The following is a 72,089-nucleotide window of genomic DNA, read 5'->3' as shown; positions in this document are numbered from 1 at the left end:
CCGTTCATGAAATGGGGAATGGATATCGTCGTCCCTCGACCATCGGCCCCAGGTAAAGCTAAGTTCATTTTATTTATGACTGACTATTTCTCTAAATGGGTTGAAGCACAGGCTTTCGAGAAAGTCAGAGTGAAAGAAGTTATAGACTTCATTTGGGATAACATCATATGCCGATTCGGATACCCGCCGAGATAGTGTGCGACAATGGAAAACAATTTATCGGCAGCAAAATAACGAAGTTCCTCAAAGATCACAAAATAAAAAGGATATTACCGACGCCGTATCAGCCTAGTGGGAATGGACAGGCCGAATCAACGAACAAAACCATCATTCTAAACCTAAAGAAAAGGTTGAACGACGCTAAGGGGAAATGCAGAGAAATTTTGCCCGAAGTCCTTTTGGCATATCGGACAATGACAAAATCCAGTACGGGGGCCACACCGTTCTACTTAGTATATGACGCCAAAGCTCTGATCCGGTCGAAGTCGGGGAGCCAAGCATCAGGTTACGATACACAACGGAATAATCAAATCACGAGGCTATGAACACAAGCCTCGAACTGCTAAACAAAAAATAGGAAGCCGCCCTCGTTCGAATGGCCGCCCAGAAACAACGAGTCGAAAGATACTATAATCGAAAAGCCAATCTTCGACACTTTATAATAGGGGACTTAGTTCTAAGGAAAGTCACCATCAACACGCGTGATCCAAACGAGGGGAAACTCGACCTAAATTGGGAAATAGCATATCAGCTCTTCAGTGTCATTGGAAAGGGATCTTATAAGCTTGTCACGATGAACGGCGAACAACTGCCGAGTAATTGGAACATATCACTCCTCAAACGATACTTTTACTAAGGTATGACTCTCTCCCTTTTTCGTTTATATTCGATACTAACTTATTACAGGTGTTCGATTAAAGACATCAGGAAATTCTTCAACACAAGGACCTCAAATTTTAAAGCACGCGTTGCACTCTTTTTCCCTTAGATCGATTTTTATCCCAAATGGGTTTTTCTGGCGTGATTTTTAACGAGGCAACAATTATCTGTGCTACCTGGGGACAATTCAACAATATCCCAGGCTTCGTTACAATCAACCTCGAATACTGGGGGCCATCACCCTCGGATGTTATGTTTTCAAGGAAGATGCTTCGTGTAAACGGGGTCTCGATAGAAAAATTTTGTATAGGGACAAACGGTCAAATGAACCGTGCCCATGTAGATTGCCCGAGCCCTAATGACAAAACATGTACGCATGAATGATCTATTGAAAGAAGTACTTTTCATTATCAGATGTTCCACGCCTTAGTGAGATTTTTACTTTACTACTTCGTACTTACGATATATTACGGAAACCGGCTCAAGACCCAATCGCAACAAAAGCTCGAGCAATTAACCATGTACTCGGGGACTGCCGTCCGAAAATCGACATACTCGAATTATTAAACTTCGAAATCTTAAGACCTTAAAATGGCAATCCTCAATTTTATAGGAGACGGCCACCCTACTCGGGGACTGATACTTCGAGCAAGTTTGAAGTATAATCAAGAAACAAGCCCAATGGGCAAATATCAAGTTAAAGGCTACGGCCAAACTAACACGGTTCGGAGACGTCCGATTTCCGTAGTAAAATAGGCCTTCAAATATTTTCATAAAACCGGTTTTAAAAGGGCTACCCTCGGCAAATTTACATAGGGTTTTAATAACATCAACCCTCGAAAATCTTAAGAGGTACCAAATTGAATAAGCTTATGCTAAGGCATAACACAATTTTTCGATAACACTAAATCCTAATGGGTACAGATTTATCTCATGCTAAAGCATAACAAATATTTATATGATTAAACCTTTAAGCCGAAAAAAGGGAAAAAGCAACCTTTTGAGGCCATATAGGCCCGACTCAAGAGCCTAAGGGCCATTACATTGTTGACCTAGAGGACCCGCCCTCGCTTAACCGAAACCTAAGGGTTTTTTCTACTATGAGTTTGAGCAAGTACTCACTTTATTATAGAGACTATAGCAATTCGATTTCAACTAAATTTTCACAAGGCAACAAAGTGAGTCAAATTTCTCACAAGATCTAAAGTATATCAGAATTATCATAAGGCGAAAGCAAAACAAAGTTTTCACAAAACAGAAATCAGAGACAAATCGGAAAAAAAAGGATCTTTCATATATACGAAAGTACTTACAAAGACCACTCACGGTCTTACACAAAAAAATCCAAAAAAAAAAAGAAAAAGTTCTAAGTGTCTAATCTTCCCTGGGAGCTTCATCTTCATCTTCTCCGTTCTCCGATCCACTTGCGCTCCCGCAATCATCATCTTAAGAGAGCAAAGCTTTGGCTTCGGCCTCGAGCACTTTTGCGTTCTCGATATCGGCCGTGATGTCAAAACCACGAGCATGAATTTCTTCGAGAGTCTCTCTCCGAGACTGGGACTTGGCATGCTCGGCAACGCAGAATGATCGAACCTGAGAAGCATCAGAAATTTCCTTTGCTCGAGTGTGAGCGGCTTCAGCATCAGCTCGATAGATGGCCACGACCACCTCCGCATCAGCCTTTATTCTTTCTGCTTCAGATGCAGCATTCGCAAGCTCAGCAGCCAACCGAGCCTCGAGCTCCTCGATTTTATTGGCTTGGGACAAGCTCTCCTCCTTCATGCTTTGGAGTTGAAGTTCGCCCGAAGATAGCTGGGCCCATCTTTCTCCGAGGCAAGGCGGTCCATATTTTGTTTCCACCCCAAGGTCTCTGCATCCTTCATCCTGGCCTCCTCGCGAAGTTGCTCGATCTTTTTGGCCTTCTGCTTGACCTGCAAGATTGAAGTGTTAACTGTCGTCTTCGAATAAATAAAACGAGCTCCCGAAGTTAAGAATTTGCTCAATCAAGTCGATTTGCCCTTTATGATCTGTTGCCGATTCGGCTCTAAGGCCCTAGACCTCCTCTTACTTTTGCTTAGTGAGGAGTTTTAGGGAATCCCTCTCCTCCGTAAGCTTTTTGAGATCGGCCTCACACCGGTCCAGCTCTGCACGAGATTTAGAAAATGCTTCCCGATGAAGCATCAAAGCCTATGGAGAAAGAAAGGAAATCAGACAAGAGGAAATAAAGACAAAAATAATATTAACGAAGGGAGTTAAGGCTTACCTAACTCAGAAGTCGATGGGCTTCATCAAAGATACTCGATGCATCACCTAGATCGGAAGTCTCTTCGACCCCCGTGAAGCAGCCACGGAAAACATCTTCCCCTTCGTGGGTCGTTCCCAAATCAGGGGTCCCCATGGCCTAGGCTTCATCAATTTTTGCCTCGAAAAATGCAGGGAGAGACTGTGAATAGTCAACATTTATTGCCCCAAGCGAATTACTTGGGGGGCTCTCTTCGTTTTGAAGAGCCTCTGAACTGGCCCGTCCAAGCATGTCCATCGATCGCCCATCACGGCAGGAGACATCTTCGGCCTCTGATGACTCGGGGACTTTGCTCGGGCAACCCTCCGAAGTCCCTTCGGCCTGAAGCTGAACTTCTGTGACCGTCACCGGCTCAGCGGCCTTGGGGACCTTGGTGCTCCTCTTTTTAGCCACCAGCTCGTAGTCAGCATCTTCGTACTCCTCTTCTTCATCTCGTAGATGCTGAACTACGTTTTCAGGAAGGGCGACGGTATCTTTCTTCGACTTGCGAGCCTTGCTCTTCTTAAGCTTTGGAGTGTCGGAAGGCGAGACCCTTTTCCTCTTCTTATCCTTAGTTGGTTTCGGGGCCTCCTCTTCCCCAGGTGGGGGCGGCCTCATGACAGCTTTGTCTGCAAGACCTGTATGGGAGGAAATCAAGTAAAAACAAAAAAGAAACATTTCACAAAAAGGCATAAAACATGGATAGAGCAGATTACCATGATTTTTGGCCTCCCATCGGCCCTCGGACAAATCGCGCCACGAGTGCTCAGTTAAGAAACGGTCGAGGCTAATTTTCGAACCCAGCCTTCAAGGTTCGGGATCGCACCGGGCACCCAATAAACTACTGCATCATAGGAAAGGATGTCAATACAAAAAGGCAAAAGAAACAAAACAGAAAATGGAAGCTATAGGTGATTTTGTGCTTGCGCTTCATGTTCCACTCTTCCAGGAATGGCATCTTGTCGGGCGGGATTATGTCGGATGTTTTCACTCGGACAAATCGACCCATCCATCCTTAGTCCTTGTCCTCGTCAATGCTCGAGAATAGCACTTTGGTGGCTCGACGCTAAAGCCTTATTAATCCGCCTCGATAAAGACGGGGTTATACAATCTGATGAGATGGTCGAGGGTAAAATTCATCCCTTCGACCTTGCTCACGAAGAATCGAAGCAAAATGACGACACGCCAGAAAGAAGGATGAATCTGGCCTAGTGTTATTCGATACTGGCGGCAGAAGTCGAGGATAGCCGGATCGACGGGACCCAGCGTAAAAGGATAAGTGTAAACGCTTAAGAACCCTTCTATGTAAGTGCTGATGTCCTCTTCAGGGGTCGGAATCAACCCTGCTTGTTTTCCCAATGGCAATCTTTTTTGACCTGCTCAAGATCGCCCTCGGTTATCGAGCATATGTACCTCGACATCGGCTTACATCGACCAGGTACTAACGGGAGTTTCTCAACTTTAAAGTTGGATGTAAGGTCGCATTACCTAGGAACACACTCTTCGATACGTTGCTCCACCGGCATTTTTTCGTCGGCCGGCCGCGAAGAAGAGGCTTTTTCCTTCTGAGGAATGGTTTCCGATATTTTCACCATTTTTATACGTGTTCGGAGAAAGAAAAAGATAAAACTTGTTGTTTGAAGAGAAGGTGGGCAAACGGGATTTGAAGGTTTGAAAAACTTGAAGGGAGCAGAAGTGCTCTGAAGATTAGAAGAGATTTTGGAAGTAAAGTTTGAGAAAATTATGAAGTGATCTATTTATAATATTTGATATGACAGTTCAAAAGGCATTAGTGGCCGACCATCAACTGGCATTAATTAATGATCTTGAGAACTGTGCAGACGCGACGCTTCAGTTGCCTCCGTCGCTTACATCACGAGGATGACATCATAATTGGTCGAGGTACAAAATTGAAGGCTCAGTTCGTTTCTTCTCATTAGACTCAAAAAAACGAGGGGACTATCTGTATACGGTTAAAATCGGGCTTGCCCGAATTTGCTATTTAATCGAGACCAGGAGATCACGTCGACGGTCAGCCTAGCAATGGATCGGGCTATAACATGAAGATGACGTGTCGAGTTCAAGAATTGAGATGTTCGTCGAGATCGAGGCCAGCAGCAATCGAGGCTAAGTATGACCGACTTCGACTGAAGTGCAATAACGGAAAGGCGAGATAGCCGTAACCGGTCGAATACCACGGCGGAAATCCCAGAACAGATCGAATCAAGGGCGGTTATTTGTACCGATCAAGGTATTTACTTCCGTAATTAGAATTGTACCATAATTAGGATTCCTCTAGTATGTAAAGGGGAGTCCCCATCATTTGTAAACCACCTTACATTAATACAGATCAAGGCAATATAATATTTCTCTCTTTTCTCTGGTTTACCAACTTGTTGCTCTTTGTCTGTTCTTACTTTACTACGCTCGAGGATTTATCAGCTCAAGGGCACTGTCCAGGCATTGGTTTGTTTTACATTCTTGTCAATTCCCATCACTTATCTTTAAGTTAACCAATTGGTATTAGGTGAAATCACGTATCCTTAAAACCACAATATAAGTTTAATTGTTAATCAATTTTTAGGGTAAACAATGTTCATTCCAAATGATAGTTATTTACCCCAAATGTGAATGAGGATCCAATTCGCACTTTTTACTTCATTTAGGTGTTCTTACCATTATCAAATAGGTGTAATGAAATTATCCACAACCCACCCCACCTCCCAATCCCGGGCCAGGTACCTTTATAAGTCTGGAATAATTGAAATGGCATTTCTTTTGCACTTTTCCCCCTTAGAATTTATTCCACTACGCCAGGATTAGGTCATGGTGGTAGTCGTCACCATGGTTGTTAATTTTGTGTCAGTTAGAAAAAGATATTAACCTAGATAATCGTTCATAAGTGATAAATATATATTTATGTATAATATGTGTATAATTTGTGTAGTATAATTTACGTATACCGGCTAGAAAAAGCAAATAGTAAATGCGGCCATTTATTTATATAAAAATCTTGAAATATGATTAATAGTTTAAACATCGGAAGTATTTGCAAATAATGAAGTCCAATAAAATAATGCTTAAAATTGTTGCACTTTAATATTTAAATATACTGAATTATTTGTGACATAAAAAGAAAATATCAAAAAGGCTGTCGTAAATGACGATACAAAATTTTTCCCTTTTTATGCACATACGGTGTTATTTTTCTTTTTTTGAGTATTTATCAGGACTCAAACTATACGTACTAATTAAGATTACATAATAAGAAATTTCATCATGGATAAGAAAAGACAGGTAAAGGCTATTATAGCTTGTCGATATAGATATTTAGATCTTAACAATTAAGCACAACTGCGACTTGTGTAACACAATGATCCTTTAGATTTCAACAAAGCTGTATGTGACTAGTCAAGTAAAAAAATAATTATCCCAAGAGATATTTATTTACCTCCTATATGGATGGAGAGACTAGTTCCCACGGCCTTTTTCTTACTTTAATCTCGCAACACATATCTTAACGGAATCAAAGAAAGTTGGAATTAAGGGTAAGGACATTGTTGAACAAACACTTTTATATAAAGGGACTCTATCCATTAGCCTATGAAACAAGCACAATCAACATCTCTTCTTTCTATAGCCAAACCAAAAGAAAATCTTTGTAGTTTTAACACTTTAATTTCTCCAACACCTAAAATATGGCACCAAAGAAAGACATTTTTAAGATAGGCCAAGAAGGTTTTATTCTTCTTGAGGAAATGTACGAAAGGAAGAAAAGGCCTTCTTCTGCTTCATACCAACAAAAGAAGTCTCATATTGTTCAGCTGAAACCAGCTTCTGCCATTCAAGGGGGAGTTATCAACAGTCATGAAGCTGTAAAGTTATATGGAGGGATAGTTTTCTCTGATTATTCTAAGAGGAAATCAACAACTTTGGCTTATTAATAAGAGTCTGCTGCAAGTTGGCTATTGTAGTTATGTATATATGTATGTGATGAAGCTCTTTTAAAAAAAAAAAATAATCCATCCACCCGAGCTTTCACCTCTCGTGGTGTTAGGGGGTTTGGCAAAAATCCCTACCATATAAGCTATAGCTCGCTACTTGTGTATGTATTATGTGTGGTGTGGGGATTAGTTATTTTCCCTAGCCTTAGCTGAGCATGTAAGTGATAATGTTTTATATTTCACTTATATATATCATGCTCCCTTGTGATTTTAGCTGGTCATATGAACTAATATTTGTTTTAAACTAATATACCACTAGCACGCCTTTGATACCTTATTTTATTAAAACTAAATTCCTCTAGAGGAAATTACAAGTAAAGAGCCAAGTCTTACCTTACAATGCTAATGACTCTAACAATGTTCCTTCTTTATTTTTATTTTTGTGATTGTCTTCAATTTCCATCCTAATTTTGGGTTGCCATTACTTTGGTGGACGAAAGTTTATAATCATCACCATGGTTATTGCAAAAACGAATTACTGTTAATGAACTATTGACCTCCGTAAAGTTGCCCTAATTAAAAGAGTAAGAGCCTTTGACGAGTTAAATCTCATCACACTATGGCTAATATATTGATACACCCTCTTGCACCGCTGTTCGTAATACTTAATTAATAAATAATATCCTCACTGCATTCAAAATCTTACATGTTGCCCCATCTACATGACCAACCCATGACCTACATAGCCTGTATGAAAATAAAAGGATTAACTAAATTAAAACACTCAAGTAATATGATTCAATTTCGAATATACACTTTGTATTTCAAAATCAAACACTTACACCTCCTAAACTAAGAAAATCATATAATTACACCCATGAGGTATATCCGTAACTAAGTGTATTAAGTCATAATTATTAAAAGATAAAGTAAGAGTATAGATAAAAGTTTTTGTGTATTTATTTTTGATGAAATTTAAAAAGAGGATTAATATTCTTATTGAAAATCTTATTGATGCCTTTGATTAGAAAAGAGAATAAATATGTTTGTTCTGCTCTCTGAAAAACTCTTTTTTTCAACTCTATAAATATTAGTGCATTACTAATATCATAAAGTGGAATATTGTATTTCCCATACAACAATGTATCAACAATACGTTAATTACGCCCTGATGTTGATCACTATCATTTACATATCTATGTTCTTGTGAATTTAGTCAGAGTTAAACTTGGGTTTGAATTGTGCTATTGCACAAACTTCGCGCGAATCTCCCCTATCTTGATATGATCAAGCAAACTTCTCGCCTGAATTTTAAGATTATTGGTTCTGAATTTGCCACAAACTCATAGCTCGTCTCAGTTACTGGGTTCAGGGGCGAAGCTACATTGAGTTAAGGGTAGTCAATTGACCACCCTTTGTCAAAAAGTTACATTGTATAATATATATTGAACACCCTTTGTGAGGGAATTTTTTCTCATCTTTCAAATTTTAACACCCTTGGGAAAATTCCTGGCTTCGCCGCTGACTGGGTACACAATCAAATATTTATACATATTTAATGAATTTCATAATGTAAATACAATATTTAAGCAAATGTGACTAGATTCAGCCGAACTCATATAGACTAGCCCCACCTCTAGCAAGTTGAATCCACAGCCACAAAGTCAATATGCAGGTTATTAACTTGTTACATTAGATAAATATGATCTGATAGTACAAAAAATCTTTACATTATCGGCAAGTATATGTAAGTTGAAATCTTTACAAAGTTCTGGTTGATGTGTATTGTGAGTTTAACTTGGACTTTGTATCCTTACCACCTTTCCTTTTCGCAAAAATGGTATCTGATCTCTTAACTTTAGTCATATACTTTTGTCACATTTGTTCATTATTCCATGAAATGAAATGCATTACCAAAACGCAAATAGCAAAGTCGTAATAGTTTTGAAATTAGTGCTCGGAGAATATGCCTTCCCCTGTTCTATTTGTAATGTGCGGCCCCTGTTGTTATTATCAACATAGATTTGTTAGAATACTTATACGAAGCTTTTGTTATACTGTTTTAACTAACATCTCTTTGTTCGTATTTTCTTACCTTCAATTATTAGTTCTAACCTTCCTTGTTAAATATCACCGGCCCATCCCTACAAAGTGAGAATGATTGAAATTTCATTGCAAACAATATAATGTGCTTGCCACTATATACAATAACCCTTAAACAATATAATGGCATCATGAGAAATTCAGAGATTACGTTCCGGCGATAATAGAATGGACGACAGAAGAATAACCCTTAAAGGTCATTCAGGAAGATGCTTCCCTAAAGCAAGCAATATGAGCAAACTTATGCTTAAGGGACGGTATGTGCTAGTTACACTAAGTGTCACCCTCGCAAGTAAGGAAATTTATTATCCTTGGTAAAGAAAGATTACCGCAAGGCGAGTAAGGGTTATCGATAATGTGAAAAGACGCCAAAGATGAAGAGGTAAAACATCTATACGTAGATCATCGTAGCACTATCTTAGTACTCCCCTAAAGGGGGGATATGGAGTGATGTGGAAATGAAGTCAGAATTAAGTGGTTCTAGTAATCATGGAATGGTAAAGGAAGAATGCAGTAAAAATAAAAAAATAATGAGATTACACTTATTCAACTCCTACGTATATGGTACGATTCCAGAATATTAAGCAAGCACGACGCCAAGGAGAGGAAGTAAGGGTTCCATCCCAAGATGTTATTGATAAATAACGAACCAGTGCGAGATGTAAGTTAAGATAAAGAAATAACCCAAGAAAGATTACGCGGAATATTGATATGAGAATGGGCCAGCGAGTAGTTAGTAGTTGATTCAGGAAGAGCCTAGTTATGGCTAGACAAAAGGATACAGACAAATCAACAGATCGTGCAAGATAAACATAGTGAATCCCAACATGGGGAATTCAGTCTCGCATATATGACATCGTGACCCTTGAGAAATATTCATATAGGAGTTGGGGTAGTTAAATGTACCGTATGAGTATTACGAGAATAAACGAGAGTGCCACTGGGAAGACATTCAAAATATCATTTCAGAAGCAACCTTAAAAGCACAAGGGCGTGGATGTAAGTAACTACAGATAACCATAGGCGAGGAAGAACATCAAAAATTCCGTCGAGTATACGATGTAATAAGATCGCAACTTTACAAGAGTTAGAAGGTCTTCCCTAAGTACTACAACGAAGGACTAGCTGAGGAAATAAGGAAGAAGGCTTCAACCTAAGCACATTGACCTAAAGAGGAAATGGTCTTGTTTTAACAGTCTCACAACAACATTGTATGCACCCCATAAGAAAGTGGCACCCATCTTGGTTAATGAACATGAAGAAGAAAGAAAATCAAAAGATGATATTCAAGATCATAAGGGTTGTATGGAATTCTAATATGTGTGGGCACTAAGATAAGCCAAGTATTCATGCAATAAGTGGCAAAACGACCAGGAAAAGCAATTGCTTGCATTTGATGAAAGTTGAGAAGGAACAAAAGGAATTACTCGATCAATGATCCAGAGTTAGTCACGTTATTAACTCACCTAAGATTTTGGAGTATTACCCATGCAACATATATGTTGACAATCATACAGCCGTAGAAAATACCATTATAAGTTATAAAAAAGAATTAAGTCCAGGTCATAGACAAAGGACTGAATTGTTAGAAGATTGTATCCTGGATATTCCATAGCGTCTATGAAAAGCTAAAGTAATACCATGAGACGCAGATCGGAAGATAGCTTTGTTTACCGTGAAAATGGTAATTACAATTAAATTTGAATTTGTGGTTCTAAAATATGTGACCTATTTTTATGCTACTTGTTGTGCAATGGATGCTAAATAAAGAATTAGAAATCAAGATTGCAGCTTAGAGACGGTATAATAATCGAACCAAACAGTTGGAGATCGGGGCCTCGAGCTTGCTTATTCGGGGCCTCGAGGCCGAGTATTATACTCCGCCGTAGGCCGTTGATGGAGGGATTACCAATTATGATAGATTCAAGGATGGCTCTTTATAGCCAATAATAAGCAATAAATGAAGAACAATAAATAGAACACAATGAATGTAAGCAATAAATGGAAGTAATGAGCTTAAGAGAATGTGTTAAAGAGCAGAGAGACTTTTCTTGTGTATTTAGTATTGAATAACAGATGTGTACAAATGACAAGGATTCCCCTTTATATATGAGAGGGAACACAGTACAACCGCATTAATTACAAAGATATGGGGTAGGTATAGCCACTTAATGTCCTGATACAGGTCAGAGCTAGCCCTCTAGACTTTGTCAGCCCTAGTCATGCGCCTATGGAACTTCCCACTTTCCTACCGTAAACGTCGACTTGTGCTGCCTCGAGGTTGGACACCAATGGCCCCTCGGGATAAATCTCGACCGTAGTCTTGAGCCTTTGTAAAGCTTGCTTACGAGGCGTTGTAATGGCCGAAAATTGGACCCTCCGATTTTACCGCATACAGATAGTCCCCACGTTTCTTAGAGTGGAACGATAAGAAGAAACGACTTTGATATCCATCTCTTCGAACTTACTGCGATGATGTCATACTTATGACTTGAGCCTTTGTGATAACTAAGGTGTCCCGTCAGTTCATATTTTCAGTGTCATTCAATGTGCTGCGGATTCTTATTCTCCAAAGCGATAATATCGCCATCGATTCGGTTCCAAAAAAATGTATTGATTGCGCCTATTGATACCTCTTTCAAGGGCATTAATGGGGCCGCCGAGGATAGATTAAACTCATGGTTTTCATTTTATGTATTTTCTTTTGCTTCTTTGTTTCTGTGTAAGGACCCTCGTGGGCTTTGTAATCATGTGTAAGGACCCCTCGTGGGCTTTGTAACCGTTGTTTATTAATGGAAAAGATGTTTCTTCAATTTGTCTCTGATTTATGCTTTATTTCCCTTTATCTGCACTTGCGAAGAATCTGAATACGTGATTCTATTGACCGATATGAATACCGAGCCTGGGCATAAGTATTTCTCTGGCTCTTGATTGATTAACACAATTCCCCGTAGAAACTCTTTTGTTCCTTGGGCTGGGTCTTGATTGGATTGATAAACTCGGGCCATTGTGATCCCTGGCTTCAAGTCGAATGAGAGTAGGGCTCCGAATTTTCAGCACGGGACTTAGCCTTTTAGACCCCACGATAGACCTCGACGGGGGTATTTGCCTGGAAGTCTGAGGATAAAGATAATCGTTAGGCTCTCGGGAGGAGTCCCCGAGCAGGGGTTCGCTCAATCTAGGGCTACCTGGAAGCTTGCTTTGAACTCAGTGTAGATGGCCTTAAGGCGTCGCAGATATATCTCGGATGGGGGCTTACCCGGGTTTAAATAGTACCTCGAGGCCAAGCCCATATAAGTAGGTTTTTAGAGCTTATCTTCTTTTAAGAGAGGTCCTTGAGATCGGGTACCATCTCGAGGCTTAGGATTGTGTCAATGGATCCTTGGAGCGTATCCCCTTCTTGGTGGAGATCTTCGAGATTGGGTACCATCTCGGGTCGTGTAGTGATGTCAATGGCTTCTTAGAGCTTATCTTCTTTTTGACGGAGGTCCTCGAGATCGGGTACCATCTCGGGACTTGTAATGATGCCAATGGTTTCCCAGAGCCTATCTTCTTTGTGACGGTGGTCCTCGAGATTGAGTACCATCTCGGGACTTGGTTGATGCGGGGGTCTCTGACCCCAAAATGTCGTATGGCGGCATCAAGTGTATGACATGGTTACGAAATGACCGAGGCAATTTTGTTGGCACATTTTTACCAAAGCGAGAAATGTTTCAGCCAGTATTTTTAATCGGCCTTTGAGGCAGGCAGATAGTCGCTGCTTTTTCCATATATAGGGTTGCCTTCCCCCTGTTATTCTGAGTAGTTATCCTCCTATGTAGAGCTTTCTTTTCTTGTGTCAAGGCTTTCACCATTTCGATTCTGAGGGCTTTGCTCGAATTTTCTAGTTTTATCACAGTTATGGCTGCCACATCAAAGTTCGCTTGGCGAGAGAGGGGAGTTCCGCCCTTGAAGGCTTTTTGAACCAAAATGCTTGGGGTCATAGGGAGTATGTTTCGAAGTTTATTTCCTCAGTAGGAGAGGAGCATCTTGATTCAGTGAAGAGAGACTGTGGATGGGGGGAAAATCTAGTACTGCGGGTAGTTTCCCTGGGAGAGAGTATTATGGATCATGCTAAGGGGTTTTAAATGTATACAGGTACCCCTTCACGCTAGGTCCCCCTGATAGGGTTGTGTTTGATTTCTATCGGAAATACCGGTTCACCTTGGCGCTGATTCACCCATCATTTTGGCGAATAGTATTGATGATGAGGTTCTTGGCGGAGAGAGCAGGACTTTTCACCATCGAGGTCCGCTAACCTTACGATGCCGATCCACCACACCTTTCGTCGTTAATGACAAAGAAGACGGAGATCGGGAGTGGATGAACCGATTCGTCCGAGTACGGACCGTTGATGTTATCCCCATGGAGTTTCTGCCATTCCCTGAGGAGTGGAATTTTATACGTAAGCAGTATACTTGTGCCTTCATAGTTTTTCCTATGGCACAGACAGATTCCGTAAATGTGCCTTCTTTTCTGCAGCAATTTCATGAACATCGTGCGAGGTCTCCGACCTGACGGATTGGGCTCGGAAGTTGGCGACTTGCTCGACTTACAACGAGCGTAAGTGGTGATTTTGCCAAAGGGCAGATGGGAGGCCAAACACCATGGTAAGCGCCGTGTGATTTTCTTCTTTAATGGAACTTTCTTTTTACGCATACTAACCCCATCACCGTAGGCATCAGGGAACCCTTCGGGGGAGACCGTGCCCTCTTGGAGGAGGGAGAAGGATCGCCAGCTTCTGGGCTACGAAGTGATAATAATAAGTAAAAAGGACTTTCACAGGGTGACAGTGCTTTCAGAAAGACGAGAATGTATCTTCCACCTTGAAGGCACTTTGAGGGATGTTCGAAACTAGGAGCCACATACGCTGAGCGATCATGTATCCATTGGGTAAGGTTCTTCCGGGATAGATGGATCCGGACTAGTAGATTTGCGCTAAACTTTCGAGGATGCTCAGCGGCTTTATTTCTAGGTGAGCTTTTTGCTGTCCGTGTTGATTTTATAGTCTTGCAGTTCTTACTCTCTTGTCGAGTTTCTCTTTCATAGGCTTTTGATAATCTCAAATCTGAGCTGCTTCGTCGTGAGGCTATGCTGCGAAACGATGTGGAAGGGGAGAAGTCCCTTAGGCTTCTTTGTGATGACAGAGAAGATGAGTTGGCGCACTTGCGGTACGAGGCGAGTCGAAGCCTGAACTACGAAACCTACCTCGACGAACATGTACTTATTGCTCTAGATGGGGCGCATGTTCCCTTTTCTATTCCTGAGGCTGACGTTTCATTTATTTTAGCTGCAGAAGAAGACTGGAGACCTATAACGCCTTAGGAGTGAAGTTGGTCAGGCCAAACGTGAGTACGATGAGTTAAAGGCTCGAACGGATGCTCATACTATAGCGGAAAAAGGCACTCTGCTAAAGCTTCCGCCTTCGAGGTTCGACTTCGCTTAGCTCGCGAGAACAATTTGGTCCAAACAGATATGATTACGGAGCTTGATTCCGAGCTTTTGAAGGTAAAATCCAAAGTTGTGGATACCCGGGCCAAAGTCGTAATGAGCCAAACTAAGGCTGATAAGAAAGTGGCAGTCTATTTGAAGGATGCTGTCGATGCTCGAGCTGAGCTACGAAGGGTTCTCGACCGCGAGAGCAAGAGCTTGGAGTATGCCCGACAAATCACAAAGGGAAACCCTCGAGGAGATCAATGTTAGGGGTTTTGACCTCTCGAAAAAGGTGAAAGAGGCAATGGCGGATGAACATGACGCTAAGTCCCTTCTGTCTGATGCCGAGGATGGCGAGAAGCAAGCCGACCAGCCGTAGTCCTCGAAAGGGGGGGGGGGGAGGGAGGTAGATTAGGCCTTTCCTTTTCTGATTTTATATGTAGTGTTCTCTGAGAACTTTGTAAATGAAGCTGGTATTCCCTCGCGTACATGTATAAAAGGAAGCCTCGTATTCTTGTTTTTCACCCATTTCTTTTGCTTTGACATTTGCCGATTATTTGCCGGATGAATTGGTCTTTGGTTTAAAAGGAATCTTTAGATCTATAGTATGGCGCTGGGGCTTATTGGGCTGGCCCGTAGGCTCTTACGTGCTTTGGTCGGCACGACCTTTTAATATAAGCTAGCGTTTGAGCTCTTTTGCTTTTTCCCTTAGGCATATTTAGTTAATTGTTTTGGGTTCAGTCTCCGAGACGGGTTTCGACTCGAGCTCATTTGACCCTCAAGTTTTTTGAATTTAAAGCTGGCCCTTGGGCTCTTACGCGTTGGGTCAATACGACCTCTAATATGGGCTGGCGACAGTGGCTCTTCCGCTTTAGGTCGGCACGACCTTTTATGTGAGCTGGTGATAGTGGCTCTAACGCTTTGGGTCGATGCGACCTCTAATATAAGCTGGCGACAATGGCTCTTACGCTTTAGGTCGGTACGACCTTTTATGTGAGCTGGCGATAGTGGATCTTATGCTTTGGGTTGATACGACCTTTTAAGTGAGCTGGCGATAGTGGCTCTTACGCTTTGGGTTGATGCGACCTCTAATATAGGCTTTATTTTTCCCTCGATAAGGATTTTCTTTGGAATTATGTTTGCCTGACTCTTCGAGGGTTCGATTAAACCTCGATTGTGAGTCATTATATGGCGATGATCGGGCACCTCGGGAGGTTTGGCTCGTTGGTTGAGTATCTCGAAGCCAGTATTTAGGAGATGACATGGTAGAAGCTCTTTTGCCTATGTCGAGGGTAGCCTGTTTAACCGGTTCTTTCCGAAGTATATTCGAAGTAATTGAAGGCCTGTGATTTTATAGCGACAGTCGGGCGTCACCGAGTCGTGTTAGTTTTGATGGTACAACCTTGTGATCGTAGTCATTGTGTTTGGCCGGAGCCTTTCAGTCCCCGAGTGAAGTAGTTTCGGCGTCTATTTCGAGGGTATGCCTTTTTAGGAGACTTACAAGTTCGATATATAGCCTTCACTTTAAGATCGGGTTTATGCCTTTAGTAAGGTCTTACAAGTTTCACATGCCTTTGAGGTCTTACAGTTATTGTCACTTGGTACAAGTATGGTTCATGCCTTGCTTGAGGTCTTACAGTTTTCTTATGCCTTTGAGGTCTTACACTTATTATTGTTGCCTCATATAGGTCTTACGAGACCGAGGCTATTTCCTGGCTCGGGAGCCATTACTTGTAATCTTAGTACTGCCTCATTGAGGACTTATAATTTTGGGGTTTCCGATCCGGAGGTCACGTAGCCTTGAGTTTTCGGCGCCAGTCCCAGAGCGTTCGGGACGTTTTCGGCTCTGGAGTTGTTTTATGATCTTTGTGTTGCCTCATCGAGGGCTTACGAGTTTGGAGCTCCGACCGGGGGGCCGCATTGTTCCGAGTTGTTGACGCTAGTCCTCGAGTGTTCGGGACATTTTTGATAGAGGAGCCGTTTTTGAAAAAATACTGAGCTTCTTTGAAATGCAAAATTCTTTTCGAAAGTATTCTTTGATTGCTTGGTACAAGTATACATGTCTTTGCTGTTGAGGGCTAAGTTATTCTTTGCGAGCACGGTTCGTTCGACCGTTTGGCCCGGTACATTATTTTTCCTATCGAGACCCTGTTATGCAAATCATAGCTTCTCCGAGGAGGTGATCTTCCGGGGGGATGCCCCCTAGTATTCGAGGTTCTTTGCAAGAGAAGCCTTGAATACTTGTTGAGTTCTCCTTAGGTAGCATATAGATGTTGCCTTATTAAAAACCTCACCGGTAAAACCCTTCTTGGGATAAAAACCCGATCAAAGGAAAAGAGCGCAACGCATGCTTTTGGAACCTAAGCCTTTGAGTTGGGAAGCGCTTCAGCTTTCGATCTAATACCTGCACTTAGGTTAGTGTAAGATGTAATTGAAAAAGGGAGGTGATCATACCTTAGTGCTGACTGCGCTTCAGCTCCTGATATGTTTCGATCGTTTGTCACGAGGACGCGGTACGGTCCTTTGCTTCGTTCGGTCTGGACTTAGCTGAGGGTATAGCTTGTTTTCGCTATTTCACTGTTTGTTTATCCTTTGGCTCTTTCGAAGGTGGAGGTACTGGTGTCGGGGCTACGTCATGTAGTGCAAACATTTCACTTGTCGCATGCTGTTCCCCGTAGATTGTCGGAACTTCATCATTTGATGAAGGGTTGATGGTACTACTCTCATGCAGTGTAACCATGGCCTTCCGAGCAAGGCATTGTATCTCATGTCTCTTTCGATGACATGGAATTTGGCAGTTTGGGTTGTGCCGGCCACGTTGACTGGGAGGGTGATTTCCACTTTTGTTGTTTCGCTTGCCATGTTGAATCCGTCGAGGACTCGAGAGGCGGGCATGATTTGGTTGAGCAACCCTAGCTGCTCTACCACCCTCGACCTGATAATGTTGGCCGAGCTACCTGGATCCACAAGTACACGTTTAATTTGAAATGTATTTACAAGGAAAGAGATTACCAGTGCGTCGTTGTGAGGTTGAGACAAGGTCTCGATGCCCTCGTCGCTGAATGTGAGAGCATCCGCGGGTATGTAACCCCGAGTTCGCTTTTCTCTGGTAATGGATATTTTTGTTCTTCTGATCATGGGTTCCTGTGGTTCATCGATGCCTCCCAAGATCATGTGGATGACATGCTGTGGCTCGTTTGTTTCGTTCTTCTTGGTCGACTCTCTTTCCCGGAACTGGTTTTTGGCCCGGTCGCTGAGGAGTTCTCGGAGGTGACGGTTGCTTAGTAGTCGGGCTACTTCTTCCCGAAGCTGATGGCAATCTTTGGTTCTGTGGCCGTGTGTGTTGTGGAATTCACACACTAAGTTATGGTTCATTTATGAAGGGTCTGATTGTACCGGCCTTGGCTACCTGGTGTCTCTGATTTTACTGATGGCGAATACGATGTCCGAAACATTGACATTGAAGTTGTATTTCGACAAGCGGGGTGCCTCCGCCGGCCCTACGCGCCTATCGAATCTGGCTCTGTGGACGAGTCCCCGAGGGTTCTGCCCTCGGCCCGCTCTTTGATCATTCCAGGGCATGTCGCGCCTCGAGGCGTTTCTCCTGTCTTCAGTGTACGGCTGGTACCTTTCTTTGTTTCGCTTCGGCTCCTTTGCCAGAAGCCTGCTTGGATATACCGAGCCCGAGAGGGCTCCTAGTTGGTCGTCTTCGACCCTGATCTTTGATTGGCATCGGTTATGGACATCCGACAAGTCATGGTCAGGTATTCAACTCGGTTCTGTTTCAGCTGTTTGGAAGCCACTAAGATTCGTTCATTCAGACCATGAGTGAAGGCCTGCACTGCCCAATCGTCGGAGACCGGTGGTTGCTCCATTCGTTCCAATTGAAAGCGAGATACGAACTCTCGCAACATATTATTCTCCCTCTACTTGATCTTTAAGACGTCAGATTTCCTTGTCGCTACTTTGATGGCACCAACATGTGCCTTTATGAAAGAATCCGCCAGCATGGCAAATGAATCTATCGAGTTTGGGGCCAGGTTGTGATACCACATCATTGCCCCTTTAGAAAGCGTTTCTCCGAACTTCTTCAGTAGGACGGACTCGATCTCGTCGTCCTTTAGGTCGTTGCCCTTCACTGCACAAGTGTAAGCAGTAACATGCTCATTGGGGTCTGAAGTTCCGTTGTAATTTGGAAGGTCTGGCATTCTGAACTTCTTCGGAATGGGTTTTGGAGCCGCTTCCTGTGGGAACGACTTTTGCACGAACTTCTTTGAATCCATACCATTCAGGATCGGGGGTGCGCCCGGAATCTGGTCGACCCTGGAATTGTAGCTCTCAACCTTTTTGTCGTTTGTTTCTATCTTCCTCACGCCCGACTAGATCCTCTATGTGAGGTCCTCGAGCATCTTTACGATGGTAGGGTCGACGGCCGACCCGTTGTAGCTTGACCTCTCCGGTGCCTGCTCGGCTAGGGGAGCCGTCCCCGGTGCTACCGTGCTAGGAGTTTTTTGGTGACTCTGCAGTTGAGTGATCGCCAGCTGTTGTGCCTGTAACATTTCAAAAATAACGTGAAGGCTAACCTCTCGTTCTCCCCTAGCTGGAGTTTTTTGAGCTTCTTATTGATCTTCTTGGTGTATGCTCCCGTTGGTGTGGGAGCTTATTTCGACGTGTTGAGCGTTGCGTGAGACCACATCTACGGGAATTGATTCTGGTGCATTCTCAGGGTTTTGTGGTGGCATACCAACACCTGGGACGTCAACACCATTTTCCCCATGATATTCGAGATCGATGTTTTCACGTGCGTGTACTGAGTTAGACATTTTGACCTAAAATCAAAGATCTTGGACAAGAACAAGCGTGAAAGATAACTTGCTTTACGTAGTTAAACCAGCAAGAAAATAATCACTATTATTTTTAGCCCCACGGTGGGCGCCAAACTGTTTACCCTGAAAATGGTAATTACAATTAAATTTGATTTTGTGGTTCTAAATATATGTGATCTATTTTTATGCTAGTTGTTGAGAAATGGGTGCTAAAAAGGATTAGAAATCAAGATTGCAGCTTAGAGATAGTATGATAATCGAACCAAACAGTTGGAGATCGGGGCCTCGAGCTTGCTTGTTTGGGGCCTCGAGGCCGAGTATTATACTCTGTCATAGGCCGTCGATGGAGGGATTAACAATTGTGATAGATTCAATGATGGCTCTTTATGACGAATAATAAGCAATAATGAAGAACAATAAATAGAACACAACGAATGTAAGCAATCATGGATGTAAAAAGCTTAAGAGAATGTGTTAAAGAGCAGAGAGAATGTTCTTGTGTATTTAGTATTGAATAACAGATGTGTACAAATGACAAGGATTACCCTTTATATATGAGGGGGAACACAGTACAAATGCATTAATTACAAAGATATGGGGCAGGTATAGCCACTTAATGTCTTGATACGGGTCAGAGCTAGCCCTCTAGATTTTGTCAGCCCTAGTCGTGCACCTATGGAACTTCCCACTTTCCTACCGTAAACGTCGACTTGTGCTGCCTCGAGGTTGGACACCAATGGCCCCTCGGGATAAATCTCGACCGTAGTCTTGAGCCTTTGTAAAGCTTGCTTACGAGGCGTTGTAATGGCCGAAAATTGGACCCTCCGATTTTACCGCATACAGATAGTCCCCACGTTTCTTAGAATGGAACGATAAGAAGAAACGACTTTGATATCCATCTCTTCGAACTTGCCGCAATGATGTCATACTTATGACGTGAGCCTTTGTGATAACTGAGGTGTCCCGTCAGTTCATATTTTTAGTGTCATTCAATGTGCTGCGGATTCTTATTCTCCAAAGCGATAATATCGCCATCGATTCGGTTCCCAAAAAATGTATTGATTGCGCCTATTGATATGTCTTTCAAGGGCATTAATGGGGCCGCCGAGGATAGATTAAACTCATGGTTTTCATTTTATGTATTTTCTTTTGCTTCTTTGTTTTTGTGTAAGGACCCTCGTGGGCTTTGTAATCATGTGTAAGGACCCCTCGTGGGCTTTGTAACCGTTGTTTATTAATGGAAAAGATGTTTCTTCAATTTGTCTCTGATTTATGCTTTATTTCTCTTTATCTGCACTTGCGAAGAATCTGAATACGTGATTCTATTGACCGGTACGAATACCGAGCCTGGGCATAAGTATTTCTCTAGCTAAAATTCCAAATGAGTTCGCACAAGTCCCCACTTTGGACAAGAATATATAAAAATATATAATGTGTTATGTCATGAGAAACCTGTCAAATGAAAGGTCTTCGAGTCTAGTTGTAATGCTTCAAACTGTTCGTCATTTGGACATTCCTACACAAAGTTATGATCAAATTACCGAAGGCTGGATTTGCGATCAATTTCGCGATCGCAAAACGACTCTGCGGACCGCATACGCGTCACATAGTGAAGCAGAGTCGGGCAAAAATTATGCTGTCGCATGTTGATTATGCTGTCGCATAATTTATTATGCTGTCGATTATGCTATCGCATAATGATTATGCTGCATGCCTGCTGCCCACATATCGATTATGCTATAGCATAATTGCACCACATATTTGACTTCGGGGGTCATTGTTGGACATTTTCATATCCGAGCCCACTTTTATAAATAAGATTTGGGGCTTCATTTGGGGATATTTTATACTAAATCTAGAGAGAGGTGAGAGAATTTTAGAGAGAGAAGGAGGAAGCCTAACATTATAGCCATTCAATCATTCATCAATCTTCAAGAATTAAGGAAACCAATCACAAGATCTTCATCTAAGAGGTAAGGTTCTATACACTAGACTTTAGTTTCGAGTTTTGGGTATAAGATGGGTTATTGAGGTATGATTCTTGGGTGTAATAGTATTATGTATGCATGCATGTACAAATTAGGTTTGTGGGAAGATTGTTGAACACAAATTAATAAAGATTGGGATTGCTAGAATTTCCGGAACGTTGTAGAAACTTAAGGAAAGCTTAAACAAGGTATGTTGGCTAAACTTTCTCTCTTAGAATCGAATTCCATAAATGTTTTCATAAGTTCAAGTATGGTTGGCTCAAAGTTCATAAAGCTTATATTCCGGGTTATTACCCATAAACATGACTATTCCGAAATGAGCCTTATGAATAAAGATATATATATTCTAAGTATGAGTTGCGTATTAAAATGTTACGGCTTTGAGTCGTGTTTCAAATAAAGGCTATTATGCCAAATTGTGTGAGAAGACTCGATATGGTTGATACTCCTAATTGCTCTTATGTGTACCAAATGTATTTGATTGATTGTGCCTAGTTGTTGGTAATTTATAAAGATGTTTGAAGTGAACTAAATGAATTTGTGTGGCAAGAATATATGTGCAAGATGTATCTCAATGCTTTCAATATGCTATTTTGTCAAATAAGAATGTGTGAAGAATGTGAAAAATATGTTAAAATGCCTAGACTTCAAGTCGAGATTGATTTGAGTTGTTTATGCCGAAATGTGTGAAATCCTCTTTATGCTTATGACCTATAATTGTTCTCGTATGTGCCTATTATCTTGAATTGAAAGGTTTAATGTTGAAAGTGAAAATGATGTGAGTTGTGGGGGAAAAGAGCTTGAGTTATGAAATGTGGCCTAGTGCCAAGTATGATGTGATAATTATGGCCCCATGTGCCGATGAACTGATATATGTGAAATAAATTTGAAATGAGATGATTGATGAAAAAAGGAAAAATGTCATGGTAAGACGGCCTAGCCGATCGGGGCGTGATCAGACACCATGCCGCACACATGGTGGTACTGTGCTGATATTGAAACCGGAAAGTGAGAATGAAATTATGATTGAGATACATGTCTCAAATGAGGCAACCTAGCCAATCGGGTCGTGATTGGACTCCGCGCAAGAAAACGGTGGTATTGTGGATGATGATGTAACAGTATTAAAAGTTTCCAAGGGAGATAACCTAGTCGGTCGGGTCGTGATCGGACTCTGTGCTAAGATTCACGGTGGAATATGTATATGTATATATATTGGCACAGAAATTGTGAATGAAATTGGGAGTTGGTTATGATGTGCATATTGTGAACAATGGTATTGTGAATTGTGGTGAATCGGTATTAAATATCTTATATCCAACAATAGTATTGTTTTCATATCTCGAGTTTCATTTCCACCATATGAACTTTCATATGTTGAAAAATTGTTATGCTTAACTTGGCATTTGGATATCATTGGTTGTTACTTGTTGTTTACATGGTTGTCTTTTCTTATATTGGCATTCTATTTTGAAAGAGGACTTTTAGCTATTCATACTAGTACTATTTGACAGTACTAACGTCCCTTTTGCCGGTGGTGCTACATCTTTTAATGGATGTAGGTGGTTCCATAGCAGGCAGTGTTGGTCGCAGCTAGTGGCGCATCCTCTTTTCAGCCGACTTGGTGAGTCCCACTTCATTTCGGGGTCCTGTATCATTTGTTCATCATGTACTTGTATATTGAGGTATAGCCGGAGCATTGTTGCCGACATTTCCATGTTTCTCTTCAATTGTATTTAGAGGCTCCGTAGGTTGTGGGTTGTGTCGGGTATTGGAATTAAATTAGAAATATTGATATTTGGCAAAGATGTATAAAACTTGTAATATTTTGAAAATTATGAACGAAGTTGCTAATGGAAATGAAGTGGAAGTCGTTAATGATATATTTATAGTATTTTGATTAATGATGTGCCTTTCCTCTTTATTCAAAGTCGAATTTGGGTAGAATGAAATCTAGCAGCTTGCTCGATCGGGTTTACTCGGTTGAGCGCCGGTCGTGCCTCCCGAGGTTGGGGCGTGACAAACTTCATATTAGAGCCTAAGGTTTTAAAGTGTCTTAGGATGTCTCGGAGCAGTTGCAACGACCCGGCCGGTCGTTTTTGGAATTTACGCCCCGATACCCTATTAACCGCTTCCCCCAAGTTTATTTCTGCTATTTTGATTTGCTGGGACGTTCGGTTTTGAGTTTCGGAGGGTTTTGGGACACTTAGTCCCTAAATGAGAGCTTATGTGTTGGAAAGTTGACCGTAGTCGGAACAGTGTGAAGACGGCCTCAGAATGGAAATCTGATGGTTCCGTTAGCTCTGATAGGTGATTTCAGGTTTAGGGGCATGGTCAGATTGTGTTTTGGAGGTCCGTAGGTAATTTAGGATTGAAATGCCGAAAGGTCGAATTTTGAAAATTTCGGTTCGATAGTGAGATTTTGATCCGAGGGTCGGAATGGAATTCCGAGAGTTGCTATAGTTTCGTGATGTCATTTGGACGTGTGTGCAAAATTTTAGGTCATTCGGACGAGGTTTGATAGACTTTTTAATCGAAAGCGTATTTTGAGTAATTTGGAGTTCTTAGGCTTGAATCCACGGTTAATTTGAGGTTTCGATGTTGTTTTAGGTGTTTTAAGGATCGGTACAAGTTTGGGGACTGGTATTAGACTTATTGGTGCCTTTGGTTGAGGTCCCAGGGGCCTCGGGATGATTTCGGATGGTCAGCGTGAAAGTTAGAAGATGTTGCAGCTGCTGTATTTTTGCTGCTTCTGGTATTTTTGCATCTGTGGTTTGGGAGCGGCTAAGAAGACCGCAAAAGCGGATTTTTGGTTTTTCCTTCAGGTTTCGCAGATGCGGAAGGAATACCGCAGAAGCGGTAGCGCATCTGCGGAAGGCCAATCACAGATGCGGTTTCTGGTCATTTAAAGGAAAGTCGCAGATGCGACGTAGTTTCCGCAGAAGCGGGACCGTAGGGCCCGCAAATGCGGGAATCGCTGGGCAGAATCTATAATTAGTTGCCTTTGCGAAATTGAGTCATTCTTTCATCATTTTCATCCGGGTTTGAAGCTTTTGAGAGAGATTTTTGAGGAAAACAAAGGGGAATCGCTTGGAGGTAATGCTCTTGACTTCATAACTCGTTTTTATGTGATTAAAGATCTAATTACTGGGTAGAAATTTGGGAAAAGGGGGTAATTAGGGCTTGAGTTTAAGAGGCCTTTAAATGAGGATTTGAGGGGTAATTGGACTCCGATTTCAGTGTTCTTGTTATGTTTACACTCGTGAGAGTACGAGATTTCTAAAAATATAAATTTTATCCGATTCCGAGACGTGGGCCCGAGGGGCATTTTACCTAATTTCGCGTATTAGCTTAGAGTATAATTATAGAGTCTGTTACTTGAGGTATTATTTACAATATGCAATTTAATTGAATAGATTTGGGCCATTTGGAGTCGGATACTCGTGGCAAAGGCGTGGTTTCGGGTTGACTTGCACTTGTTCGAGGTAAGTGGCTTGTCTAACCTTGTGTGGGGGACCTTTTTCCCTTAGGATTGATATTGTGGTAATTGAAATGCCTCGTACGTGAGGTGACGAGCGCATACTTGTGCTAATTGTTGGAAATCTGGTTTTTCATTAAAAATTGCCTTGAATTGTGTTCTTCCTTTTCTTGCTTACACTGTTTGGAAACTAGAGCTGTTGTAGCCTAGATAAGCATGTCTACTTGACTAGATTGCTCTATTCGCCTCAACTGCCTTATTTGTATTACGTGAACCATGCTAGGTTAGGATTACCTGCTTCACTTTGATATGCAATTTATTGGATTGAATTCTTGTTGCTGTTGCGTATTTACTTTGGGACTACGGGATGGTATCCCAGGAGCTCCCCTGTGTGTTTACTTTGGGACTACGGGTCGGTATCCCGGGAGCTCCCCTGCATGTTTACTTTGGGACTACGAAATTGCATTCCGGGAGATCCCCCTGCATATTTATGAGTTAGACTACGGGACTGCACCCGGGAATCCACTGGATATGATATTTATATTTGGGGGCTACAGGACGGTATCTTGGGAGATCCCCGGTTGTTATCTTGGAGCTGAGCTGTATTCTCTTACTGTGTTTCACTTGCCTCTGTGATAGTTGTGGCTGTCCTTTATATTTTGTGTTACTTATTTACACTGTTAAACCTTATATCTTATTTATCCTCAGTAGGGCCCTGACCTTCCTCGTCACTACCCAACCGAGGTTAGGCTTGGCACTTACTGAGTACCGATTTGGTGTACTCTGGCCCTTCCTGCGCATGTTTTTCATGTGCAGATCCAGGTACCTCTAAGGCTTACCATTCTTGAGGGCCGGCGATTCTACGGGACTTCGAGGTATATCTGCCATGTCCGCAGACCGAGGAGTCTCTTTCTATTCCTGTATTTAGTATTTAGCCCTTCTGTACTTTTTGTTCTTGTTAGACATTCCGGAGATTAGAGCTATGTAGTGTTTTCTCAGCTTGTGGATCCGTGAGTTTTCTGGTTTTGGGATAGTGTATCAGATTTTGAAAAGTTGTGTGTATATGCCGAGCAGTATATAATACTATTTCTTTCAGTTATTCGACTTTTGATTTTTTATTCCGTAAGATTAGTTTGTTTCCGCATTTGTTAGTCTTACCTAGTCGTAGAGACTAGGTGACATCACGATAGTTCACGGAGGGCGAACTGGGGTCGTGACAAGCTGGTATCAGAGCTCTAGGTTCATAGGAGTCATGGATCACAAGCCGGTTTATTATAGTCTCGCTGATCGGTACGAAGACGTCTGTACTTATCTACGAGAGGCTATGTAACTGTTAGGAAAAAAAATTCACTTCATTTGAGTTCCTTGTCGTGCGAGATTTTTGATATCCCAATTCTAAACATCTATCTTTCTATTCTCTCACAGATGGTGAGGACACGTGCTACTCGAGATGACCAGCCACCCGTGCCCCCTACTGGAGCCGTCAGAGACCGGGACCGGGGTAGAGGCCGAGGACGCGCTCGTGGTGCAGCCAGAGCACCCGCGCGAGCTGCCGCCGAGGTACCACTAGCAGTACTAGCCAGAGTCCAAACACCTGATACGTCTGCCACTACTACTCCAGCACTCGAGGAGACTTTGTCAAAGTTTCTGAGCATGTACACCACTTTGGCTCAGGCAGGGTTGATTCCCCTTGATGCAGCCACATCCCAGGCCAGGGGAGGAGCGTAGACTCCCGCCGCCAGCACTCATGAGCAGCGAGTGCATGTTGATCAGGTCCTAGAGGTTATTCCTGTACCGCCTGCAGTGCCAGTTCAGCCCGAGGATAGGGCAGCGGCTTCAGAGGATGAGCAGCGGAGACTTGAGAGTTTCAAGAAATATGATCCTCCTATATTCAGTGGGTTAGCATCAGAGGATGCCTTGGGATTTCTGGAGGAGTGCTACCGTATTCTCCATACTATGTACATATCAGGATCGAGCGGGGCTTCCTTCACTACTCTCCATCTTCGAGGACCCGCCTATCAGTGGTGGCGTGCTTATGAGTTAGACGGCCTGGATGAGGCAGCTTCCCTGACTTGGGCTCAGTTTTCAGATATGTTCACGAGGGAGTATGTCCCCCAGAGTCTTAGGGACGCCTGGGGCGCGGAGTATGAGCATTTGCGCCAGGGTACTATGACTGTCTCGGAGTATTGTTGCTCCCAAACGCACACGCAAGTATACGTGGTCGACAAGTAATATAGGATTGTAACTCCAGATATCGTACCCACAGGGACTTGTGATTAACTATCAACTAAATTAAACCCAACAATTAATCTATTCAAGTGAATCCAAAGTATGAATATTTAACGAAAGATAATCTAAAGTAATAAACTGAGAAACAAAGGAAACAAGTTGGTGAATTATAGAGACGAATTCAATGTGAGTGAATATTCTAGAGCTATGGGTTGGCTAACAATCCCGTTGAGTTTTCTACCTAAATTGTCTAATTAATTTATCTAGTTTATTGGTTGACGGGGTTAATATTGCTCGTAGCCTTCTCCCGAAGTACAACTCGCCTATTCAAGCTAACCTAACGCCTATATTCCTATGGAATTAGGATTAACAAGAACGCATTTATAATTCTCATTTAATAACCAAGCAAGGCGATTAGGTATATTCCTATCCTAACCGCAAATCCGCTCCCCCTAAGAGTTAAGATCTTGCTCTACTCAATCTTACATGCAATCTAGAATTCCCTCTCCCGAGTTCAATCCTAGATTCATAGATAGTATTCAATTGGTGATCAAGCAATCAAATAATTAAGCGCAATATTGAATAAATAAACCAATATGATAAAATAATAAGAACAATTCAAGCTTCAAACTACAACGTTCATGTAGCACCCAACAACTCTAGAACAAATAAACTATGAAACTAAAAGGAGGGAAGAGAAGAAAAACTAGTTGGAAGCGTCCTCCAAGCGTGGTGTGTGTTCCCCCATGTGAATTCCCCTTCAAAGTATGTTATTTATCACCAAAGTGGCATCCTCCCCTTCAAAAAATAGGTTTAGTCTTGCTTTTATACGTGTTGGGTAGGTCTAGGGCCGAAATAACCTTGTCCCGGGCGAAATAGGACACATTTCACGTCACCGGCACCCAGCACGGCGCCATGCGCCCTCCATAGCGCCCAAATATTTGTGCATACCGTTTTTGGCGCCACAGGTGGCGCCAGGCGCTGCCTGTGGCGCCCAACTGGCCCTTTTCCCCGATTTCGTTTGTTTTGGCTCAAATCTTGCGCGTTTCGCCCCGTTCCGTTTGGAATTTGGGAAAACGTAAAACATGAAAGTTGTAGCCCTTTGCGTTAGCTTTCTAACCATATATTGTGGAGACCAAATGGAGTTCTGACCAAAAAGGTATATCTATTTTACTAGACAGTGCGCAATATGCCTACTCGATTCTTCGTTCGCTCTAACTATCATCCGTTGACCCCCAAACACGATTCTGGCTTAATTCCTTGAGCTTTTACTCATACTTAAAAGCTCTAAATCACTTGAATTCATTCCATAACATCTATATAGTTCGGAATCACTCCTACAAGGCATAAAACACAGTTAGTGCAAGACACTAGCGATTAAACCTCAAACTCAATCAAAGTGTGGTAAATTTGAGTGTAATAATCGACTAAAATATGCAATTATAGCGTATCATCAAGTATGATGTCCGTTACATCGACTTGGCTAGGCATGCACCAGGTTTGGTTTCTACGGTTCGTGAGAGGTTCGCCGGTTCATTGAGGGGCTTATTCCCAGCATCCGATCTAGCATGGCTCGTGAGTTAGAGATGGATATATCTTATCAGCAGGTGGTGATCATTTCTAGGAGGATTGACGGTATGCATGCTAGGGATAGAGAGGAGAGGAAGGCCAAGAGGTCTCGAGAGTCAGGCCATTATTCTAATGCCCGTGCCCCAGCTGCTGGTCGTCATGTTAGGGGCCATATGGGTCACCCCGTTCATTTAGCTCTTCCAGCTGCCAGTGGTACTCCAGCTCCACCTAGGCCTCAGGAGCCTTATTATGCACCTCCAGTCTCTAGTGCGCCTCCTCCACGGGGTGCTTCCAGTTGTCAGTCCAGCAGACCTTGCCCGAGCCAGTCACAGCCGCCACGTCCTCCTAGAGCTTGTTTTGATTGTGGTGACACGCGCCATATGGTGAGGGATTGCCCTAGACTTAGGAGGGGTGCACCTCCGCAGACTCCACAGCCATAGCAGGCCCCGCAGAGCTCTCAGGCTATGGTCCCAGCACCAGTTGCCACTCCACCGGCCCAGCCAGCCAATGGTGGAGGTAGGGGAGGTAGAGGTCACCCTCGAGGGGAAGGCCAGGCCAGATATTATGCTCTTCCAGCCAGTACCGAGGTTGTCGCCTACGACTCTATCATCACAGGTACAATCTTGGTTTGTCACAGAGATGCATCGGTTCTATTCGATCCAGGCTCCACTTATTCTTATGTGTCTTCTTATTTTGCCCCACATTTGGGTGTACCTCGGGATTGTTTGAGTTCCCTAGTTTATGTTTCTACTCCTGTGGGAGATTCTCTTATTGTGGACCACGTTTACCGGTCATGTTTGGTTATTCTTTGTGGTTTTGAGACCAGAGCCGACTTATTATTGCTCAACATGGTTGATTTTGATATTATTTTGGGCATGGACTGGTTGTCACCCTATTTTGCTATTCTTAGTTGTCACGCCAAAACTGTGACACTGGCCATGGTAGGTATACCGCGCATTGAGTGGAGGGGTGCTTTAGGTCACACTCCCAGTAGAGTTATTTCTTTCCTTAAGGCTCAGCGTATGGTTGAGAACGGTTGTGATGCGTACTTATCTTATGTGAGAGATGCCAATATGGATACTCTTTCTATTTATTCAGTCCCAGTAGTACGGGATTTCCCTAATGTGTTTCCAGCTGTCTTCCGTGCATGCCACCCGATAGAGACATTGATTTTGGCATTGATCTGTCGTCGGGCACTCAGCCCATCTCTATCCCTCCATACCGTATGGCTCCTCCTGAGTTGAAGGAGTTGAAGGAGCAATTGCAGGAATTACTTGATAAGGGTTTCATTCGGCCTAGTGCATCGCCTTGGGGTGCTCTTGTGTTATTTGTCGAGAAGAAGGATGGTTCAATGCGCATGTGTATTGATTACCGCCAGTTGAATAAGGTGACAGTGAAGAACCACTATCCTTTGCCTCGTATTGATTACCTGTTCGACCAGTTGCAGGGTGCTTGTGTGTTTTTTAAGATTGACTTGCGTTCGGGCTATCATCAGTTGAAGATTCGGGAGCCATATATCCCGAAGACTGCCTTCAGGACTCGGTATGGTCATTACGAGTTCCTTGTTATGTCATTTGGGCTGACTAATGCCCCAGCAGCCTTCATGCATTTGATGCACAGTGTTTTCCGGCCATATCTGGATTCGTTCGTGATCATTTTTATTGACGATATGCTGGTATATTCTCGGAGTCGGGGAGATCATGAGCAGCACCTGAGGATAGTGCTCCAGACCATGAGAGAGAAGAATCTGTATGTTAAGTTCTCAAAAGGTGAGTTTTGGTTGGATTCCGTGGTGTTCTTGGGTCATGTTGTCTCGAGAGAGGGTATTCAGGTGGATTCGAAGAAAGTGGAGGCCGTGCAGAGTTGGCCCAGACCATCCTCAGCTATAGAGATCCGTAGTTTTCTTTGCTTGGCAGGTTATTACCGTCGATTTGTTTAGGGGTTTTCATCTATTGCAGCACCTATGACCAGACTGACCCAGAAGGGTGCTCCGTTCCAGTGGATGGAAGAGTGCGAGGGGAGCTTTCAGAAGCTCAAGACAGCTTTGACTACAACCCCAGTTTTGATATTGCCTACCGGTTCGGGGTCTTATACTGTCTATTGTGATGCCTCGAGAGTTGGCCTTGGAGCGGTATTGATGCAGGACGGTAGGGTGATTGTCTACGCATCTAGACAGTTAAAGATACATGAGAAGAATTATCCTGTCCATGATCTTGAGTTAGCTGCCATTGTTCATGCCTTGAAGATCTGGCGTCATTACTTGTACGGTGTGCCTTGTGAGATATATACTGATCACCGGAGTTTGCAGCATCTGTTCAAGCAGAAGGACCTTAATTTGCGTCAGTGGAGATGGCTAGAGCTGCTGAAGGATTATGACATCACTATCTTGTATCACACGGGCAAGGCTAATGTGGTGGCCGAGGCTTTGAGCCGCCGGGCAAAGAGTTTGGGGAGTTTGGCTTATTTACCAGCAGCAAAGAGGCCTATGGCGATGAATGTTCAGGCCTTAGCCAGCAAGTTTGTGAGATTGGATCTTTCGGAGCCCAGTCGGGTTCAAACTTGTGTGGTCTCTCGGTCTTCCTTGTTTGACCATATCCGGGAGCGTCAGTTTGATGACCCTCATTTGCTTGTCCTCAAGGACAAAGTGTTGCATGGCGATGCTCGAGATGTGACTTTAGGTGCTGATGAGGTATTGAGGATGCAGGGTCGAGTATGTGTACCCAACGTTGATGGGCTTCGAGAGTTGATTCTAGAGGAGGCCCATAGTTCACGGTATTCCATTCATCCGGGTGCCGCAAAGATGTATCAGTATTTGAGGCAGCACTACTAGTGGAGGCGAATGAAGAAAGATATAGTTGGTTTGTAGCTCGGTGCCTTAATTGTCAGTAGGTGAAGTATGAGCACCTGAAACTGGGTGGATTGCTTCAGCAGATAGAGATTCCGGAGTGGAAGTGGGAGCAGATCACCATGGACTTCGTATCTGGGCTCCCACGGACTTTGAGGAAGTTCGATTCCATTTGGGTCATTATGGATCGGCTGACCAAGTCCGCGCATTTCATCCCTGTGTGTACTACTTATTCCCCGGAGCGGTTGGCGGAGATTTATATCTGGGAGATTGTCCGTCTACATGGCATTCCAATTTCTATAATTTCAGACAGAGGTACGCAGTTCACATCGCGGTTCTGGAGAGCCGTACAGCAGGAGTTGGGTACTCGAGTGGAGTTGAGCACAGCATTTCACCCTCAGACAGAGAGACAGTCCGAGTGCACTATTCAGATTCTTGAGGATATGCTCCGTGCGTGTGCGATTGTGTTTGGAGGTTCTTGGGATCAGTTCTTGCCATTGGCGGAGTTTGCCTACAACAACAACTATCCGTCCAGCATTTAGATGGCACCGTACGAGGCTTTATATTGTAGGCGATGTAGATTTCCAGTGGGTTGCTTCGAGCCAGGTGAGGCTAGATTATTGGGCACAGACTTGGTTCAGGAAGCTCTGGAGAGAGTCAAGGTGATTCAAGATAGACTCCGTACAGCCAAGTCCAGACAGAAGAGTTACGCGGACCTGAAGGTTCATGATGTTTCCTATATGGTTGGAGAGCGGGTTCTGCTTCAGGTTTCGCCTATGAAGGGCTTTATGAGATTTGGGAAGAAGGGGATGTTTTCAGAGGTTTATTGGCCCTTTTGAGATATTGAGGCGTGTTGGGGAGGTTGCTTACGAGCTTGCCTTGCCTCCCAGCTTGGAAGGAGTTCATCCGGTATTTCATGTTTCGATGCTCCAGAGGTATCACGATGATCCCTCGCACGTGTTAGATTTCAGCTCAGCCCAGTTGGAAAAGGATCTATCTTATGTTGAGGAGCCAGTGGCAATATTGGACAGCGAGGTCAGGAAGCTGAGGTCAAAGAACATTGCATTAGTGAAGGTTCAGTGGCGGGGTAAGCCGGTCAAGGAGGCGACCTGGGAGACCGAGCAGGATATGCGCAGCCAGTACCCTCATCCTTTCACTACTTCAGGTATGTCTTTGTGCTCGTTCGAGGACAAACGAATGTTTATGTGTGGGAGGATGTAACGACCCGGCCGGTCATTTTTGGAACATACGCCCCAATCCCCTATTAACTGCTTCCCCCAAGTTTATTTCTGCTATTTTGATTTACCGGGACGTTCGGTTTTGAGTTCCGAAGAGTTTTGGGACACTTAGTCCCTAAATGAGAGCTTAAATGTTGGAAAGGTGACCATAGTCCGAACAGTGTGAAGACGGCATCGAAATAGAAATCTGATGGTTCCGTTAGCTCCATTAGGTGATTTCGGGTTTAGGGGCGTGGTCGGATTGTGTTTTGGAGATCCGTAGCTAATTTAGGCTTGAAATGTCGAAAGGTCGAATTTTGAAGTTTCCGATTCAATAGTGAGATTTTGATCCGAGGGTCGGAACAGAATTTCGAAGTTTCTGTAGTTCTGTTATGTCATTTGGGACGTGTGTGCAAAATTTCAGGTCATTCGGACGAGGTTTGATAGACTTTTTGATCGAAAGCGTATTTTGAGAAATTTGGAGTTCTTAGGCTTGAATCCATGGTTAATTGAGGTTTTGATGTTGTTTTACGTGTTTTAAGGATCGGTACAAGTTTGGGGAGTGGTATTACACTTGTTGGTGCCTTTGGTTGAGGTCCTGGGGGCCTCGGGATGATTTCGGATGGTTGGCGTGAAAGTTAGAAGATGTTGCAACTGCTGTATTTTTGCTGCTTCTGGTATTTTCGCATCTGCGGTTTGGGAACCGCAGATGCCGCGCCGCAGGAGCGGCTAAGAAGACCGCAGAAGCGGATGTTTGATTTTTCCTTCAGGTTCTGCAGATGCGGAAGGAATACCGCAGAAGCGGTGGCGCATTTGCGGAAGGCCAATCGCAGATGCATTTTCTGGTCATTTAAAGGAAAGTCGCAGATGCGGTTTCTGGCCATTTAAAGGAACGTCGCAGATGCGACATGGTTTCTGTAGAAGCGGGACCGCAGATGCGGTCCCAAGGCCCGCAAATGCGAGAATCGCTTGGCAGAACCTATAATTAGTTGCCTTTGCGAAATTGAGTCATTCTTTCACCATTTACATCCGGGTTTGAAGCTTTTGAGAGAGATTTTTGAGGAAAACAACGGGGAATCGCTTGAAGGTAACGCCCTTGACTTCTTTACTCATTTTTATGTGATTAAAAACCTAATTAGTGATGAGAAATTTGGGAAAAGGGGGTAATTATGGCTTGAGTTTAAGAGACCTTTAAATGAGGATTTGAGGGGTCATTGGACTCTGATTTCAGTGTTCTTGTTATGTTTAGACTCGTGAGAGTACGAGGTTTCAGAAAATATAAATTTTATCTGATTCCGAGACGTGGGCCCGAGGGGCATTTTGGTCATTTTACCTAATTTCGCTATTTGCTTAGAATTTAATTATAGAATCAGTTACTTGAGGTATTATTTAAAACACGCAATATAATTGAATAGATTTGGGCTATTTGGAGTCGGATACTCGTGGCATTGGCGTGGTTTCGGGTTGACTTGCACTTGTTCGAGGTAAGTGGCTTGTCTAACCTTGTGTGGGAGACCTTTTCCCCTTAGGATTGATATTGTGGTAATTGAAATACCTCGTACGTGAGGTGACGAGTGCGTACTTGTGCTAATTGTTGGAAATCCGGTTTTTCATAAAAAATAGCCTTGAATTGTGTTCTTCCTTTTCTTGCTTACACTGTTTGGAACCTAAACCTACTGTAGCCTAGAGAAGCATGTGTACTTGACTAAATTTCTCTATTCGCCTCAACTGCCTTATTTGTGTTACGTGAACCATGCTAGGTTAGGATTACCTGTTTCACTTTGATATGCAATTTATTGGATTGAATTATTGTTGCTGCTGCGTACCTAGTTTGGGACTACGGGACGGTATCCCGGGAGCTCCCCTGTGTGTTTACTTTGGGATTACGATCCCTGGAGCTCCCCTGCATGTTTACTTTGGGACTACGGAATTGCATTCCAGGAGATCCCCTGCACATTTATGACTTGGACTACGGGACTGCACCCGGGAGATCCACTGGACATGATATTTATATTTGGGGGCTACAGGACGGTATCCTGGGAGATCCCCGGTTGTTATCTTGGAGCTGAGCTGTATTCGCTTACTGTGTTTTACTTGCCTCTATGATAGTTGTGGGTGTCCTTTATATCTTGTGTTACTTATTTACACTATTTATTTCACACTGTTAAACCTTATATCTTATTTAACCTCAGTAGGGCCCTGACCTTCCTCGTCGCTACCAACCGAGGTTAGGCTTGGCACTTACTGAGTATCGCTATGGTGTACTCATGCCCTTCCTGCGCATGTTTTTCATGTGCAGATCCAGGTACCTCTACTCAGGCTTACCATTCTTGAGGCGAGGCGATTCTACAGGACTTCGAGGTATATTTGCCGCATCCGCAGACCGAGGAGTCTCTTTCTATTCCTGCATTTACTATTTAGACCTTATGTACTTTTTATTCTTGTTAGACATTCCGGAGATTAGAGCTATGTAGTGTTTTCTCAGCTTGTGGATCCGTGAGTTTCCGGGTTTTGGGATAGTGTATCAGATTTTGAAAAGTTGTGTATATGCCGAGCAGTATATAATACTATTTCTTTCACTTATTCGGCTTTTGATTATTTATTTTGCAAGATTAGTTTGTTTCCGCATTTGTTAGTCTTACCTAGTCATAGAGACTAGGTGCCATCAGGATAGTTCACGGAGGGCGAACTGGGGTCGTGATAGCAGTGTCTAGTAGAGTCCTTATCGGTGTGTAGTCGACCACATCTATAGGTTGGAGGTTATTCGGACATTTAGGAATTTCACCCTTCTTTGATACTCCAGATCGTGCGGTAGAACCCAAGATAGGGAGCTAATTTCCACGCTGTGTCTTATTCCCAAGATGAGTAATCTTGATACCATAATCCATGAGCTTGAAGTAGTAAGGAGGGAATGACCCCACCATTGAGTCCGAGGGAGAGTGCCCAAGGGTTTGTTTGGAGAATGTATCGAGCCGTGGAGGGATTGGTAGGACTTGTTGCTGAGGGGATTACCCGTGTTCTTATTAATGTCACTGCACCACTAGATAATATAGTATATTAGTATGTTACCAACGTGCATTAGGGATGTGGAGTCGAGGGGCATCGATAAAGTTATTTCCCTATCAATCTAAAGTCACCAAGTAAGTCACTCCACAGTACATCCTTATGAACAACACAAAATTTTACTTGTTGTACATGTACATCCATATTGAAGAGTTCTCATAAACATGGTCTTAACAAGATGTTGAATAACTAAACATTGCATGCACCTACTCTTTGAACGCGACACATTATTTGTGAATCCACTCTATCACAAATTCTCTTATTTACATCCTTTTATGGAATTAAGTTCTATAATTATGTCTTTGAATTGAGTTATAACTCTATGATTGATATTTCCCACATGCTTTCCCAAATTCTCAACAAGGGACTATACCCGATGAATTTCTTACAGAATCTTTTTTTTAAATGGACAACATTTACTCGCTTGTGCCTATACATGAACCATCGTAAAGTTTATCTATGTGGTGTCAAGTTCCATGTAAAGCATCCCAGTTTTGCGAAACTTCTCGAGTCACTCTTTTACTCACTAGTGTATATGGCTTCTATGGTCTGAACAGTCACTCTACTCTCTTGCGATTATCATCACGAAATCTTCTCACTGTGTAGTAACATAAGAGCATACATCGAAACCTACCATATGAGTGCATGTCAATCGAAATGGTCACCGTGTGCATAAAGTCTCTTTAAAAATTGAGATCCTCACATCTCCATCATAGGAAGATTTGTATCGCCATCTTAGTATAACTTCCGTGTCCACCCGGGACATCCCGCAGTAAGTAGCTCACTTTGTTCCTAGTATTGTGGTTGCCTGTGACGTGGTCTTGTATTGTAGTTGGGAGTTAATGTAGTAGATGCATGTCCAGATAATAACAAATGTTTGTTTTCCCTTTATACCTCCACAACATTTGTTAATTGTGTTCCTTAGTTAGCGAATTCATTGTGCTAGTTTCCCCAACACATGTTTGATAACCATGAGAGAACGTGTCCTTCTATGTGTCAATATAACACTTCCTTTCTCATAAGGACCCTCAATAGGCTCTCCGTCAAGATCAAGCGTACCTATGGGGGTTATAATAGCACTACGCCTGTTTCTCATGTTTTTCTGTCTTTCATTAGCATCTGGGTATTTCTCAAGTCAAAATCCATGGAGAACTTATTATGAACATCTGCAAACCTTCCATGATTATTTTATACTCTCTCATTGGGTTCCGTTGTTTTTACACACTCGACTTCTAGAATCGTTAACTATGTCATTGTCATGTGCGGGGAGTATTGCTATCCTTGGCATTCCACCTCCTTGGGTGGATAGGAGTTTTAGTTGTCTATCTCCTTGGAGCATCATGATAACCATTAGAACCCCTCTAACCAATACATGATCTCATCCCAATACTAAGATATCCTAGCTATGTGGTTTCACTCGTGAAAGGTTGAGATTAGATGCTTTCAGATTTTCGCACATATCATGAGCATACCGATTTGGAAGACAAGTTGTCGTATCTTTAGTTATCTCATATAGGGTCAATTATCGGGAAGGGATAATCTGTTTGAATTATGATAATCTCATAGGCGTTTAACTTCTTTTTCATCCTCATAGGCTTGTGGCAATGATTAATGTTAAGAGTGGCATTCAACTTCATGTATTTCTTTTGAAATCTCTACCGCATCCATGTTGCAAGAATCTTACCATTCGTAGCTAAACTGACTTTCCTTACACTCAAGGAGGCAACCGGTGTAATATATTTGACCAATTCTCCTTAGAGCTTACAATTGTCGGGCAAGGCATACATGGAAAGGAAAAATTGTTACTATCCTTTGAATAACTCGTCGCCTCCCAAGAATAACTGATACTAGATTCTTCATTCTCCGGATCATGCCTCTCATGCATTTCATGTCTAGAAAGGCCCAGTTCTTTTAGATCTCAAGTTCACATACATGGTTCTCACCTTATCAATGCGTGCTAGTTACCTCGATGCTCCATTTATCTAATAATTGACGTCGTCACAATGATTAACCATGTCAGCATTGTTAGCAGTAATCTTCATATCTCTTAGCATACAACCTCAGGAAGTACTCTACCAAGCGCCTTAACGGATTCCTGAATAATTCCAGTTCAACCTTGAACTCCGTTGTTCCTCGCTGTATTAAATCTATTGGGTATTGAAGGTTCAAAAATGTCATAGAGGAGGCATCACCGTGTGATCACGTATATTCGATAGGTAATTTTATGGTCAGTTTATGATATCACATCTTAGAGTAATTGTTGAAGGTCATCAAAGGTTTAGTGTGGGTGTTCGCGTAGATATTTAGTGTTTAGGAGGGTGAACGGGTTAATCTCAATATTTTTCCCCCTGAAGATGTTATGTGAATTGATAATGAAAGTGACATAAGTTTATTTCACATTAGGTCGCACTAGGAGTATGAAGTTTCCCCATAGTTGTTCCCCATGTATTTTGTGTTTTCACATGTCTATGTCCAAGAAGGTAGTTGGAGATCCTTTGTGTATCATTCCGGTGGAAATTATTGAAGGTGAAGTTAATGGATAGTTAGCTTATACGAGGTATCTAGTTGTCATCCTTGTTAGATAAGTTTGGAGGTTGGGGTTGTTTCCGTGAATGTGTATGGCAAAGCCTGTAAGTCGAGGAGGCCACCTTGAAGGCCGAAAGTGTCGTGGAAAGAAAATATTTTTGCTTGATTGTATAACAATTGGTTTTGATTTGAAAGGTACCTTATAGGTGTTATGATTTAAAAATGTGCAGTCCATGTGCAGGTATCATTATGATAATGTAGTGCTTGTAATGTTGAGATTAGTGTTATGGATATATACATTGTGGTGCTTTCTTGAGTTGTGGATGTGTTGTTAGGATGGTTTTGGTGGTTCTCTGGCAGGTGGATAAGCCTAGTTACAAAAGAGATGTTGCCGAAATTTCTAAAAGATTTTGGGAGTTAGTTAAATTTAGAGACTTGAGGTAGGTGAGAAAAGAGATATATTATGTTAAGTGTTTGGGGCGGACTCTACTCCTCATTCGAGGACGAATGATCCTAAGGGGGGGGGGGGAGAATGTAAGGCCCTGAATAATTTTGCTAAGTAATTTAGGATTTCGTGGTGCCAGGTAGGCTAATTATAATATTTTATGTGCTATAATAATGATGTATATCAATTGGATATGGTAGATAAGTGTATAAGTCATACCATAAGTAATTTGGGGTCCAAGGAAAGGCCTAAGTCTAAGTCAAGTTAGAAAATTATATAATGGGCTAAAATTCCAAATGAGTTCGCACAAGTCCCCACATTGGACGAGAATATATAAATATATGTAATGTTTTATGTGATGAGGAACCTATCAAATGAAAGGTCTTAGAGTCTAGTTTCTAACTCTTCAAACCATTCGTCATTTGGACATTCCTACACAAAGTAATGATCAAATTACCAAAGGCTGGATTTGCAATCAATTTCGCGATCGCAAAACGACTGTGCGGACCGCATACGCGTTGCATAGTGAAGCAGAGTCGGGAAAAAATTAAGCTGTCACATGTTGATTATGCTGTCGCATAATTTATTATGCTGTCGATTATGCTATCGCATAATGATTATGCGGCAAGTCTGTTGCCCACATATCGATTATGCTATAGCATAATTGCACCACATATTTGACTTCGGGGGTCATTTTTGAAAATTTTCATATCCGAGCCCACTTTGATACATAAGCTTTGGGGCTTCATTTGGGGCTATTTTATACTAAATCTAGAGAGAGGTGAGAGCATTTTAGAGAGAGAAGGAGGAAGCCTAACATTATAACCATTCAATCTTTCATCAATCTTCACGAATCAAGGAAACCAATCACAAGATCTTCATCTACGAGGTAATGTTCTATACACTAGACTTTAATTTCGAGTTTTGGGTATAAGATGGGTTATTGAGGTATGATTCTTGTGTGTAATAGTATTATGTATACATGCATGTACAGATTAGGTTTGTAGGAAGATTGTTGAACACAAATTAATAAATATTGGGATTGCTAGAGTTTCCGGAATATTGTAGAAACTTAAGGAAATCATAAACAAGTTATGTTGGATAAGCTTTCTCTCTTAGAATCGAATTCCATAAATGTTTTTATAAGTTCAAGTATGGTTGGCTCAAAGTTCATAAATCTTATATTCCGGGTTATTACCCATAAACTTGACTAATCCGAAATGAGCCTTAAGAATAAAGATATACATTTAAGAATAAATTTATATATATATATATATATATATATATATATATATATATATATATATATATATATATTATAAGTATGAGTTGCCCTAATTGCTCTTATGTGTACCAAATGTATTTGATTGATTGTGCCTAGTTGTTGGTAATCTATAAAGATGTTTGAAGTGAACTAAATGAATTAGTGTGGCAAGAATATTTGTGCAAGATGTATCTCAATGCTTTCAATATGCTATTTTGTCAAATAAGAATGTGTGAAGAATGTGAAAAATGTGCTAAAATGCCTAGATTTCAAGTCGAGTTTGATTTGAGATGGTTATGCCGAAATGTGTGAAATCCTCTTTATGCTTACGACCTATAATTTCTCTCGTATGTGCCTATTATCTTGAATTGAATGGTTTAATGTTGAAAGTGAAAATGATATGAGTTATGGGGGAAAAGAGCTTGAGTTATGAAATGTGGCCTAGTGCCAAGTATGATGTCATAATTGTTGCCCTAAGTGCGGATGAACTGATATATGTGCAATAAATTTAAAATGAGATAATTGATGAAAAAAGGAAAAACGTCTTGGTAAGACGGCCTAGCCGATGAGGCCGTGATCGGACACCATGCCGCACACATAGTGGTACTATGCTGATATTGAAACCGGAATGTGAGAATGAAGATATTACATGTCTCAAATGAGGCAACCTAGTCGATCGGGTTGTGATCGGACTCTGCGCAAGAAAGCGGTGGTATTGTGGATGATGATGTAACAGTATTAAATGTCTCTAAGGGAGATAACCTAGCCATTTGGGTCGTGATCAGACTCCGTGCTAAGACTCACGGTGGAATATGTATATGTATATATATTGGCACAGAAATTGTGATTGAAATTGGGAGTTGGTTATGATGTGCATATTGTGGTGAATCGGTATTAAATATCTTCTATCCAATAATAGTATTGTTTTCATATCCCGAGTTTCATTTCAACCATATGAACTTCGTATAGTGAAAAATTGTTATGTTTAACTTGGCCTTTGGATATCATTGATTGTTACTTGTTATTTACATGGTTTTTTTTTTCTTATATTGGCATTCTATTTTGAAAGAGGACTTTTAGCTATTCATACTAGTACTATTCAACAGTACTAACGTCCCTTTTGCCGGGGGCGCTACATCTTTAAATGGATGTAGGTGGTTCCATAGCAAGCAGTGTTGGTCGCAGCTAGTGGCACATCCTCTTTTCAGCCGACTTGGTCAGCCCCACTTCATTTCGGGGTCCTGTATCATCTGTTCATCATGTACATGTATATAGCTGGAGCCTTGTTGCCGGCATTTCCAAATTTCTCTTCAATTGTATTTAGAGGCTCCGTAGACAGGTTGTGGGTGGTGTCGGGTAGTGGAATTAAATTAGAAATATTGATATTTGGCAAAGATGTATAAAACTTGTAATATTTTAAAAATTATGGACGAAGTTGATAATGGTAATGAAATGGAAGTCGTTAATGATATATTTATAGAAATATATTTATGGTGTGCATTTCCTCTTTATTCAAAGACGAATTTGGGTAGAATGAAATCTAGCAGGCTTGCTCAGTTGGATTTACTCGGTTGAGCACCGGTCGCGCCTCCCGAGGTTGGGGTGTGGCAGCCCCTCAGGATAAATCTCGACCGTAGTCTCAAGACTTTGGAAAGCTTGCTTACGAGGCGTTGTAATGGCCGAAAATTAGACCCTCCAGTTTTACCGCATACAAGCTTAAGCCTACATAAAGGCTGATAAGAGGGAAGAGGAAACTAAAAAGTTATATCAACCAAGTAAATCATGAGTCTGATTATTGGACCCAGAAAATTATAGAAATTGTGATTGAGAACATTGCAGGATCACCCTTAATATCAAAGGTACAAGAGAGATAGTATAGTAGCCATATTCTATAGCGGCTCTCGATAAAGCTAGTTAGAAAAGTACCGGCCGCATAAGAAGTCAGTATGAAGCTCCCACCAGATTGTGTATGCACCAGAGATGCAAATATTATAGTAGAGCTTCAAGTTGTGGATGTGAATTATACCTATGTGGAAGGGAGGTCATGAAAGAGATAGAAGATGTGATGCGATATTTTAAGGCAAGTAAGGTAAAGGTGAACAACGTACGAGATACTCAGGAGCTGAAGGTTGTGAATAATCCATACTTCAGATAGAGGGCTAGAAGCGTTGGGATTCAGTATCCAAGAATGGTAGCGATGTCATTAGTGGCATATCTTCCAGCCTATGGTTTCTAGGTATCGAGAGGTCTAGTTAAAAGAGTAAAGAAGAATTTGAGACAATGTGATATCTCGCTTGATGTTCTAGAATAACATAAGGAAATCTATGGGGCAAGCAAGTTGAAGGAAGGTTACATGTAGTATAAATAGATATGTGTAGGTCGCAAGCTAAAGTATGGTAGAGCGACAAGGTATTAGGAAGACAGGAAAAAGGATAAGAAAAGGCAAGTGAGAAGGTGACGAAAATGGATAAGTCCTCGGGATTAAACCCAAGAAAACAAGAGAGCTGATCGTTTCTCTAAGTTATAGGAAGCTAAGTATAGACTGAATAAACTCAAAGGAGTCTAAGACTAGTAGCATTTAGAAGAGATGGAATGCCGCCCTGATAGTAGAATGAGGATATAATTATGATACATAAAGGATGACGTTTGGGCCTTCGATTAAGTAATGATTTGAAGAGGATTTCATGAATTGTACGAGATTAAATACCCACGTAAGGTGAATTATATTGGGATGCTATGAAATACGGTTATGAAAGTACAGTATCGCCCCCAGGCGGATCAGGAAGATTACTTCAAATGTTCCTCGATGCAACGTGAGCCCTAGTGATTACGTAAGAGGTTTCAATTTATCAGTGGTAGAGTCAAGATCAATATTGAGATGATTCAACAATGGATGGATAAAAGTCACAAAGTATGAGATGAGATCAGGCCGTCACTCTTAAGATGAACAGTAATGAGGAAGCATTAAAGGAGTTAGATTTATACATATAGGATAAGCAATAAAATTTAATTAGAGTTTGGTAGCAGACCTCAGTAATGATAAATTGAAGTAAGAGTTATGGTATAGTAGGACCTACCTAGATGCAGTAAAGTCATACGAATAGATAGCTGGGTCAATTAAGATATAGCAATATTTGTAAGTTCAACAAAGTACCGAGGGAAGAACTTCAGTATGCTTATAAATGCCCAGCGGGACATCTTATCAAGCTTTGTATATGTTCACAAAGTGAGGCCTAGAGATTGGCTAAAAGCTGGAGGAAAAAGAATAGAAGATCGCATAGGCACATTTACAAGTTAGAGTCGTACAGGTTGTATGATAGAAGATAGAAACAGTTACGAGATTACAAGGATTCGTACCACAAGTCGTGGTGTGAGAAAGAGACATAAAGGGGGAAATGCCCTGGCCTTTGGAATTATTCACAGAACAGTTGCCTAGATGTCAAGGAGAGTAATAAAGTATTCGGAAGACATAAATTATGAAAATGATAAGTGCATTAGTCAACATTCGAGGATGAATGTTCCAAAGGGGGGAATGATGTTACACCCCATGTTTTCGTACATGAAAGTACGCCATAAGTAAATTGATGAAAGCTCAAAAATGAGATGTTATACCCCGTATTTTCGTTCGTTGAAGTTTCATCGTAAGTTAATAGACATAAGTTTGGGAATGAAACTATTTTAGGATTATAAGTATTACGCTATTTCAAACAAGTGATAAGTAAATTCGTGAAGGTGAGAGGTTAAGCAAATCGAAGAAAATGAATTTCGCCGAAGCTTGATATTTTGGGATAAAATACGGCCCCAGCTAAAATACCCGGCATTTATGGACTAGTGTCATACAAGGTACTACATGACCATGATAGTAAGATGTACAAAGTATGTTAAAAGTGATTAGTATTTTAAGTAATTTGAGATAATTCTTATTTATGTCGATAATTGGGTAGTTATAGATTTTTAATGGGAGATTAACTAAGTAATTAAGCTAATTAAGTAATTTAGTTTTTGGATAAGCTTAATAGACCCCCCCCCCCCCACAAATGTGGCAGCCTAAGGAATATTGGTTGAAGTAAATCTTCAATCACATTGCTAGATGGCACACTTTGGGAAACATGTGGGGCCCACAAAAAGACCAAACATTTATAATAATTTCATTATATCACTTGGAGAAGCTAACCATTTTTGGAAAATCTCATCAACATTAAGCATGAAGGTCTTGCTACAGATGGAGCTCCATAGCTCATTTGAAATTTCATAACACAATATAGTGTGAGATTTTGTAATTTTAAGGAATACGGTGCAATCTTTCTCAAGAATATCATACGAATTTTTTTCTACTTTGATCCGCCGTTACACATTTTTTTCGCAATAGATGAGTGTTAGAGGAATTGTCAAGAGAATCGACTTAGGTATGTTAAGGCTATCCCTTATTTCCTTTTGGCATGATCTATACAAAACAAACGGAACGAGCAAATGCACAACTTCCATAAATGACTCAATTCATAGAAGTATTAGAGGTGCCTGTGTTCTTGAATTCCCATATGTCTTATTGATCTATCGTATGTTCATGGGTCTCAGAAAAAATATGTAAGTTGATAAAGTTTACTTCATGATATTATTCAAAGGCATAATGGTCTTATGAGATTCCGAGAGATTTTATTGACGTACTTCTAATGCATTGCATTCATTTATATGTACATTGACCCATGACTATATAACGTTATATACTCCTATATATGTATATTATATGTGTATGGGATATGGAAAAAGGTTATGGCGTTATATACGCACCACCACCTGATCAGCTGGTATACGTTGATGATTTTGCCCATAGTGGCCGAGATGATATGATGGGATGCCCTCAGAGCTTGATGATGTTATGAACACATGTACCTATGCACGACTTGACATTATACGCATATGCATGACATTATACATACTAATGATTCACTCAGTTATTCAGACTTACATGTCAAGTCTTTTACTCCATGTTTCTCTCACGTCTATTATTTACTGATTTTCATTCCTTACATACTCGGTACATTATTTGTATTGACGTCCCTTTTGCTTGGGGGTGCTGCATTTCATGCCTGCAGGTCAAGATAGAGAGGTTGAGAGTCTTCCAAGTAGGCTATCAACTTAGCGGAAGGTGTTGGTGTGCTCCATTGTGCTACAGAATTTCTTATTTGGTCCGTATAATTAGGACATGTATTGTTTGGTATAGCGGGGCCCAGTCCCGACCTTTATGTTACTTATGTACTCTTAGAGGCTTGTAGACAGATGTCATATATATGGATACTTGCATGGCCTTGACGACCTATGTTTTTGTGACGACCCGGCCCGTCGTCATGTGAGTTACCGCCCTGTTTCCCCCATATTATGTCCCTCCATGATTTAATATCAGTATTTGAGTTGATCAGGTAGAATTGGATTGGTTCTAGTTGAAGGAAGCTTGCTTTGGAAAAAGTTAACCGGAAGTTGACTATGTAGTTAGAGGGCTCGGATGTGAGTTCCGGTGGTTCGGATAGCTTCGGGGGATGATTTGTGACTTAGGAGTGAAGTCGGAATTCAATTTGGAGGCCAGGTGTAGAATTAGGCTTGAATTGGCTAAGGTTGAATTCCGGCGAATTCCGGTTGGTAGGTGAGATTTTGATCCGAGGCCGGAATGGAATTTCGAGAGTTGCAATAGCTCCGTTAGGTGATTTTGGATATACGTGCAAAGTTTCAAATCATTCGGAGGTATTTAGGTCGGGTTTTAGATCAAATGCAAGTTTCGGAAGTTTTAGTTTAACTTAGGCTTGAATCCGTGGTAATTCGATGATTTTGGTGTTTATGATAGTGTTTTTATGTTACGAGCAAGTTTGAATGAAGTAATAGAACATATCTGTGCATTTGGTTGAGGTCCCGAGGGCCTCGGGATGATTTCGGATGGCTAACGGGGAGTTTTGAACATGAAAAAGTGCAGCAGAAATTGCAGAGGAATTTTCCTCTATGCGATCGCGTAGGTATGCCTGCGATCGCATAAAAGGTTCAGAGGGGGATGAAGATTTGCTCTATGCGATCGCGTATAGGGGTCTGCGATCGCATAGGTTGAGGAGATTGGGCAGTGCGGTCGCGTGGGAAGTAATGCGATCGCGTAGAAGGGGGAGACAGTGCTATGCGATCGCTTGGCCTGTCCTGCGATCGCGTAAGTGGAATTGAGGGCCTGGAAATTTTGGCCTATGCGATCGCAGGGGTAGTGATGCGATCGCATAGGGGTCGCTACAGTAATCTGGCAGAATGTTTAAAACCCTTATATCCGCGACCCACATTATTTTTCCACCATTTTTACTCCGCCAAAAGAGCTTTTTGAGCGATTTGAAGAGGGTTTTCAACGGGTATTGATTTGAGGTAAGTCTCTTGACTAGAAAACACCTTTTTATGGAAGAATCAACACTCAAATTCATGAAAGTGGGTAGAAATTGTGAAGAACTAGGGCTTGGTTTTTGAAAACGAATTTTTAGGATTTGAAAGGCCATTTGAGCTCCATTTTCGGTAAACTTTATATGTACGGACTCGTGGCGAGACGAGGAATCCGTTGGTGTTATTTTCGGAATTTTTCGAGAAGTGGGCCCGGGGCTCGGGTTTTACCAACTTCGTGAATTTTAGTACTTTTCGAGTATTTTTGATTGGGTTATGTTTCTTTAACCCATATTTATGTATTCGTTGTGATTTTGACTAGATTCGACGTGCGAGGAGGTCGATACGAAAGGAAAAGGCATTGCGGACCATTCTGCGGCCAGTTAGAGGTGAGTAGTTGGTGTATATGATGGCCTGAGGGTTTGAAACCCCGGCTTATCACATTGTGACGCTATTGTAGGGCGTGACTCGCACCCCATGGCAGGTGCGGGATTGGTTATGACTGGGGATTGTGACTTGGTCCATCCCGAACAACAATGTTTCTATATTGGCGACTGATACGCACCCTGTATTGAATATATCTGGGCTAATTGCCGTGTTTGGGGCCTTGTGCCGATCTGTAGCATCCTTAGAGGATGAATGTCATTGTTATAGCATGCTTTGTATAATCATTGATCTCAGTCCTGTGTTTAATCACTGTTATGAAATGCTAAGTCACTTTTCCTGAAGTTAAATATCTAAAGTATATTCTTCTTAATAAATTGGAAATTGGGAAAATTAATTGAATCTGTTACGTGACTCATATGCATATTGTGGACTGAGTATGGATCGGGCTGCACGCCGCAGCGAATGGTATGACTATATTGCGCTTGGGCTGAAGGAGCCCCTCCGGAGTCTGTACACACCCCCTGTGAGCGCCGTCGACATTAAATGGATCGGGCTACGCGCCGTAGCGGTCATGTGCATTGCATTGCATCCTTACATTATACTTGACTGATATATTTGAAATTGTTTTTGCTGTTGGTTCGTAGTTAGGTGTTGGACTGTTAGTTTTAGCTTTACTTTGTGGCATTTCGTGGATTTCTTATCTTCAGACATTTTATATGCTTATTACTCACTGAGTTGGTAGTACTCACCCCCTACTCCCTGCACCTTGTGTGCAGATTCAGGTACTTCGGGAGCTTAGTGAGCTAGCCGCTGGTTTCCAGAGTTCCAGGAGTGGTCGAGGTAGCTGCTATGACGTCCGCTGGACCCGACTCCTCCCTTATCCCTTTATTATTTCCGTACTTTAGAACATACTTATTTGAGGATTCTTGACTCTGTATTAGTTAGAGGCTCTAGACTCATGACCCCAGGTTTTTGGGAGTTACAGTTTATGTCAGTATTTCGTATTGTTTTAATTGAGTATTTCAATAATGATTATTAATATTTGATTTTAAGTATCTGATTAATTAGTTTTGAGCTCTGTGCTCGGGTTGAGAGAGTAAATCGTCGGGCTTGCCTAGCATTAGTGTTGGGCGCCATCACGACCGGGTTTGGGGTCGTGACAAGTTGGTATCAGAGCCTAGGTTACTAGGCCTCATGAGTCATGAGACGGTTTAGTAGAGTCTCGTGGAAAGATACGGGGATGCCTGTATTTCTCCACGAGAGGCTGCAGAACCTTTAGGAAAACTTCACTTTCTTGGAATTCTTCTCGTGCGTACTTGATTCAGCTTGAGATATACCTCTTGAAATTCCTTCCACACGTCAGTATGCGCACATGAGCGCTTAGTAGTATATGCGCCTTGATGGCTTGTGCTTCCCCGATCGAGGGGGGGCGAGATGTAATCTCCGTGAGTTGATGTTGGGCCAGTCTGGAGGACATGCGGCCGGACCTTTGCTTATGGCTTGAGCACCAAGGTGCTGATTTCGTGAGCTGGAGTTATGAACTTATATGTTCAGTATTGTCCCAAATTGTGGGAATGGCTGCTGGATATCTACGTAATGAGTATGTTGGTACTGTGTAGTGTGTATGACAGTGGAAGGTATACAAAAACATGAACTAAAGGTAAAGCTAATGGGTAATTGGCTTATGAGGGGAAACCATTTGTTATACTAGTTAGATAAGTCTGGGAGCTAAGATCGCTTCTGTAAATGTATTATGACGAAATCTATGTCGAGGAGCACACCGTGAAGGTCGAAAACATTAAGGAGAGAATATGTTCTTACTCGGTTGAATATCCCAATAATGGAGGATCGAAAGGTATCTTCTATGTGTTATGATTCGAATAGGTGCAACCCATGCCCATGTATCAATTTTCATAATATAATACATGTAGTATTGAGATTTATGTGGATATACATTGTGATGCTTGTCAAGTTGTGGCCGTGTTGCTAGGATGGTTTTGGTGATTCTCTGGCAGGTGGATAGGCCCAATTACAAGGGAAACTCTGCCGAAATTTTTTTGAAAAAAAAATAAAAAATTGGGACTTAGTGAAAATTTGGTCGCCTGGAGGGTAGGCTTAACTGTTTTGTGAGCGAATGCAAGAAGATGCAGAAGAGTTAAAATTCCAGATGATTTGAGTTTCCACAAGCTTATGAAAGAGCGAGTTCAATCTCACTATGGTATTACGACAGCAATGGAGCATATGCGTTATGAGTATAGTGTGTTGTGATATATGGCTTCGAGCCAAGTTGGGGAGCTTGCTATTGGTTAGCGGATTGGTGGTTATGTACTATGTTAGTTCTGATTTGATGCATGCTGGTGAATCAATCGTGGAGATTGGGCCGGGAATGGCACGAGTGAAGGGAAAATTTTGACAAAGATGTCATGAGCTCGGATGAGCAGGAATGAAGTTTCGATTGTTAAGGTAAATTTGTATTGTCTTCAGCGTCACCTAAGATCGGTGTTTTGTAAAAAAGGCTTTGCGTCCTAGCTAACGATTCTCGATCGCTCTTCAGCGTTAGTGCGACCGGTGGTTTGGAGGTACGCCCCAAATTTTTGCGGTAGGTTGTGGGAGTGTGTCCCACTGGAAGATTATATAAGTGTGGCATGTAGTCACTTGACTGATTAAAGATGTAAACCAAGTATCAAGGTTGTGATGGTGTCGTTAAATTGAGGAATTCATGCCTGGAGGGCACTTGGCATATTGGGTTGTGAACTGGGAAGGATTACCCCGATTGTGATGGTTGTTCTTGTGTGTTATGTGAAAAAGGGAGTTATTATGGACCCTTGAAAGGTTGTCAAACTGGTTCATTGTGAGCAGAATCGGCTTGAAGTCGGTGGATGGACTTAATGTGAATAATGGATCTATATCAGGCCAGATGTGTGCATTTTTGTAACGCGGTCCTCATGGAGGAGTAGTTAGGTTGATGCTTCATTGCCAGATATCTCGCGTAGTGTTGCATTACGCCGTGTGATTTGTGAAATGACTCGAGAAATTGCTTATGTGTTGAGAATCCGCGTAGGAATGATGTTACTTGAGCAACTTGGCTCTTGAAGTTCAGACTGTATGTCGCACCTCAGTTGGGCTTGAGTTTTGTAGTTTATAACGCTAAATATCCCTCAGGGATGATATTATGCACTTAGCATGCTCATGACCGATATTCGGTATTTTGTTATAATGAGCAGATTTGGCTCGACGTGTATCTCCTTATGCGAGATCTATGTGTGGATCGGGTGGCACGCCGCCATGGGTATGTTATCCGGATCGGGTTGCATGCCGCAACAGTGTGAAATCGAGTATAGTTTTCTATACACTATCTTTGTATGCCTTGCTAACTGTTTTCCAAGAAAAGTCTGTATTAGTGCGTAGGATTTGGTAATTCCTTCCAGAGCTCGTTTTCTTTTGTATTGCGTTCGAATTGGTAGCCTACTGGCACATTGGGGCATCATATACGACTTATAATTATGTCTGGAGTGGCTTATTGCCCGAACAGTTCGTACTGGGTAAGACGAGATCATTGAATTTGAGATCAATGCAATCTGAGTATGTGAAGTAAAATTAAAGAGCTACCATTGTTTGGCTCAGAATGAGGTGATAGTTCTTGCCAAGAGTATAGAACTAATGAATTGTTGTTTCGGTAGTAGTTATGAATGTGTACAGGTCTCATCCGTCGTGTCAGTATTGTAAGAATTTGAACAAGACCTGTGTATGTCATGCAGAGCATGGGATGTGTAGTGATCCCTCCTAAGTGATTAGATAAATGATCTTCGGATGATTGGGGAAAATGATATTGCTGAGTGGAAGTGATTTGATGAGAGTATATGTCTCAGAAAAAGGTAATGTGATTAAACTGATTATATTTCGGCAGTAGTGCGGCATGTCCTTGTTGGGTCCACTGGTGGTATTCGAGTTTTCTCGGTAGCACAGGTAAATATCGAGTATCTGTCGTGGAATGAAAGAGTATCAAATGTGTGCATATATTCGCACAGTGGGAAACTGGGATCAGGTATGATGAATTGTGTGTTATATGGAGTTCTGATGTACAGGCTATGTTGTGATGTTGGAATTCAGACTGGTTCTCTTAGTGTTGGAAGATTTTGAACTATTGCATTATGGGCTATGTCGGAAAATGCCACAGGCTGCGTGGCAAGGTGCATTAGACTATGTTCTAGTAGAATGGTTTATATTTCAAGGACCAGCGGATGGCTGGAAAGGATTGATGTTCTTGAGTGGGCCTTCGTGGCGGATGCCAGTGTCTTGAGGCGTTTCATGTGTAACAGTGTTGGGATAGGATCGCGTATTGTAGCGAGGCTGCGTGGAGTTATGACCTTTCGAGGTAGATTCAACTGTTATATTTCTACGATACGAGACGGAGTCTCAGCCTTGTGTTGTAATGGTATTGATGAGCTTGAGGTACAGCTCTTTCGTTGGAGCCGTTTGTCCCGATTTGAGCATGTTCAGACCGTTTCTTACGGGTGCGTGTATTATGCAGGTTGTGGTTTAGGCTTGTATGGAGATATCATATCACCAGAGTGGTGTTGGATTCGAGGTGATCGTTGGGTTCATTAATGCATACAGACAGATTTTATCTCAGCTTGTTAGGAAGATAATATCAAGGTTTGACCCGGAAATCTATTGTGATATCAGTCAAGGGAAGTGGTTTCATGAATGGTTGATCTGAGAGATAATTACGGTTTATAGCGTGTTTCATTCATTGTTGGCAGTATATGAGAGTGTTGGAATAAGGCTTTAGCTAGTGAGAGGTTCTCGGCCGGTAATTGGTTGCTGGGGACAACTGCTGTGAGTAGAAGTTATAGTTCCGAGTGTTTGGTTTAGGCGGTATATCATATGTTTTCACCTGAGGGTGCAAGTATGGGTTATTACAGCTGGTTCGGGCTTACTCTGAGTATAGATGTGAATTTCTGATCTTGGGTACGATTTTTTTTTGGAAAGTTTATGGCTTAAAGGGACTGTGGAAGTTCGGCTATATTGTGTTATCGGGTCTATGCGAGATAGGGTGGCGAGGGATCACCCCGGGTATATGATTGGTAAGATCGTTCAGCTGTTGGTTGGCTTCTAGAACAACTCTGGATACGCTCGAGGACAAGCGTTTGTTTAAGTTGGGGGAGGATGTGACGACCCGGCCCGTCGTCACGTGAGTTACCGCCCCGTTTCCCCTATATTATGTCCCTCCATGATTTAATATCAGTATTTGAGTTGATCGGGTAGAATTGGATTGGTTCTAGTTGGAAATATGGCACTTAGCCTTTTTGAAGGAAGCTTGCTTTGGAAAAAGTCAACCGGAAGTTGACTATGTAGTTAGAGGGCTCGGATGTGAGTTCCGGTGGTTCGGATAGCTTCGGGGGATGATTCGGAATTCAATTTGGAGGTCAGGTGTAGAATTAGGCTTGAATTGGCTAAGGTTGAATTCTGGCGAATTCCGGTTGGTAGGTGAGATTTTGATCCGAGGGTCAGAATGGAATTCCGAGAGTTGCAGTAGCTCCGTTAGGTGATTTTGGATATGGATGCAAAGTTTCAGATCATTCGGAGGTGTTTAGGTCGGGTTTTAGATCAAATGCAAGTTTCGGAAGTTTTAGTTTAACTTAGGCTTGAATCCGTGGTAATTCAATGATTTTGGTGTTTATGATAGTGTTTTTATGTTACGAGCAAGTTTGAATGAAGTAATAGAACATATCTGTGCATTTGGTTGAGGTCCCGAGGGCCTCGGGATGATTTCGGATGGCTAACGGGGAGTTTTGAACATGAAAAAGTGCAGCAGAAATTGCAGAGGAATTTTCCTCTATGCGATCGCGTAGGTATGCCTGCGATCGCATAGAAGGTTCAGAGGGGGATGAAGATTTGCTCTATGCGATCGCGTATAGGGGTCTGCGATCGCATAGGTTGAGGAGATTGGGCAGTGCGGTCGCGTGGGAAGTAATGCGATCGCGTAGAAGGGGGAGACAGTGCTATGCGATCGCTTGGCCTGTCCTGCGATCGCGTAAGTGGAATTGAGGGCCTGGAAATTTTGGCCTATGCGATCGCAGGGGTAGTGATGCGATCGCATAGGGGTCGCTACAGTAATCTGGCAGAATGTTTAAAACCCTTATATCCGCGACCCACATTATTTTTCCACCATTTTTACTCCGCCAAGAGAGCTTTTTGAGCGATTTGAAGAGGGTTTTCAACGGGTATTGATTTGAGGTAAGTCTCTTGACTAGAAAACACCATTTTATGGAAGAATCAACACTCAAATTCATGAAAGTTGGTAGAAATTGTGAAGAACTAGGGCTTGATTTTTGAAAACGAATTTTTAGGATTTGAAAGGCCATTTGAGCTCCGTTTTCGGTAAACTTTATATGTACGGACTCGTGGCGAGACGAGGAATCCGTTGGTGTGATTTTCGGAATTTTTCGAGAAGTGGGCCCGGGGCTCGGGTTTTACCAACTTCGTGAAGTTTAGTACTTTTCGAGTATTTTTGATTGGGTTATGTTTCTTTAACCCATATTTATGTATTCGTTGTGATTTTGACTAGATTCGACGCGCGAGGAGGTCGATACGAAAGGAAAAGGCATTGCGGACCATTCTACGGCCGGTTAGAGGTGAGTAGTTGGTGTATATGATGGCCTGAGGGTTTGAAACCCAGGCTTATCACATTGCGACGCTATTGTAGGGCGTGACTCGCACCCCATGGCAGGTGCGGGATTGGTTATGACTGGGGATTGTGACTTGGTCCATCCCGAACAACAATGTTTCTATATTGGCGACTGATACGCACCCTGTATTGAATATATCTGGGCTTATTGCTGTGTTTGGGGCCTTGTGCCGATCTGTAGCATCCTTAGAGGATGAATGTCGTTGTGATAGCATGCTTTGTATAATCATTGATCTCAGTCCTGTGTTTAATCACTGTTATGAAATGCTAAGCCACTTTTCCTGAAGTTAAATATCTAAAGTATATTCTTCTTAATAAATTGGAAATTGGGAAAATTAATTGAATCTGTTACGTGACTCATATGCATATTGTGGACTGAGTATGGATCGGGCTGCACGCCGCAGCGAATGGTATGATTATATTGCGCTTGGGCTGAAGGAGCCCCTCCGAAGTCTGTACACACCCCCAGTGAGCGCCGTCGACGTTAAATGGATCGGGCTACGCGCCGTAGCGGTCATGTGCATTGCATTGCATCCTTACATTATACTTGACTGATATATTTGAAATTGTTTTTGCTGTTGGTTCGTAGTTAGGTGTTGGACTGTTAGTTTTAGCTTTACTTTGTGGCATTTCGTGAATTTCTTATCTTCATACATTTTATATGCTTATTACTCACTGAGTTGGTAGTACTCACCCCCTACTCCCTGCACCTTGTGTGCAGATTCAGGTACTTCGGGAGCTTAGTGAGCTAGCCGCTGGTTTCCAGAGTTCCAGGAGTGGTCGAGGTAGCTGCTATGACGTCCGCAGGACCCGACTCCTCCCTTATCCCTTTATTATTTTCGTACTTTAGAACATACTTATTTGAGGATTCTTGACTCTGTATTAGTTAGAGGCTCTAGACTCATGACCCCAGGTCTTTGGGAGTTACAGTTTATGTCAGTATTTCGTATTGTTTTAATTGAGTATTTTAACTATGAGTATTAATATTTGATTTTAAGTATCTGATTAATTGGTTTTGAGCTCTGTGCTCGGGTTGAGAGAGTAAATGGTCGGGCTTGCCTAGCATTAGTGTTGGGCGCCATCACGACCGGGTTTGGGGTCGTGACAGTTTTGAGTTTACAAATGATCATGTTGGCCTTATAGGTCTGTATGTCACGTGTATAAGTTTCTATATCAGGTTGGGTCGTTTTATGTCGAGTGTCTTCTCATATTTTATTCTTGTTGCCTCCTACGGCCCTTCTGGCCCCCTTACAGATGATGATGCAATAAGAAAGATACGTTACGTTGTTACTCAATTAAGTAAGGCGCCGGGGGCCCGTCGCGGCCCATCGGTTTGGGCCGTGACATAAACTAACCTAGAAAGCGAGTAAAATGATCAATGGTTACAAGCATGGATATAAGGAAAATTACACTCAAGTAACGATCCAATATATATCACGATTTCATAAATATGAACGAGTTTATGTTAATTAGTCTCGGGTAATAATTATATATTAGCTTCTTCCGAAGAATAACAAGACTTCCTAATTGAATTATCCCTAAAATATTTAAGAGATTAAGTACACCGGAATATGGCTACAAGTAGTTCAATTCTATCCCTCGGTAGAATCTATAAAGTAAAGGTTAAAGCGTCAAGTCTTGTTAATTAATCTTTCCCAAAATTAGTTCGAAGTAAATGGGCGAGTCCTATGGTTAGCTAATTCCTTTAGAAACATTAAAGAACAAGAATAATTAATGAAACAACAACTCATTTCAATATAACTAAAAATGGTGCAATACATAAGCCCAACAAGATGTTTAATCCACACTTTAAATATGAATATTCCCATAAACAAGATTCAAGTGTTGGAAAAAATACTACACACTTAGATATACAATACAAAGCAAGGAAATGAAGAAATGAACAAAAATAGATAAAACATTCTCAACCAAAAGCTTCAAATCTTTAAGACCCAAGTGTGTGTGCAAGAACCCTAGCTCCAAAACTTGTCTTCTCTAGTTAAGAGACTGAAAATTTAACCAAAGATATTTTACAAATGAGCTAGGCGTGTATTAAATGGTCTTGGGGTCAAAAACATTTCCAAAACTGCCCAGATTTGTGAATCGCGTTAGCTAAAACAGGCTTGCGATTGCGAAGAGTAATGTTGCAAAGCATTGCGATCGCAGACCGGAATACGTGTTCGCGTAGGGCACCTGAGAGCAGTTGACCGGCTTCTTCTTCGTGTTCGCAGAATTTTCCCTGCATTCGCGATGAATAGTTTCCTGGCCTTCTGCGATCGCATGTCTATGTTCGCGATCACGAAGAGCATTATCTGCAGCAGTCATTGTTTCTCAATCTAACACATTTTGACTTGGTTTCTTCTGTATTTTCTCTAAATCACTTGATACTTGAAATATGCTAATAAAATAAAAAACAAATACCTTAGTTTTTTAACAAAATCATACAAAAGCCTATGTATCAAGAAGAGATAAGTTGGTAGAATACTAACTAATCAGGCTCCAAACCAAACATGCACACAAGTCCAAAAATATCATAAAAACTCGCTCGCGTGATCAAAACACCAAATAACGCCTAGAACTATGAATCGAACATCAAAAGAAATGAAATTTTCAAAGAAACATAAGAAATTATAATTTCTCAACTGGACGTCCGAATCATGTCAAATCAACTTCATTTTACACCAAATTTTGCAGACAAGTCATAAATATTGTAATGAACTTATACCAAGTTCCGGAACAAAAATTCGAACTCGGTATCAAGAAAGTCAAACTACGGTCAAATTTATGAATTCTTTTCCGAAGAGGGAGGAGCATTTGGTTACTTACCAAAGTTCGGTGGCGAAGACTCAGATTGACTAACTCCTCCTCAGGAGATGCGACAGAAGGTTGTGCGAGGATTGCAAAGTTATCCCAGTTGAGACCCTTGCAATGCAACATAAGCTTTTGGTGATGGACATTGGTATTATGATAAGGAGGAAGAAGAGGTTAGTACGAGGCCGCCCGAGGATTAGGTGAGGCGCCTTGACTAAGGATAAAGCTCAGGAGTTGGAAGGAAGGTTATCGGCAATGGGAGCTTGGAGACGTAGTGGGGATGCAAACACTATGTGGTCGACGACGGCGGACTGTATAAGGAAGGCGGCGAGGGAGGTGTTAGGGATGTATTCGGGCCGCACCGGTGGTCACAAAGGAGACTGGTGGTGGAATGCAGTTGTCCAAGGTAAAGTGGGAGCGAAGAAGGCGGCTTACCTGCGTTTAGAAGGGAGAACTGGCGAGGAAGAGAAGAGAGAGAACAATGAGAGATATAAGGTAGCGAGGGTGTGACATACATTCCAATTGTTTGGCAATTTTTCGCCTTCCGTTGTGCCAAGTTTGTAAGATCCTTTTCCGATGACACTGAGGACCCGATATGGTCCTTCTCAATTTGGGCCTAGTTTCCCTTCGTTTGGGTCTCGAGTGTTGAGGGTGAATTTCCTTAGAACTAAGTCCCCGATTCCAAAGTGGCGAAGGTTGGTTCTTCTATTATAATATCTCTCGATTCTTTGCTTTTGCGTAGCCGTCCGAACAAGTGCAGCTTCTCGTTTTACATCCAATAGCTCGAGGCTAGTATTCATAGCCTCGTGATTTGATTCTTCCGTGGTCTGTCGAAATCTGGCGCTAGGTTCCCCGACTTAGACCGGAATCAAGGCCTTGGAGCCGTATACTAAGGAGAATGGGGTTGCCCCCGTACTGGATTTTGATGTTGTTCGATATGCCCAAAGGACTTCGGGTAACATTTCTCTCCACTTCCCCTTAGCGTCGTTCAACCTTTTATTTAAGTTTTGAATGATAGTCTTGTTCGTCAATTCGGCCTATCCGTTTCCACTAGGATGATACGGCGTTGATAATATCCTTTTTATTCTGTGGTTCTTGAGGAATTCTGTTACCTTGCTACCGGTAAATTGTTTTCCATTTTCATACACTATTTCGGCGGGTATCCCAAGTCACATACGATATGATCCCAGATGAAGTCTATAACCTCTTTCTCTCTTACTTTCTCGAACGCCTGTGCTTCAACCCATTTAGAGAAATAGTCAGTCATAAATAAAATGAACTTAGCTTTACCTGGGGCCATTGGCAGAGGGCCGACGATATCCATCCCCCATTTCATGAATGGCCACGGGGATAGGACTGAGTGAAGTTGTTCTCTAGGCTGATGGATCATTGGTGCAAACCTTTGACATTTATCACATTTTCGAACAAACTCCTTAGTGTCTTTTTCCATGCTATCCCAGTAGTATCCTGCTCTAATGATTTTGTGAATTAACGATTCGGCGCCTGAGTGGTTCCCACAAGTTTCTTCGTGGATGTCTCGTAAAACATAATCGGTGTCTCCTGGTCCTAAACATACCGCCAATGGTCCATCTAATGTCCTTTTGTATAAAGTTCCATCTTCATCCAATGTAAATCGAGCAGCTTTGGTTCGTAGGGCCCTCGACTCTTTAGGGGCCAATAGGAGCTTTCCATTCTTCAAGTATTCAATATACTTATTCCTCCAATCCCAGGTCAAGCATGTAGAGTTTATCTCGGCATGACCTTCCTCGATCACAGATCTCGAGAGTTGAACAACAGTCCCCAAGCTGATCTCATCTTCCTCGACCGACGAACCCATATTTGCAAGTGCATCGGTCTCACTGTTTTGTTCTCGAGGTACATGCTGCAAAGTCCATTCCTTGAAATGGTGCAAAGTTACCTGTAGCTTGTCCAAATACCTTTGCATTCTATCCTCTCGTACTTTGAAGGTTTTGTTTACTTGGTTCACCACCAGTAAAGAGTCACACTTGGCTTCAATGACTTCTACTCCCACGCTTTTAGCTAGCTCGAGACCTGCAATCATGGCCTCGTACTCGGCCTCATTGTTAGTCAACCTAGAAGTTTTGATAGACTGCCTAATAGTGCTACCTGTAGGCGGCTTCAAAACGATACCTAACCCGGTCCCCTTCACGTTCGAGGCACCGTCGGTAAAATGGGTCCAGACCCCTGATCATTTACCTGATTTTAACAAAAGTTCTTTGTCAACTTCGGGTACGAGGGTTGGCGCGAAATCGGCCACGAAGTCCGCCAAAATTTGAGACTTGATGGCCATTTGGGGTTGATATTTGATATTGTACCCACTGAGTTCGACGACCCATTTGGCCAATCGGCCCGATAGTTCAGGCTTGTGAATAATATTACGAAGTGGATAAGTGGTTAATACACATATGGGGTGACATTGAAAGTACGGTTTTAACATTCTAGAGGCGCTTATCAGTGCAAGTTGCCAATTTCTCTAAGTGTGGATATCTAGTTTCTGCTTCTCCTAAGGTTCGTCTTACATAATAAACAGCAAATTGCGTACCTTGCTCTTCTCAAACTAGGACACCACTTACCGCGATTTCCGATACTGCCAAGTACAAGTAAAGTTCCTTATCTACCTTTGGGGTGTGAAGCAGTGGTGGGATCGATAGGTATCGCTTTAAATCCTCTAATGCTTGTTGGTACTTCGGGGTCCAGGTAAAATCGTTCTTCTTTTTGAGCAGAGAGAAAAATCTGTGGCTTCGATCCGATTATCTCGAGATGAATTGGCCTAAAATAGATATCCATCCAGTTAGCCTCTACACGACCTTTACACTGTCCACAACGGTGATGTCTTCAATGGCCTTGATTTAATCGGGGTTGATCTCGATCCTCCGATTCAACACCATGAAGCCCAAGAATTTGCCCAAACTGACCCCAAAAGCACATTTCTCGGGGTTGAGCTTCATGTTATATTTCCTCAAAATCTTGAAAGTTTCGTGCAAATCAGCCAAATGGTCCTCTGCACGCAGGGACTTAACTAGCATGTCATCGATATAAACTTCCATTGACTTACCTATTTGTTCTTCGAACATTTTATTTACTAGGCGTTGGTAAGTAGCTCTGGCATTTTTTAGCCCGAAGGGCATTACATTATAGCAATATGTTCCATACTTGGTGATAAATGAAGTCTTTTCCTAGTCTTCTAGGTTCATTTGAGTATTATTATACCCGAATAGGCATCGAAACAAGTAAGGATCTCGTGGCCAGCCGTGGCATCGATCATGCGATCGATGTTAGGCAGTGGAAAAGAATCTTTGGGGCATGCCTTGTTTAAATCCTTATAATCTACACACATTCTAAGTTTGTTCCCTTTTATAGGGACTACGACTACATTGGCTAACCATTCGGGATACTTCACCTCCCGAATGGACCCTATTTTGAGAAGTTTAGTTACCTCATAATTTATGAATGCGTGCTTTACCTTGGACTGGGGCCTTCTCTTTTGCTTCACAGGTTTGAACCTGGGGTCAAGGCTTAGTCGATGCGTCGTTATTTCTTGTGGGATCCCTGTCATGTCTAAATGGGACCAAGCAAAACAATCTATGTTATCAATAAGAAATAGAATAAGCTTTTTCCTGAGTTTGGGGGTTAATCCCGTTCCCAGGTATACCTTTCGCTCGGGTAGGTACTCGATCAATATAACCTGTTCCAACTCTTGGATTGTTGATTTGGTGGCGTCAGAATCTTTGTGCAATAATGTCTCGAGGAGTTCTTCTTCTTCTTCTTCTTCTTCTTCTTCTTCTTCTTCTTCTTCTTCTTCTTCTTCTTCTATCCCCAGCTTTCCTGATTCGGTCGAGGCTAGTGGCTGTGATTGCTATTTGGATTCCTGTTTACCATGCTCGACCTTTCTGAGGTTGATAGCGTTGATATCGGTGTTACCTCATCGACTGCAAACATTTTCTTTGCTGCATGTTCCTCCCCGTATACTATTTTTACACCGTCTATTGTCAGGAATTTCATCATTTGGTGGAGAGTCGAGGGGACTTCCCTCATGTTGTGGATCTAGGGCCTCCCGAGCAGGGCATTATACCTCATGTCGCCCTCGATCACGTGGAATTTGGTATCTTGAATAGTTCTAGCCACATAAAATAATCTCCCCTTTAGTTGTTTCAATGGCCATGTTGAAGCTGTTTAAGACCCGAGCTGCCGGCACGATTTGATCTTGTAGGCCGAGTTGCTCCACGACCCTCGATTGGATGATATTCGCCGAGCTACCTGGATCCACTAAAACACGCTTAACTCGAACATTATTTAATAAGATAGAAATTACTAGAGCATCGTTATGTGGCTGAGAAATGCCTTCTGCTTTTCGTCATTGAATAATAAAGAGCCTTCGGGCACATAATCTCGGGTTCATTTCTCCCTGGTGATTGATACCTTAGTTCGTTTGAATATGGGTCCCTGTGGAATGTCGACCCCACCGACGATCATATGAATGACATGCTGCGGTTCCTCTTGTTCATTTTTCCTGTTAGCATCCCTTTCTCTGAAATGATTCTTGGCTCGATCACTGAGGAACTCTCGAAGGTGGCCCTCATTGAATAGACGGGCTACCTCCTCTCTTAATTTCCTACAATCCTCGGTCTTGTGACCATGCGTGCCATGATACTTGCACATCAAACTTGGGTTTCTTTGGGAAGGGTCGGTTTGTATGGGTCTGGGCCACCTAGTATTTTTGATCCTTTCGATTGCCGATACAATGCCCGATAAGTCGATGCTAATGTTATACTCCGATAACCGAGGTGCCTCTATGGGATCGACATGCTTATCAAAACCACTTTTGCTCATAAGTCCCCGAGAATTGTGTGCTCGATCACTTCTTCAATCATTTCGGGCAGAATTGTGTCCTGAACCATTGTTCCTTCGATCAGCGGTATATGGTTGATATCGTTCTCTATTTGACCTTGGCTCCCTGTCGACGTCCCTCGGGGTTTTAACTGTCGACCTGTTTGGATGTACTGAATCGGAAGGGGCTCTTAATTGGTCGTCCTTGACCCTGATCTTCGATTGATATCGATTGTGCACATCTGCCAAGTTACAACTCGATAATCGACCAAACTTTGTTTCAACTGTCGTGATTGTATCAAACTCTGCTCGTTCAACCCTTAAGTGAAAGCTTGAACGGCCCAATCTTCTGTGACTGGTGGCAACTCCATGCGTTCCATTTGAAATCAGGATACGAACTCCCTCAACATTTCATTATCCCTTTGTCTTATCTTAAAAACGTCCGATTTTCTTGTTGCGACCTTTATGGCTCCGGCGTGTGCCTTCACGAAAGAATCTGCTAACATGGCAAACGAATCGATGGAATTTGGTGGCAAGTTGTGATACCAAATCATCGCTCCCTTTGACAAAGTTTCCCCCAATTTTTTTAACAAAACGGACTCGATCTCATCATCATCTAAGTCATTTCCCTTTATTCCGCATGTGTACGAAGTGATGTGTTCATTAGGATCGGTGGTCCCGTTGTATTTAGGTATATCCGACATACGAATCTTCTTAGGAATGGGTTTCGGAGCCGCACTCTGAGGAAATGGCTACTGCACGAACTTTTTTGAATCCAAACCCTTTAGGATCGGGGGTGCCCCCGGTATCTGATCAACTCGGAAGTGTTATGTTTCCACTTTTTTATCATTGTCTTCGATCTTCTTCTTCCCTGACTCAATTCTTTCGGTGAGGTCCTCAAGCATTCTCATTATTGCAGGATCAGTCCTTGATTTGTTACTATTCGACCTTTCGGGCACTGGCTCGGTATGACGAGTGATTTCTGGCTCGACCATACTCGGAGTCCTCTGTTGATTTTGCAACTGAGCAATAGCGGCCTGCTGAGCCTGTAGCATCTCGAATATCACCTGGAGACTAACTCCTCCGTCTCCTCTACCCTGCGTACCTTGACCACTAGATCGGCCTTCCCTGCGTACACTCCCTTCAGGTCTGCACCTAGGTATGCTTTTAGAGCAATGTCTGAACTGATATCGACTGGATTGGCAACCGTTGCTCCTCCGATATTAGCCGGTGGAACCCCGACTCCTGAAGCAATTACATTGTCGTTTTCCCCATGAAATCCTAGACCATCATCACCATGTACGGGTGAGTTTTGAGAGTTTAACATGTTTTAACTTGAGAGAAAAAATACTTGACAAGAACAAGTGTGAAATAACGTGTGATATCAGAATCAACACTGAAACAATCACTATCATCCTTGGCCCCACGGTGGGCGCCAAATGTTTACCCTAGAATTCGAGTAGCAATTAAACTTATATTGTGGTTTAAGAATATGTGCTTTAATCCAATACCAATTGATAAACAAGGAATTAAATAGATAAATTTGAGAACAAAGTAAACCAAACCAGTATGTAGGCCAAATCTCGACCTCGACCTGCGATAGTCTCGAGGTGTGATAATAGGAAAAGCAAATTATAAAGCAACTCTGATGAACAGTAAGTAAAATAGCAAGAGAATAATGTGCGTATATTTTCTTATCGGTGAATAATGAATCTTACAAATGAATGGGATCCCCCTTTATATAATAGGGGAGTCCTAAATAAGGTACACTTCTAATTATAGTAGGAAATCATATTTGACAATTGTTTAACTGCCGAAGACCAATCCATTCTGAAATTCACGGCGTGATCCTCGGCCCATCGCGGGTATTTCGCTCTTTCTGTTACTGAATCATACTGGCACCATCTTGAAGCATGCTTTCTTCTGACCTCGGTAAGTGTTATCGACCTCGACCTTGGAAAGGAACTTTGACCCCGAGCTCGATGTCCTGGTCTTTCGACGTGGTATCACTTTTTCCATCGAAGAACGAAATCGGGTAGCCCCGATTTCCACCATATACAATACGCTTACTATAGAGCTAATTAATAACATCACCGAGGCTGATTTAAGGGAATTATCTAAGTCTTTCAATAGCAAAGATAGCTTTTACAGTCCTTTTATTATTATTATTATTATTATCATTATTATTATTATTATTGTTGTTGTTGTTGTTGTTGTTGTCGTCGTCGTCGTTGTTGTTATTGTTGTTATTATTATTATTCTTATTATTATTCTTATTATTGTTGTTATTGTTTTGTTATTATTATTATGTGTAATTGAGGCCAAAAACCCCTCATATCGAGATCCGGTAGGAATGAACGATGTATCTAAGACCAGACACGGTAAAGCAATGCATCCCGGATCAAGTATAACTTCTAGACCTCGGGAGATGCAGTGAACGGTTATGCATGACGGATAGGGGGCGTAATATTCTCCCTCAGCCAGATATTACGGCGCGAATCCCGTTCAGTATCAATTATGGATCAACAATTACTGGAAGATTTTTACTTTTTTTAGACTTATACTAGGACTGAAATTCTCCTAGTATAAAAAGGAAAAGTTTTGTTTAGTCTGGCACATTGTAATACACAATTCGAAGGAATAAAAGTTTACTTTTGTCTTCTAGCCGCTATTCAAGGCATTATTCGCTTGTTCTTTTATTCACCCGCGATCAAGCTTGTACCTAAGTTCCAATCGAGGACGAGTCCCATTGTCCAATATGAGATTAGGCTTGGTCATCACATCGCGATTGGTTTGATCATTTATTTCATGTTTGATTCATGTATCTTTTATTCTTAATTGTTCGTATTAAATGAAACCATGTATCCTTTAAACCAAGTACAAATTCAGTTGTTACTCATTTTGGGGTAAACAGTTTGGAGCACACAACGGGGCTAAGGATAATAGTGGTGATTTGGTACGAATCTTCATAACACACCCTATTTTACGCTTGTTCTTTGAAATTTTAATTCCAGGTCAGCCTAAAATGTCGAACTCTCAATCTGCTCACTTGAATGATGGCTGAGTCAGGCCATCATGGCAAAAATAATAATGTGGTGCTAAGTAATGATGTGCTTCTTGCCGATCCCAATGGTGTCCCAGCCGCTGACCCGGTCGATGCTAACTCGTAGGTTGCCATCAATATCAATTTGCCAATTGATCCCGGAAACAGTGTTCGTGGAGGATCCCGACTAACTGCTCGAGAAGCGCCCGAAGGTGAAGGTGATAGGGTGAGCTTACGACTGATTTTTGAAATGTTGTAATCTGAATAAGCAACGATAGCACAACTACAAAATATAAGCCACGCCCCTAATAGGGTCGAGCCCGAACAATCTCGAGAAATTACTCGGAGAGATGAACAAATTACCGAGAGACCTTGTGAAACTGAGCTCGGGGAAACATCAGAGGTATTGCAGATGCTCGAAGCGTTAACCAAACGGGTGGAGTCAGGCGAGAAAAAGATTGGGGCTAACGACAAGAAGGTGGAAACATACAACTCCAGGTTCGATCAGATCCAGGGAGCACCTCCATTATTAAAGGGACCAGACTCCAAAAAATTTATTTAGAAGCCCTTTCCTCTGAGCACAACACCAAAGCTGATCCCGAAGATGTTTCGAATGCCCGACATTCCCAAAATATAATGCCAAATAAGCATGTAACCTCTTATACATGCGCGATCAAAGGGAACGATTTGGAAGATAACAAAATCGAGTCGGTGTTGCTGAAAAAGTTTGGGGAAACTTTGTCCAAGGGAGCAATGATATGGTATCACAACTTGCCTCCAAATTCCATTGGCTCATTTTTTATGCCTGCAAATGATTTCGTAAAGGCCCATGCTAGAGCCATCAAGGTCGAGACTAGAAAGTAAGATCCTTTTAAGGTCAAATAAAGGGATAACGAGATGCTCGGGGAGTTTGTGTCAAGATTCCAGATGGAGCAGATGGATCTGCCACCAGTTGTGGATGATTGGGCCATTTAGGCATTCACTCAAAGGCTCAACCCCCAAAGTTTTGTGGCCTCTCAATAGCTAAAACAAAATTTGGTGGAGTACCCGACGGTAACCTGGGCCGACGTCCATAATAGGTACCAATCGAAGATTAGGGTCGAGGATGACCAATTCGCCCCCCTTCTGGATCCGTTTACCCCATCAGAACCGATGATAGATCTAAGAGAGTCACTGATCATGAGCCAAGACTAGTTCGAGATCGATATCAGCCATGCAGCGGGGATCGAAGGGGAAACGGATCCTAACGTCACCCAATAAGGAACGAGAAGATAAGCGATCGAGGGCTGAGCAGCCGGGGCTTGATGAGCTAGAACGGGTTTGACAAGTCGCTCGGGGGTAGGGAAGCGCCAAGATTATCGGAGTATAATTTCAACGTACACGCTACAAGCATCGTGTCAGCCATAGGGTGCATCAAAGAAACCAAATGGCCCCCACAATTGCAGTCCGACCCATCTAAGAGAGATCCTAATTTGATGTGTAAGTGTCACGACACTCACAGTCATAGGACCGAAGATTGCCGAAGTTAAGAGAAGTTGCTCAAGTGTTCAACAATGGGCACCTCTGAAAATTCCTAAGCGAGCGAGCCAAAAACCACTTCAGGAACAGGGACGCCAACAAATAGGTTGAACTAGAGTAGCCTCATCACGTGATCAACATGATCATAGGGGGAGTCGATGTCCCCCAAGGGCCAATGATAAACCCACTAAAGTGTCGGGACAACCCAAGAAACGAAGTTCTACGTGATCGAAGGGGATATGAGGTACAACACTTTATTCGGAAGGCCATGGGTCCACAACATGAGGGCGATACCTTCAACCTTACACCAGGCGCTTGAATTTCCCACACCGGGGGGAGTCAAAACCATCTACGGAGAATAGTCGGACGCAAGGAAAATGTTTGTTGTCGATGAAGTGATCCCGGTGCTGGCGGTTTCAACATCAAGGAGCGCGGAACCAACCAAAAAAGAAGAGGCTAAATAGCAATCAACGATATCGGCCTCAGCCGAACTTGAGAAACAAGAAGAACAAAGGGCGGACGAAGAGGAGGATTACAGTGTCCCAAGATCATTCATAGCTCCGGATGACACCGAAACCACCAAATCAACAATCGAAAAGTTGGAGCAAGTTATATTAAGCGAGCATCTACTGGATCGAAAGGTATACCTGGGCACGAGGTTAACCCTCGAGCTCAGGAAAAAACTTACTGATTTTCTTAAAGATAATGTTGAGGGCTTTTCTTGGTCCCATCTTGACATGACAGGGATCCCACCGGAGGTAACCACTCACAAGCTGAGTTTGGCTCCAAAGTTTCATCCAGTTAAGCGGAAGAGAAGGCCACAGTCCAAGATCAAACACATGTTCATCAAGGATGAGGTATCCAAATTTCTAAAAATAGGATGCATCCCGGAAGTTAAATACCTGGATTGGTTAGCTAACGTAGTGGTAGTACCTAAAAAAGGAAATAAACTAAGGATGTGTGTAGATTATAAGGATCTAAAAAAAGCATGTCCAAAGGATTCTATCCCTTTGCCTAACATTGATCGAATGATCGACGCGACGGCCACGCTTGAGATACTCAGTTTTCTCGACGCCTACTCTGGGTAAACCTAAATTTGGATGGGCCCAAACGATCAAGAAAATACTTCTTTCATAACAAAATTCAGAACCTATTGCTATAACGTAATACCGTTCGAATTAAAGAATGTCGGTGCCACCTACCAACGCCTGGTAAACCGGATGGTCGAAGAACAAATAGGAAAATCATTGGAAGTTTATATTGATGATATGTTGGTAAAGTCCCTACGAGCAGAGGACCATTTGAAACATTTGCAGGAAACCTTCGACATATTAAGGAAGTACAACATGAAGCTAAACCCGGAGAAGTGTGCATTTGGGGTCGGTTCAGGCAAGTTTCTTCGGTTCATGGTATCTAATTGAGGGATAGAGATCAATCCCTACAAAATAAAGGACATAGAGGACATCACCGTAGTCGACAACATCAAGGCGGTTCCAAGACTGACTGGGCAGATAGCTACATTGGGCCGGTTCATCTCGAGATCGTCGGATAAGAGCCATCAGTACTATTGAAAAAGAAGAACAATTTTTTGGATACCGGAATGCCAGCAAGCTTTGGAGGAACTCAAGCGATACTTGTCAAGATCCCCATTGCTGCACACTCCGAAGGTAGACGAACATCTATACCTTTACTTGGCAGTTTCCGAGGTGGCGGTTAGTGGTATCCTAGTCCCGGATGAAGAAGGTACACAATTTCCTATTTATTGTTCTAGTAGAATCATAGGCGATGCTGAAACAAGGTATCTTCACCTAGAAACATTAGCGCTCGACTTACAAGTTCTTCCAGGAAACTAAAATTGTACTTTCAATGCCACCCCATATGTGTTTTGACCTCTTACCCGCTGAGGAATGTCATGCATAAGCTCGAGCTCTCAGACTGGCTGGCCAAATGGGCCATGGAGATTAGCAGGTATGATATCGAGTACCGGCCTCGGGCTGCCACAAAATATCAAATTTTGGCAGACTTTGCGGCCGACTTTACGCCGGCCTTGATAGCCTCACTCCGGGGGCTAATTTGGGATCTGGACCTTATACACAAATGGTGCCTCCAACGTGAAGGGGTCTGGGCTCGGTATCATGTTGAAATCGCCTGCAGGAAGCATAATTAGACAGTCTATCAGAACTGTAAAATTGACTAACAACAAATCCCAATATGAAGCTATGAAAGCAGGTCTAGAACTGGCTAAGAGCCTCGGGGCCGAAGTGATCGTCACCAAATGTGATTCCCTCCTCGTCATAAATCAAGTCAAGGGAATGTTCAAAGTAAAAGAGGAACGGATGCGCAGGTTCTTGGATAAATTGTAGGTAACACTGCACCAATTCAAGGAATAAACTATTCGTCACATACCTCAAGATCAAAATGGTGAGGTCGATGCACTAGCCAACTTGGGGTTGTTTGTCGACTTCGATGAATTTAGATGGGGTGCAGTGGTGCAGATGATGAACTTGATGTTAGAAGAAGGTGACGCGAAAGTAAACTCGACAAGTTTGACTTGGTATTAGAGTATAAAGATACATATATTACCTGAAGATAGGAAAAACTGCCATCGGATCCCAAAGAATCGAGAGCCCTGCGCACCAAAGTTGCCAGATTTAGCTTATTCGAAGGAGCATTGTTCAGAAGATCCTTTTTCGGCCCATTGGCTAGATACTTAGTCCGGGAGAGACCTAATACACCATGAGAGAAGTCCATGAGGGCACTTGCAGGAACCATTCGGGGGAAGTCCTTAGTTCAGAAGCTAATCAGAGCCGACTACTAGTGGAATGAAATGGATAAGGATGCGAAAGACTTCGTACGAAAATGCAACGAGTGCCAAAGACACGCACCGATGATTCATCAACCGGGAGAGATGCTCCACCCGATCCTGTCACCATGGCCGTTTATAAAGTGTGGAATGGACATCATCGGTCCCCTGTCATGGGCGCCTGGTAAGGTCCAATACATACTATTCATGACCGCTTATTTTTCCAAATGGGCCGAGGCTCAGGTGTTCGAGAAGGTCAGGGAGAAGGAAGTCACCGACTTCATCTGGGATCACATAAAATGTTGATTTGGGATACGGGCCGAGATTGTTTGCGACAACGGAGAACAATTCGTTAGCATCAAGGTAAGTAAGTTTTTCGAAGACCACAAGATCAGGAAGATATTATCAATCCCTTACCACCCTAGTGGGAATGGGCAAGTAGAATTGACGAACAGAACTATACTCTAAAACCTGAAAAAGAGATTGACCGTTTCGAAGGGAAAGTGGAAGGAAATCTTGCCTGAAGTACTGTGGGCATACCATATGACTTCGAAGTCGAGTACCGGGGCAACCCCGTTCTCTATAGTTTACAGAAGTGAAGCCTTAATACTAGTCAAGGTAGGGGAACTGAGCCTCAAGTTCTAGTATGCTACCGAAGAGTCAAATCGTGAGGCCATGACCACGAGCCTGGAATTATTTGATGAAAGGTGGGAAGCCGCCCTAGTCCGGTTGGCTGCCTAGAAGCAGCGAGTAGGGAGGTACTACAACCGAAGAGCCAACCTCCGAGATTTTCAAGTTGGGGACTTGGTACTAAGTAAGGTAACACTACACACCAGGAACCCAAACGAAGGGAAACTGGACCCGAATTGGGAGGGGCCGTATAGAGTCACCGAAATAACCTGCAAAGGCTCGTATAAACTAGAATCGGGAAACGGGGTACAACTACCAAACAAATGGAATGTGGCACACTTAACGTGGTATTACTGCTAAGGTACAAACTTAATTCCTTTTTTAATTTTGTTACTTCACGGACTAACCTATGCAGGTACTCAGCAAAGGGCAAATATGACTATTAGGTCTGACAGCTCGTGTTGTACTCTTTTTTCCTTAAACCGATTTTGTCCCGAAGTGGGTTTTTCGGCAAGGTTTTTAGTGAGGCAACAGTAAAATGTGCTACCTTAGTTTTGAAGACCAACCTTAAATCAAAATCGTTTATTTCTTGTACCGAGACAACAGAATCCAAACCCTCACAAGTTCGGCTTCAAATACCGGGGGCCATTACCCCTAGGTTAAGATCCTTAGAAAGGGAAAATTTTATATGTCAAAATCCAAGGCTTAGTGATTAGGATTCGTTGTAAGGGTCAAATGGTCATACAAACCATGCCCATGTAGCCACTCTAGCCACGACATATGGCTGATGCGCCTCCGATTATGTACCCTACATATAAAACAAGGAAAGAAAACGTTACTTCCCTCATACTTTATTATTACGCGTTTTGCATTTCGCTTCGTCGATGCTTCAAAATGGATCCTAGATCGTAAAGTCCACGGGCTACCCCGACTAGGGGACTGTCATTCGATAATAAATCGGATGGCCCGGGCCATCGAATCCCGGAGGCACCTAGACTATTAGGCAGTGCCCGAATAAGAAAGTCTACGACCACCCTAATGGCTCGGAGACGTCCAAAGTCCGTACTCGGAAAGTAAGGCCCTTACATATAACTAAAACCTATTAAAAGGTTACCCTTAGAAAAAACATCGTCGTATATGACTAAAACACTTAAGCATCTTAAAGACCTTCAATTTTATTGAAATCTCAAAGCCACGAGTAATTCACAATTGCCATCGAAATCGGGCTCCATTCGGTCCTCCGAAGAATAGATGCTCTAGATTAGATTTTATTCTATTCTAAGGCATTAAGAACGATACACAATTAAAAGATTGCAAATAGATGTTGAAAAGTAAAAACATGGTATTGCAAAAGGGAAAATTTTATATATTTCAAAAAATGTTTACAAAGACACGATAAAACAGCCTCAAAATAAGCAAGAAAGAAAATATACAAGGGAAAACCAAAAAAGAACTATGTCACCCATGCCTAATATTCACCGGGGTTCGACTCAGCACCGGAACCGTGAGAACCTTCGAAACCGTTGGAGCCTTCGGGACTTTAGGGCTCATAAAGTTCCTTTGCCTCGGCCTGATCCTCTTGGCTTCTTCGATCACGGCCGATAGGATAAATCCTCGGGAGTGAATCTCCTTGAGGGTCTCCCTCCGAGATAGTTGCTTTACATACTCGGTCTTCGTCTTTAAATAGTCCTTGGCTATCTCCATATCAGCCTTATACTGGGTCAGTATTTCCTCAACTTCAGAGGAATCGATCGAAGTTGCCTTTAATTTGGACTTTAGTGCAGTGTATTCCTAGCCAAGGGCATCCCATTCAGTGACGACTGAATTCAGTTGTGCCCGAAGTTCATCATTTAGTCGTGACCACTTGTCGGCCTTTTCCTTTTCCACTCGGAGCTGGTCCTTGACCGATGCTAGCTCCTCTTTTGCAGCCTCTTTTTTTCGAAGACAGCATGTCTATCTTGCCCCTCAATGCCTCGGTAGTGGCCTTGACCTCATCAATCTCGGCCCAAAGTTGGTCAATCAAGTCTATCTTCTCTTGGTCATGCCAAGTGGCGTCGTTAGTCATCACGAATAACTTCTCATTTTTAGCCTCAAAGATCCTTACCTTCTCGACTAGATTGGCATGCTCCCATTTCACAAACGAGGCCTCCTTCTTCGCCTTTTCTAGCTCGGCCCGAAAAGTTGGGAGATCCTTAAGAGCCTCGTCTTTTTGTGCGCTGAGAGCCCTGTACATGTCCTTCTTCCAGACCAGCTCTTTGAGCTAGAACTCTAGGTAGCTGATTTCTAAGCAGGACCGGAGGAAGCTTTCATGATAGAGCAGCGAAGCCTGAAATAATAAGGTCATTAGAACATGCTAAAACTAAGCAAAGTTTGCAAAGGATACAAAGAGTAGACGTCTTACCAGGTTTAATGCCTGTTGCACCTCGTTGAAGAGGGTCGATGTGCCTACTTCGTTCATCTTCGCCCGGTCCTCCTTGGTCACCAAGCAACGAAGGTAGCTGGCCACACCCATCGGAGCGGACAGTGTCCGGGCGTCTACTAGGATAGTAAGAACGACCATTCTCTTACGGTCGGGATCCATACTCGGGGTGGGGAACTGCCTCACTAGCTTCATGATCGAGCTCGGCTTGCCCGCTCCTCATGTTCTTTTTAGGGACTTCCAGGTGACCAAGCCCGGAGTAGTCCTCCAACGCGCTCATGTGCATGCCGTCGAAGAACATGTTAAGGGCGTAATCTGGTTGCGATGCCATCTTGCTTGATTTCTCTTTATCGGCTTAAGACTCTTAGAATATGGACTCAGTGTGGGACGGTGTCTCCGCTATGTTGATGACAC

This window comes from Nicotiana attenuata, unplaced genomic scaffold, assembly GCF_001879085.1.
Source record: "Nicotiana attenuata strain UT unplaced genomic scaffold, NIATTr2, whole genome shotgun sequence".
Taxonomy (NCBI): Eukaryota; Viridiplantae; Streptophyta; class Magnoliopsida; order Solanales; family Solanaceae; genus Nicotiana; species Nicotiana attenuata.
This window is presented reverse-complemented; position numbering follows the sequence as displayed.